Source organism: Elgaria multicarinata, chromosome 3 (genome assembly GCF_023053635.1).
Source record: "Elgaria multicarinata webbii isolate HBS135686 ecotype San Diego chromosome 3, rElgMul1.1.pri, whole genome shotgun sequence".
In the NCBI taxonomy this organism is placed as follows: domain Eukaryota; kingdom Metazoa; phylum Chordata; class Lepidosauria; order Squamata; family Anguidae; genus Elgaria; species Elgaria multicarinata.
Genome location: NC_086173.1, coordinates 20694400 through 20766113, shown reverse-complemented (window position 1 = coordinate 20766113; position 71714 = coordinate 20694400). Strand labels below are relative to the sequence as shown.

The 71714-nt window shown below is 44.7% G+C and overlaps 3 protein-coding genes and 1 pseudogene across 3 annotated transcripts; 3 read left to right on the top strand and 1 right to left on the bottom strand.

The window, feature by feature from the left end:
• The first annotated feature begins 6374 nt into the window (after positions 1-6374).
• Positions 6375-7651, top strand: LOC134393949 (olfactory receptor 13H1-like). Its single transcript, XM_063118976.1, has 2 exons — positions 6375-6412; positions 6889-7651. Exons 1-2 carry the CDS (start codon positions 6375-6377, stop codon positions 7649-7651), a joined length of 801 nt encoding a protein of 266 aa, XP_062975046.1.
• A 3941-nt stretch (positions 7652-11592) lies between these two features.
• On the top strand, positions 11593-19479 carry LOC134396579 (lysozyme C, milk isozyme-like). Its single transcript, XM_063123098.1, is given in 4 exon segments — positions 11593-11729; positions 13940-14101; positions 15886-15964; positions 19413-19479. Coding segments are annotated over 4 exon segments (444 nt in total). The 5' UTR covers position 11593.
• Positions 19480-40100: 20621 nt separating this feature from the next.
• On the top strand, positions 40101-45939 carry LOC134396577 (lysozyme C, milk isozyme-like). Its single transcript, XM_063123097.1, has 4 exons — positions 40101-40307; positions 41259-41420; positions 43290-43368; positions 45708-45939. Exons 1-4 carry the CDS (start codon positions 40172-40174, stop codon positions 45772-45774), a joined length of 444 nt encoding a protein of 147 aa, XP_062979167.1. The 5' UTR covers positions 40101-40171; the 3' UTR covers positions 45775-45939.
• Positions 45940-48537: 2598 nt separating this feature from the next.
• LOC134396576 (lysozyme C, milk isozyme-like) lies at positions 48538-55614 on the bottom strand (annotated as a pseudogene).
• Between the last annotated feature and the right edge of the window lie 16100 nt (positions 55615-71714).

Here is a 71714-nt window from a genome sequence, read left to right as displayed (position 1 = left end):
CAGGCAAGAAGATAATTTTTCTGAAAGCCCCATTTGTCCCTGCTTTGCAGAGCTTCTGCAGCCCTGGACCATTTTCTGGAGAGGGAAAAGTCACATGGTCTCCTGGGAGTTCAGAAAGTGCTCCCAGGCTAGAGAAAAATAAATAGAAAAAAATACATAGAAAGACGTCCCCTCAGCCACCATCTACATTTAAAAAGGTAAGTGTAAAACCTATCCTCCTCCCCAAGGAGAGTGTTATTTGAAATTCTTAGATCTCCTAGCCTCTTTCACTAGGGTTTTCATTTCACCCCCACCTCACAAAATGCCAAAAATGGGAATTTTGGCATAGTGCTGGTTTAAAATAGAAGTAAAGTATATATTTTTCTAAAGTATAGTATATTTTAAAGTTGCATAAAACTAGACATGATTCATACCAAACATTTTGGACCGGAGCTATAAGCCTCCTGGTTCAAAACAGTATTACTGTGTTTTGGGACTCACTTCTTATCTCTGTCTTGAATTCAGTTCCTTGCGCAAGTAATTTTACTTCAACTTTCACCAGTTTGCCTTGAGGGAGTTGAATGTTTCAGGACTGACTTTGCCCACTTTGCAGCCATTTTAAGAATGGCCAGCCACCCCCTGGCAGCCATTTATAAAATGTCACTCTCTCCAAATTCCAAATATGCCCACCAACAAAAACAGTTGGGAGATCTCTGATTTGGAGAAACAAAAGTTGAGGTAGGTACTATTTCACAACATCATCTCTCCTCGTATTACTCTGTGGCTTTCTCAAAACTTTGGTCAAATCACTGTGTCTTCCCGAGTCTGTAAAGAAACCTCTGGCTTTGACACATTTCTAAGCACGTCATTATTTCTTTCTTGCAGGAGAGTTGAAACAGAGAATGTTATGGAAAGTATAAATGAGACGATGGTGATGGAGTTCATCTTGATTGGATTTTCTGAATACCCCAGAACTCAGGTTGTGTTGTTTTGGTTCTTCTTGGTGGTGTACCTCATTAGCTTCCTTGGGAATGGCCTCATCATCATACTGTGTATTGCAGATGCTCAGCTTCATACTCCCATGTATTTCTTTATTTGTGTCCTCTCCTTGATAGACCTTGTAAGGAAGGGGTTAAGTGTACAAAGAATTGCTGTTTTTAAGAATTTTACTCATTATCTATTGTCTGTTATAGAATTGCAGAAGTACCGCTTATCTCTCCACCTGGCCGTGGGCGTGAGGCCATCTCCTGGCTCCGTCAAGGCGAGAGAAGTGGCCTTGGGGCAATTTGCATCTGTGAAGGGAAAAAATGGCCCATCCGGAGGGAGGGGGGAGTAGAATAGCTGAGTGGCCATAAAAGTCTACCAAACGTGGGGCCTGGGCCTGAGCTGAAGGACACCTGGCTGGGGAAGTATATTCTGTAACAATGTATTAGTTTTGCTGGTATTGGGGTTCAGGGTGTTATTTCTGTATCAATTTTAGTAGCTAATCTGATGTGTTGCTTGCCTCTTACCCTTCCAATTTTCAATAAAGGATTGGGCCTAACCCTTTCAATTTGAGAGCTGTGTGCTTTATTCCAAGATCTGTGCAAAATCCAGTGGACAGCCGGTTTGGCTGAGAGTGGTTTCCTTTACATGGTGGGCAGCGCTGGGATTCGACACAGATCTGGAGGAATAAATATTGGCAAGAGAAGGGGAGCAGGAGATGGAACTGAACCCTAAACCAGCAAAAGGTAGTCCAGCCAGGATGTTGCAGGGGATGCCCCTGGGAGAAGAAGAATTAGCTCAGATTCAGGGAGCGGAAGCTCCAGGAGTAGAGGATGGAGAAAACCCTCGGGAAGAAGCCAGGGGGGAGTCCAGTGCAGCCACCTTAGGGTGGGGATTACAGGAGACACCCGGCTTCGAGGGGACAGTTCGGAGACATTCAGCAGCGCGGTAGTGGATGCCACAGGCAGCGGACAAGGCGTGGTACGAATGCGAGCTGGGAACGTCCATGCCAGCAGAGTTGTTGGCCGAGGAAGTCAAGGAAGGACCCAGTTCGCGGCGGGCCACGGTGTTGTGGGAGCCTGAAGGACCGGAGGAGAATGGTCAGAAAATGTGGGTCCCGCAGCGGCAGGAGAACCGGCCACCTCTGCTCCCTCGCTCTCCAGGAAGGATGAATGGGAACGGCGGGGAAACCGAGGAGCAGAGGATGCAGAGAATGTATGCAGACTGCATGGAAATGATGGCTCGGCAACTGCAGCTGATGGAGAGGGGAGGAAACCCCGGCCCACGGATCGATAGAAGGGCATTTCCCGTGTTCCAGGAGGGGGGCGATGTGGGAGCGTTTCTGGCCCTGTTCGAGGATACATGTGATGAGATGGGGGTGCCAGTAGCCCAGAGAATGAGCTTGCTGAGGCCGCAGATTACAGGAACTTTGCGAGAAATGGTGGCTACCATCCCGCGGGAGCTGCGTAATAGCTATCCATACTTCAAAAGCTTGGCCAAAGAACAGTTCGCTTTAACAGCAGAGCATTGCCGGCAAAAGTTTCGCCGGCTGACCAAGAGTCCGAAAGAAACTTTTTCTGCCTTTGCCACCAGGATGGTGACAGCCATGGATGCCTGGATGGAAGCGGAAGGGGTGCGAGACTTGAGAGGGGCAAAAAATTTGGTGGCTAGAGAACAACTGTATCGGCAGTTCCCGGAGAAGTTTGATGCATGGGTCGGAGAGAAGAATCCGAGAACCGTGATGGAGGCGGCCAAGATGGCGGACCGGCTGCAGGCGTTTGAGCAGAAGGGAGCTGGCGGGGCGCCGAGGCTGCCGGAGGGGCGGGCTGGAGCGGGCCCTGCAGAGAAGAAGCCTGTGTGGCCAGCCAAGGAGCAGCGAGAGAAGTGCGGAGCAGCAGCGGCCGGAGGAAACCCCAGTGGCGGGTGTTTCTACTGCAAGGAGCCGGGGCATATGAAGAGGGAATGCCCCAAGCTAGCCGCTAAGTCACCAGCCGTAGGGGCAAAACCATCACCCGGGGTGCGAGCGGCGGTGGCACCGACGGCGCCGCCCTCACCTGGGTCCAACTGGAGCGACGATAGTGGTGGCGAGGCGACCGACTTGGAGTGGGAACATATGCGAGCAGAGTCAGCAGGAGTGGCCCAGGCCGCCGCGGCATCTGGGAGTTCCGAGCCAGCAAATGCGATTTCCATGAGGCTGGTGACTCCGGCGCAGCTCCGGTGGAGTCGTCGCAAATTCTGTGAGTGTGTGGTGGTCAATGGGAACACAATTCGGGCTCAGAGGGATACCGGTGCGGATTTAAGTTTGGCCCATGTAGGACTGTTGAAACCTGGACAAAGTTTGGTGGGCCGAACCATAAAAGTGACCCCGTATGGAGCACCTCCCTTTGAGGCGCTGCTGGCCCGAGTGAAATTGGAGTATCAGGGATGGAAGGGGGAGCTAATTATCTTTACGCACCGGGAAGGGCCAGCTTTCCTTTTGGGCAACGACTTGTGTTTTAAAGTAACCCAGCTAGCGGTCACGACCCGGGGAAAAGCAGCCTGGGAGCGGAAGGATTCCCCGGGAAAGGAGGGAGTCCCTGCTACCCAGGGAGAACCGGCGCAGGAAGGCGGGGGGAAGGGGAGGAGGTAACCCCAGAGTTCCTCAAAGAAGTGCGACAGGATCCCTCTCTGCAAGAGTGTCGGGATGCCGCAGAAGGTCCCGGGGGAGAGAGAGGAAAACTGGGAAAAGCCACATTTGTGTGGGAGTGGGGCAGGTTATACCGCCAGTTTTCGCCAAAAGGAGGAGGGGGAGCGGAATGAAAACAGCTGGTGGTGCCCAAGTCAGAGCAGGGGAAGGTGCTGGAAATGGCCCATGAGCGGTTGGGGGGGGGCATTTGGGAATCCGCCGCACACTGGAGCGGGTGAGTCGGGACTTTTACTGGCCAGGGGTGGCTCAGGAGGTAAAAGATTTCTGTAACTCCTGTGAAGTTTGCCAACGGGTGGGCTTTCCTCGGGATCACCCAAAAGCCCCACTACACCCGTCCTTGATTATGGAAGTACCCTTCGAAAAGGTGGGGGTGGATATTTTAGGCCCCTTTAATCCAGCCACCCGAGGGGGAAAGAAATATATTTTAACCATGGTGGATTACGCCACGCGGTATGCGGAGGCAGTGCCGCTCGCAGTTATTTCAGCCCCCCAGGTGGCCAAAGCCCTGATGTCTATATTTACCAGGGTGGGGGTCCTGAAAACATTGGTGCATGACCAGGGAGGAAATTTTATGTCAGCCCTGCTAAAAGACCTGTGGCGGTTGGTGGGGGTGCAACAATGTGTGGCGGCGGCGTATCATCATGAAGGGAATGGGTTGGTGGAATGGTTTAATCAGACCCTGGGGAAAATGTTAAAGGCCTACGCGGTGAAGCACGCAGCCGACTGGGATCAGGCACTGCCCTACCTTCTCTTTGCCGCTCGGGACTCGAAGAGCGATAGCCTAGGGTTCTCGGCGAATGAATTGGTGTTTGGGAGGGAGTTGCGAGGACCTTTGAAGCTGTTGCAGGAGAAGTGGGAGGACGGTGCCTCCCCGGCCCCGGTGTCGGTAGTGGAGTATATGCAAAAGCTGCAGAATTTATTGAAGGAGGTAGGGGAAGCCGCACAGGAGAATTTGGAGCAGGCCCAGCAGACTCAGAAACGGTGGTATGATCGGCAGGCCAGGCGGCGAGTGTTCCAAGTGGGAGAAAAGGTGTTGGTATTGAAACCTGTAAAACCTGGGAAATTGGCGGTGCGTTGGGAGGGGCCCTTAGTTGTGGAGAAGAAGTTGAACGAAGTGAACTATTTGTTGCGGGACGTAGATAAACAACGGCGGGCGAAAGTCTTTCATGTAAACATGATGAAGCCGTTTCGGGAGCGCGGGGTGCACATTGGTCAGGTGGGCAGTGAGGAAGAAGGGGGAGATGGAGCCGGGCTGGACGTATTGGCCCATTGGCGGCGAATGGAGGGGGTAGAAGAAATTCAAGTTCCCGGGGAACTGAGTGCCCTGCAAGGGAAGCAGTTGTGGCAGCGGCTTGGAGAGTTTAGGGAGTGGTTCTCGGGATTGCCCGGGTGCACATCATTGACTAGACACTCCATTAATACTGGGAAACACCCCCCGATCCACACGCCACCTCACCGGTTAAACGGGAGACAGTTGGAGGTGGTGAATAAGGAAGTGGAAGAAATGTTAGCTATGGGGGTGATTGAGAAGAGTCAGAGCCCTTGGTCCTCCCCCCTCGTGCTCGTGGCAAAAAAGGACGGATCTGTCCGTTTTTGTGTGGATTTTAGAAAATTAAACAGCGTGACGACCGTGGAGGCTTATCCTATGCCCCGTACGGATGATTTGATTGAAACTTTGGGGAAAGCGAAGTTTATCTCGACGTTAGACTTAACTAAGGGATATTGGCAAGTGCCGCTGGATGAGGATGCGGCAGCCAAGTCCGCCTTCTCTACTCCACGGGGTCATTTCCAATTTAAGGTTCTCCCTTTCGGGCTCTCATCTGCACCGGCTTGCTTTCAAAGGTTAATGGATCGGGTCCTAGATGGCTTGGGAGCGTTTGCGTGTGTTTATCTGGATGATGTGGCTGTATTTAGCGACACGTGGGAACAACATCTAGAACATCTAAGGCAGGTGCTGGGATGGTTGCGAGAGGCGGGGTTGACTGTGAAGGCTTCCAAATGCCAATTTGGGCAAGGAGAGGTGACCTACCTAGGGCATAAGGTGGGGCGGGGGGCGCTGAAACCGATGGCGGCCAAAGTGGAGGCCCCAGACTAAGAGGCAGGTACAGTCTTTCCTTGGGCTAGCCAGGTACTACCGGAGGTTTGTGCCGAATTTTAGCCAGCTGGCCACCCCTTTGACGGAGCTGTGCCAAAAGAGGCAGCCGCTGCAAGTCCGCTGGACAGAGGCTTGCCAAAGGGCGTTTGAGAAGTTGAAGGATCAGTTGCAACGTGCCCCGGTTTTGAAAGCCCCCGATTTTGACCAGCCGTTTGTGGTTCAGACGGACACCTCAGAAGCGGGCCTGGGGGCGGTGTTGCTGCAGAAAGGAGATGGAGGGCTGCAGCAGCCGGTGGCGTTTGTCAGTAAAAAGCTGTTGCTGAGAGAAAGGGCTTTGGCGACCATTGAAAAGGAATGTTTGGCCATCGTTTGGGCGTTAGGCAAGCTGAGGCTGTATTTGTGGGGAAGACCGTTCACGATCCAAACCGATCATTCCCCCTTGTGCTGGTTAACCAGGGTGAAGAATACCAATCAAAAACTGTTACGATGGAGCCTGGCCTTACAGGACTTTGAATTTACAATCTCCCACATCAAAGGCAGAGAGAATGTGGTGGCTGATGGGCTGTCCCGGAGCTTCAACCGAGGGGAGGGGGAGGGAGTGAAGAAAAATTAAAGATTTTTACTGAGAAGATGGCTTTTTCTAGAAAAGCCATCTTGAGGGGGAAGGTGTAAGGAAGGGGTTAAGTGTACAAAGAATTGCTGTTTTTAAGAATTTTACTCATTGTCTATTGTCTGTTATAGAATTGCAGAAGTACCGCTTATCTCTCCACCTGGCTGTGGGTGTGAGGCCATCTCCTGGCTCCGTCAAGGTGAGAGAAGTGGCCTTGGGGCAATTTGCATCTGTGAAGGGAAAAAATGGCCCATCCGGAGGGAGGGGGGAGTAGAATAGCTGAGTGGCCATAAAAGTCTACCAAACGTGGGGCCTGGGCCTGAGCTGAAGGACACCTGGCTGGGGAATTATATTCTGTAACAATGTATTAGTTTTGCTGGTATTGGGGTTCAGGGTGTTATTTCTGTATCAATTTTAGTAGCTAATCTGATGTGTTGCTTGCCTCTTACCCTTCCAATTTTCAATAAAGGATTGGGCCTAACCCTTTCAATTTGAGAGCTGTGTGCTTTATTCCAAGATCTGTGCAAAATCCAGTGGACAGCCGGTTTGGCTGAGAGTGGTTTCCTTTACAGACCTCATAATTGCTAACAATATACTTCCTGAGGTCTTATTCAACTGCTTCATTTACAGGCCCACCATTTCCTTCTCTAGATGCTTGTCCCAGATGTATCTTGGTGTGTTACTTGTCTCAACAGAGTGCACCATCCTTGCTGTCATGGCATATGATCGCTTTGCAGCTGTATGCCAGCCACTACGCTACCTGCAGATCATGAGCTGGAGATTTTGCATTGGTCTGGTGGCTGCATCTGTGTCCCTTTCTTTCCTGATGACTCTAATCGCAGGGCTCTTGCGGCCTACTGACTTCTGTGGGCGACACACCATTAACCATTTTGCATGTGAGCTGCAGTCATTCCTCAAATTGGCTTGCTCTGACACACACATTAGTGAGCTCTTCATGCACAATTCCAGCCTCTTTCTCTTAATACCACCCTTTGGCTTCATAGTTGTGACATATGGGCGCATAGGCCTGGCTGTAGTGCGCATCCGCTCGACACAGGGCTGCAGCAAAGCCTTCTCCACATGCAGCTCTCACCTTGCTGTGGTCACTGTCTTTTATGGGACAATCATGATGATGTACTTGAGCCCACAAGGGAAATCTGTTTCTGAAAAGGACAAGGTCATATCTTTAATGTATGGGACTCTAACTCCCACCCTAAATCTTCTGATTTACAGCCTGAGAAATAAGGATGCGAAGGGAGCATTCTGGAAACTGGTTGGAAGGAAAATATCAATGTGAAGAACATACATGCACTTTTTGTCCCATGCACAATCATTTATCTGAGAGCCAGTGTGGTGTAGTGGCTAAGGTGTTGGACAGGGAGTCGGGAGATCTGGGTTCTAGTCCCCACTCAGCCGTTGAAACCCACTGGGTGACTTTGGGCCAGTCACATACTCTGAGCCCAACCTACATCACAGGGTTGTTGTTGTGAGGATAAAATGGAGAGGAGGAGGATTATGTATGCCGCCTTGAGTTCCCTGGAGGAAAAAAGGCGGGATATAAAGGTAATAAATAAATAAATAAATAAATAAATAAATATTGTGGACAAATACTTAAATTGGTCTTCTGCCAAACATAGTGGTGAAGATTATTGCTTCTATGATCTTGGCTTAATTCCTACAGAGACATTTTTCCATGCTGAAGGTCTCATACATTTTGGTCTATAAGGCTGCAGTTCCTTAGCTGTGGTCTTGATGCACATTTACTTTGGAACTGAACATGGGAGTGTGTTTAACCCAGGGTGTTGTAAAGGATTTCAGGTTACAACATGCCCCGTTTCACACCTTCCAACAACCCATGGTTTGTTAAAACATGGGTTGTTGTGAATAAAGTGAGAGGATGGGACCATGCTAGCTTTCACCACCCAATACTTCTAGCTGCAGCTGGAGAGAGCAAACTGTGGGTCCTAAGAATAAACCATGTATTCTAAATTCTAAACATGTTCTTTATTTTAGTGTTTATAACATTAACATATTATGTAGAACAGGTTTGTCTTAATTGTGAGGTGTAGAATTAGACATGTGACTAAGGCCACGCTCACCTTGGGGGCTGGTCAAGTCAAGATGGGTCCGCCTTGGGGCTGGGCATGTTGGGGTGGGAACACTTCCTTGAGGGTGGTCATATCGTCCTCCTTTTTGGTTTCCAAAATATAGTCAGCCTAGATTACGTTAGGCTGCTGACAGTTCCTCATTCCTTCCGTGCGGGACCCCAGTTCTAGTAAACCCCTCACCTCCCAAAATGGATGACACTGTGCCAATGCAGAGGAGTAGGATTTCTTTGCCCACAGTCACTGCCACAAAGTAAGCCCTCTTGTGGACCCAAGCCTGTTTTTGATCAGATTTATCATAAGTCTTCCTCCACCCCTGCTCAAGAAGACTTTTCTTTCTCTCTCTCTCTCTCTCTCTCTCTCTCTTTCTTTCTTTCTTTCTTTTTTTCTTTCTTTTTTATTTTATTTTAAATCTGCCCAATCACAAGACGTTATAATGCAGATTATGAACATTTATGTAAAAGATGCTGCTAAGGGATTCAGCTCCCTTGCTTTCTTGTACAGTTCCCAGTTGGTAGGCTTTGCACCTGGCACATGACACAACCTACCACCATCCAGCCCACTATTGTCTCTGCCACCCATGGGTGTCTAGTCATCCACGTACCTGCTTTTGGAAGCAGCTGTCCAATTTTTTTAAAAAAAATATTTCCTCTTTCCCTCTCCACTGTGGGCTGCTTCCCAGGGAATCACAGTATGAGCTTGACAGCAAACTGGGACCATCACATTCAAAGATGGTCTCTCTCTCTCTCTCTCTCTCTCTCTCTCTCTCTCTCTCTCTCTCTCTCTCTCCCACCAATGACATTAAACAGAATCAAAACATTTGCAATGTGCATGCCTGTGACTTTGTGTACGTGCCTGTGGCTGCTGCTCCTTCTTTCACCCATTATTTTTTTTACTTCTGAATTATCCATTGAACCGGTTTAGACCAGTTTTTTCTTAGTCCAGTCCAAGGTGAGAGAGGACAGAGTCACCTAGGAATCTGGAAAAAAGAAGAGAAACAGAATTTCTCAAGACCCACTGAGAATGTGAAAGCCCCCCCCCCCCCACATATGCATACACACACATTTGCAACTTAAGAATGTGGTTGAGAAAGTGAGGAGGCATTTTTTGATCAGCCTGATCTGCAGGTTAGATAATTCTGATTGACATATTTTTTTGCAGTAGGGGCTGGTGACTCCACTGTCAGTGGCATGATGAATCCACTCCAAGTTTCAGTCAGAACCAGTCAGAATTCTAAAGGAGCTGTCCAAGATGCTTTGCAACTCCTTTAGGGTTCTGACTGGTTCTGACTGACACCTGCAGCGGATTTGCCACCTCATTGACATCACTCTACACTCCACACAAGTATTGTCTTTTCTAATCCACCTAGAGAATGTTTACTGTTGGGCAGGTTAAAAAAAAAGACCATAAAGAAAAAAAGAAAGCCCATAAAGTGCAAATTTAGTCAGTTCGCCTTAAAAGGTGGACTAAAAGAAAATTCTCCTTTATCCCTACTAGTTGTTGTAGAAGACCAGCTGGTTGGACTCAATGGAGGTTTGGCTTGATCCATAGGCTCTTCTTATGATCTTTCTTAACAACATTTGGCTGGTTTTCAGTGTTCTGTTTCTGGGCAAGCTGCTTGACCATGTAGTGGTGTTCCAACCTTCCTTGGATGATGCTGATGATCAAAATCCTTATCACTTATCACTTTGGTGTTGTTGTTTTTACCAAGACTGATTTAGTGTGGAGTCACAGTGCATCAGGGTTGTTTATCACACATGACTCTGTCACCAATCTGCAGCAATCCTGCAGCTTTCCTATGGAAAAGGCACATTTTCAGAAAGTCCTTTTAGTGTGTCTTTTCCCCATAAATGCAACTCCTGAGTGATCTGTTGCAGTTTGCAGCCGTTTCTCCTGATTCCCTCTTTTTTCCATTCACAGTAGGGCACATTTTTTGTCACAGGCTTCTCCCCACTTAGTACTACTTCCCATTCACAAGCATTCACAGTAGCACAGTTACTGCTTTCTCCATGTACACTCTTTTTCCCATTCAGAAAAATCTCAGTAGCATTGTTTTAACCATTCACAGTACTCCAGGCTCTAAAGAGCTCCATTTTTGGGTCAACATCACTGGTATTCCGGTCCCAATTTGAAGTGGGGGCTTTGACCGTTAAAGCCCTAAATTGGGGGAGGGCAACTTGTGGTTTCCAGATGTTGTTGGATGAACTCCCATCATCCTTCAACATTGCTGTGTCGGCTAGGGCTGATGAAAGTGGTTAATCCAGCAACATCTGGCAGGCTGCAAGTTGCTCATCTCTGCCCTAAATGGTCTGGCAACACTTAACTGCCTGCTCACTACAATAATCCAAGGCTCTGCTCTATATCCACTGATCCATTGTATGAAGTATAGGGGGTAGCTGTAAGTGGCATGACCCACTCAGTGGTGGCACCTAGACTGTGGAATTCCCTCCTAAAGCGAGGCTTGCTGTAAAGTTAAGATCCTGTTGTTTCAGAAGGCCTTTGAGACAGTGACTAGTTAGTTGTTTTATGGCCTACTCATCTCCAGTGTTACGTGTATCCGTGTTACTGTGATTGTACCATTGCTTTACTACTGTTTTGTATGGTTTGGTATTACATTGTTTTTAAGGCACATTGCTAATCCTTATGCATTGAAACTTCTTGGGAAGGGGTGGCACGAATGGAAATAAATAAATAAATAAATAAATAAATAACTTTCTTTCTGTTTTGTTGTTGTTGCTGCTGGTGGTGGTGGTTTGCTTTCCCCAGGATTTCTTGACTTCTCTTTTTCTAGGCAACAATTTATTATTATATTTTAAACTGGTATTTCTACAGGTATACATATTTTGTTTCGCCTTTTTATCCAACTGAAAATAATTAAAAGCTGAGGGTTTTCCCTGGTGTTGTTTTTGTGGTTTTTCTTCTTCCTTTTTAACTTACAACATATACTTGTCATCTGATCGGTCCATCCAGAATCGTGGCATTTCTCACTTTTTTCCCCAGGCCATTACAACATATTTCATTTGACAATGAAGGCTCACTTTGCCATCTGGACAGAGGGTAGTAGTCAGGAAGTGCCTATAAAAGCCACTGGGGCCTCGGGGAAACCATGCACCATCCTCCTGGGACCTGCAGCGATGAAGGTTCTGGCCCTCATCCTCCTCTGCGTGCTCATTGCAGAGAATGAAGCCAAAAGATTTGGGAAATGTGAACTCGCCAAGTTACTAAAACAGTATGGGATGGATGGACATTATGGCTACAGCCTGGGCAACTGTGAGTTTGCTCTTCCTATTTCTCCATCTTTGCACTTTCATGTTTTATGGCTGAGCTGAACTGTGGGGGTGGGAGGGTGGGGTGGGTCCTTTTCAACAATCTCTCTCTCTCTTTGTCTCTTTCTCTCTCTCTCTCTCTCTCTCTCTCTCTCTCTCTCACACACACACACACACACACACACACACCAATCAGGGGTGAAAACATTCATCTCACTGCAATTCTGTGCAGCGGGGGATCCATGTAAGTTGGCTGGGAGAATTGGGCACCACATTTCCCACTTAGGGGTGCATTGTTGGTCCCCTGTTAAGAGACGTTATCAGCCCCACAACACCACCAGCCCCTCTTTTTTGGGTAAGACACAAGTTGAATTGTACTTTACATATTATTCAGGATTGCCTCTCTTACAGCTGGTGGCTTTTCAACTACTTTTTCTTTTTCTTTCTTTCTTTTCCCAGTTCTGCCTTTTTATTTTGTTTTGTTCTCCAACTCCCTTGCTTTTATTGGTGTTTTTTTAACCAATAAAAACATCTATAAACAATCAAACAATTTGGGAATATGTTGACTATAGTCTCTGTCTAGATCTACGCTACTGCTTTATAGCAGTGTTGAAGTGCACTGATAACTGTTGGGGCACAACCCACATCCCATATACCTCTTTCATAGTGTTATATCCTTTTGTAATGATTTGACATAAGGGGTAGTTCTGACCTTTGTTATCCATATCTTGTATTATATTGCAGAGATTGCCTCAATTATAATCTATTCATTTATCCTACTCCCTTCATATTATATTTTCCTAACGAATATTTACACAATTGACCATGAGTTTTAATGTTTCCTTGTGCCTAACCACATTAGTTATAAATGGATGCCTTGTTGCATAGAAGTCTTACTTACATTTTGTTCCTTACAGTGGAGGCTGGTGGCTCTGATTTCAGTGGGGCTGTGAATCTATTTTAGGTCTCAGTTAGAACTAGCCAGAACTCTAAATGAGCGCTCCAAGGTTCTGAACCTATTTTGGATGAAATTCAGAATAGAGGAGGGCAATGAGGATGATCAGGGGTCTGGAAATAAAGCCCTATGAGGATAGACTGAAAGAACTGGGCATGTTTAGCCTGGAGAAGGGAGAGGAAACATGATAGCACTCTTCAAATACTTGAAAGGTTGTCACACAGAAGAGGGCCAGGATGTCTTTATGATCATTCCAGAATGTAGGACATGGAATAAGGAGCTCAAGTTACAGGAAGCCAGATTCTGGCTGGACATCAGGAAAGACTTCTGGACAACAATGAAACCAATTACCTAGGGAAGTTGTGGGCTCTCCCACACTAGAGGCATTCAAGAGGCACCTGGACAGCCATCTGGCAGGGATGCTTTGAGGTGGATTCCTGCATTGAGAAGGTGGTCTGACTAAATGGCCTTATAGGACCCTTTCAACTCCACTGTTCTATGATTCACAGCCACCAGCCTCCACTGGTTCCTCATTGTCTTTTTTGATTTGGGACAGCTTTTCCCCAAGAGTGATTTAGGGTGTGTGTTTTTAAAAGAAGAAGAAGAAGAAGAAGAAGAAGAAGAAGAAGAAGAAGAAGAAGAAGAGAGAAAGCTCCTTACTGCCATGGCAAGAGTGCCCCCAAAGGTTCCAGCCCTTAAGCCCCCTCCCATTTCAGGATGGCATCCAAAACCTTCCCCAAATCAGATGAATCAGATATTTCTGGAGGGCTACAAGAGAGACGACCTTCCCAGTCATGGCATCCCATTTATGGAATGCCCACAAGAAAGAGGCCTTCTTTGGCACAATCTTTTCAGTGCCGGGCAGATATTTTTCTTTATCCTCACGCATTTTAGAGTTTTTGACTTTATTTTTCAGTGGGTTTTTTTGGGGGTGGGGAGGGCACTTAAATTATTTTATATTGTTGTAAAGTCTGATGATTTGTAACATGCTTCTTTTAATAGCTTTTCTCATCTGCCAAGGGAATGTTTATTATTGGGTAACTTAAAAATAAAATTGAAAAAACCCAACAAATTGAAACTTCTGGTACGCTGAGTGTTTAAATCACAGGCTTATGTACAGGGAACATTTAAAGATGTTTTTAACTTCTTTCCACACACACCCCATCAAAATGTTACAATACAAAGAAATCAAATCACACCATTCTTAAACCACATCCCCACTGAACCACAGTTCCTTTTTCCTGTTCATTTTCTTTTAGGGGTATGCTTGGCTTATTATGAAAGTGGGTACAACAGCAGAGCTGTGGGGTGACCAAATTCGGATGGCAGCCGTGACTATGGGATTTTTCAAATAAACAGCCGCTGGTGGTGCTCCAACGGAAAGGGCAAAACATCTAATGCCTGCAGAACCTCTTGCAGTGGTAAGCAACTTGCTGTCATTATTGATTGATTGATTGATTGGTTGATTACATTTCTATACCACCCAATATCTGGAGCTCTCTGGGCGGTTCACAAAAATGTGAAAGGGCTGTGAAATCCCCTCCTCCAAATGGTGGTTACCATTGACTAGCCTCAATCCAGTCTCCCACTCAGCACCCTAAGTTTCCAATGTAACACTACATCACAACACCCAGATACATCCTATGTTGTGCCTACATGCCATGAACCATAGTAGCATCTTCATTCCCGGGAGCAAAGGGCAAGGCTGGAGAAGCCCCTGGCTCTGCCACACCCAGCCTTCTTTCTCTCTTCCTTTCCTGATACACCATCTATCAGAGAGGCACTTGCTGCTGGTGATGCAAGGCGAAGGCCAGCCAGCCTGCTTGGTAGACTTGACATCTCTCAATGACTGTGGCCTTAGCTAGAACTACCTTTTATCCTGTGATGGAGGAGGGAAGATCTCACGTTGTGTTTAACGTGAGATCCCTCCTCCATTTACACATGATGACCTCAGAAGAAGATGCGTTGCATCAACCATTTTTTTATTTTTTAAAGGAGCAGTAGTGCACGAACAGTCGTGTGCAAAAGCTAAGCATTTTTTTTTAAATAATTTAATTTCCCCGCTCCCCCCATCCTACCCCTGATGGGCACAGTTCCCAGCTCCGCATGAGGAATTGCGTGGAGCTGGGTCAATCCGTGGCAATGGGCCACACGTTCCGTGGTCTCGGGCTCAGCCCGGGACCATGGAAAAACCAGGGCCAAAGTGGAAGGCAAGATCCCAGGGCAAGGGAGGGATCCCCCCTCCCTGATCCCAGGATCCCCTGTGCATCATGTGGACGCACAGGAACAATCCTGGGGTTCACCCCAGGATAAAGCCCTGTCTAGCTATGGCCTGTGTTTGGATAATCAGCAGGGGACGCAATGCAGTGTGGGTTGTTTCTCCCACTCCCATCTTGCTGGTCATGTTCTACAACCCATGGCTTGTAATATGGGCTATGGGGTGGGTGAGAAGCCAGCCACCTCTGCTATACTGGACGTGGAGTTTAGATGACACAGCAACCTCCAATACAGCATGGGTAATTTAGGAAATGCCAGTTGCACTTGTTCTCCCCACTGATCCTCTGAGCATGGCCAGTGTCACTGAAGATACATTGATCTGTATCTTTCTGGAGAGGCAAGGATGAAATGTTATACCTCTCCTTTAGCTAAGGAGCTGTAGTCAATGGCTTTCTATTCTATAGCCCGATAACAACATGAGAAAGGGCATTTGGGGGTGCTTTTTTCTTTACCCATACGAGAGACAGAATGCATTGGATGGTATGTGCAATGTCAATGCATTCCGTGAATAACCTGTGCTAATATTGTTAATGCAATTGTCATCAAAGAGCTAATAGAGAAGACTATACATTTGAGTGGCAATCCATTTAACAAAATTATGTCTTCGAAATCTGGGGGAACATTTCTTTGATGTCTGAAAAATCTATAATTTTCTCCTGCATTTATATCCATAAATCCCTTCAAACACTTAAAATCCCCTTTAATGCAAAGAGGAAAGCCTTGAAGTTTTCCCAAACAGTATTTGGGTGTGGAGGTTGATGGATCTTCGGGAGCCTACAGTTCTGAGGCAGTGATGCAAATGCTCTTTTTATGTGTTCCTACTGATTGTGACATTTATGAAATAGGGATGTTTGCGTTATGGGGTTTGAAATAAACCTTTTAGCAATGCCTGATAATTTCCTTTGTTTTCTGGCAAATCTTTTGGCAGCTTTCACAAATGATGACATCAGAGATGATATTAGGTGTGCGAAAAGAATAGTCCGTGACCCCAACAGGATGGGTGCCTGGTGAGTCAACCTCTCCCTCCCTCTTCGATTACAAATTATTTTTATTTATTTACAATATTTATATACTGCTTCCCATCCAAAGATGTCAGAGTGGTGAACAACAAATAGAATAAAAGCATAAAATCACACTATTAAAAATTGCATTTTTAAAAGAATGACGTTCTGATCAAACCACCACCAGTCATTCAGGGAAAGCTTCCTGAAACAACATTTTCAGGAGATGCCAGAAGCAATACAATGTCAGTGTCTGCCTGACCTCCAGAGGCAGGGAATTCCATAGGAAGGGGGACACTATTTATTTATTTTATTTATTTATTACATTTTTATACCGCCCAATAGCCGAAGCTCTCTGGGCGGTTCACAAAAATTAAAACCATCATAAAACAACCAACAAGTTAAAAATACAAATACAAAATACAATATAAAAAGCACAACCAGGATAAAACCACGCAGCAAAATTGATATAAGGTTAAAATACAGAGTTAAAACAGTATAATTTAAATTTAAGTTAAAATTAAGTGTTAAAATACTGAGTGAATAAAAAGGTCTTCAGCTGGCGACGAAAGGAGTACAGTGTAGGCGCCAGGCGGACCTCTCTGGGGAGCTCATTCCACAACCGGGGTGCCACAGCGGAGAAAGCCCTCCTCCTAGTAGCTTTCACTACACTGAAAGCTGTTCTCCTGGTGGACTCCAATCAGACCATCGGTCCATCTGGAACCACTAGGAACATTCCCTCACATAACCTCAGAAGGTTGATAAGGGAGAAGGTGCTTTTTCAGGTATGCTGGTCCCAAGTTGTTTAGTACTTTGTACACTGATGCTAGAACCTTAAACCTGGCCTGATAGCTGGTACAGTTCCCTCAGCAAAGGAGTTGCATGCTGAAAAGGGGCAGCTCCCGACAACAGGCAAGCTGCTGCATTCTGCACTAGCTCCAGCTTCTGGGAGAACTTTAAGGGCAGCCCCACATGGAGTACATTGCAGTAATCCAGCTTTGAGGTTACTAATGCCTGTACCACCATGGCCAAGCTATCCCTGTCCAGGAGAGGCCGTAGCTGGCAAACCAGGTGAAGCTGGTAAAAGGCACTCTGAGCTGCTGTGGCCGCTTGGGCCTCGAGCGACAGTGATGGATCTAGGAGTACCCCCAAACTATGAACCTGATTTTTCAGAGGGAGTGCAACCCTATCCAGAACAGGCAATGAGCCTATTTCCCAGACTTAGGAACCACTCACCCACAGGGATTTTGTCTGAACATGCATAGGAGTGCACCCTAAACCAATTTTTAACTGGTGTTTTAAATTTGTAATTTTATTTATTTATTTTATTTTATTTATTACATTTTGCATTGCTGCTGTTTTTATCTGGTTGAGCTTTTATATTGTATTTTATATTATGGTTTTATACTGTTGTTTTATACTTTGAATGTTTTTAATTTTTGTGAACTGCCCAGAGAGCTCTGGCTATTTGGCGGTATAGAAATGTAATAAATAAATAAATAAATAAATACACCTTTTCCGCTGCACAAGGAACAGTATATACGTTGTTTGCTAAGATTTTACTAAGAGGATCTATGGAGAGTCAACCTCTTGTTAACTTGTAAGGTTCAATAACAGCTGAACTTTTTAATATTGCAATTGTGCAGGATAAGGAGATGAATATTCTTCAGGCTTTTGCGTAGCTGATAGCTGAAGCTACTTCCTCACTGATGATGCTTTCTTCTTGACTGTGGAGTGATGCTTTTGATGGCTGGCATCTGCTAAGAGCTAGTAGTATCTGTCTTGGTGTGGGTTTAAGGCCCAGTGTTGGGCAAAAGGCAGGATAATAATAATAATAATAATAATAATAATAATAATAATAATAATAATAATAATAATAATTTTAAGGAAACAGGTGGGCAATTGGAATGTCAGGAATAAAGAACTAGAAATCTGAGTTTTTCAGCTGACTGGGAACCGGCCCTGAGTTGGATGACTTAGTTCCTTGGGAAAGTTACACTACTTATAACACTGCTTGATAAATGTCTGCACCTTGTGCCAATAAGTTAATTTGTAAATAAGCAGATATTATAAAAGATGCTGTATAGCTCAATCTAGTGCATGTTTGGTCAGAAATAATTCCCATCCAGTTTAATGGAGCTTACTCCCAGGTAAGTGCATATCTACACCCATAGTCTTCGCCACTTTGATTAGCAGAAAAAGGGGAAAGGTTTAAGCAGCCCCCACCTTTTGGTGATCTTCAGCTTTAGATTTCTCTAGCTGCATTTTCAGTAGGTGGAGAAAAGTTGGAGTGAGCTGATATATGACCACATCCATCACATGTCATGCGGGCCAAAATTCAGCAGCAGACTGCTATGCTCATGATGGACCATTGGGTGGTGCAGTTCAGAGAATCTCGGCACTAGTTCATGTACATTGCACCAATGTGCATGCCTCTGTACATTTCTCAGTGCATTTTAAGGGTTTGTATATGGGTTAGAGTCTTTCTGACCTCTTACATAGCAAGGACCTGGCTGAAGCTTGGCAACCAGGATGCTGCCTATACCCTGTATACCCTGTATACCCCCTGGTGGATGAGAGGTAGAGGTGCATCGCTTATACAAAACTTCGCGCCATCTATTGGTGGTGATCTCGTTGCACGTCAAAGCTGGAGGCGTTCCAGGGGTGGATCGAGCCTCACAGTAGGTCAAGGAGACACACTGGAGGACCAGGCAGGGGGCAGACTGCCAGAGCTCAATGGTCACCGGCACTGCCTGGAAAGCCAGCCCTCCCCTTTGCTGGGGGGATTTCCTACCTCCACCTGGCAACAGTGAAGCTGCATGGTTTTCACCATGAAGGCAGCCTCCAGTTTCGGAACTGGTTCTAGCTGTAGAGGGCAGTACATAGCGCACCAGGAGGAGATTTGGTGGGCATTGCTGGTGCAGGGCAGGGTGGGTCATCGATTGGTGTGATAGACCTGAGGTTAACCTTTGAGAACCACAATGCTGGGAGAGGCCCCAGCCACCACTGTCCACTCATAGAACAGTTCCCAGTTTCACTTGGAATAGGATGTCATGACTTTTGAAGCAGATACTGTAGCTTTTCCATTGATTAGTCCCTGGGAGTGGGGAATGTTTATGTGAAAACTGAGGAAAGGGATGGAAAAACCAGGGTCCTTGGAGGATAGAAATCTTCCAAACGGTCTAAAAACCAATGAAAAAAGTTTTTTTCTCAGCTTAATTGCCATATTTGGGGGGGGGGCTGTTGTTATTAACCCTTCCCTACCCATTGTTATTCCCCTTGAAAATTGCCCCCTGCATGGCAATTAAGTTGAGGAAAAAATAAACCTTTCATGGGCACCAATGGACATTCAGGGCTTTGCAGAATACCAATGGCCCTGCCTGCAGTTATCAAAGAAACACTGATGTGTCTCATACAGGGTTTTTTTTTTAATTGCTCTCATTCTGTTTTTTAGGGTTGCTTGGAGGGTCCATTGCAAAGGAAAAAATCTCTCAAGATGGAATAGTGGTTGCAAACTCTGAATTCCATGATCCTGAACAAAATGTACATCCCTTCGCTTGAATCCACTGTGATGAAGGTGATACATCTCCCTGTACAATCAGCATTCAGCTAGTTCTTTCTGTGCAAGTATTTGCACTTTGCATCCCTTGTGGTGGGGAAAATGGCCGTCTTTGCATACAAGTGAGATGGAAGTATTGGAAATGTCTCTGGGTGGGAAAGAGGGTGGTGATTGTGAGCCTTTGTGCTTGAACATCTTCAATAAATTTAGCATCATCAAATCTCAGTTTCTGTTAAGGGTGTGCACAGACCCCCCGCTCCACTTCACTTCCAGATCTGCGATTTTCGGATCGGGCCACTTCGCCCCGCCCCCGCTCCGCCCATGTCCGCTCCACTCCGCTCGGAGCTCCGGATCCGCATCGGAGCTCCGTTTCCCCCCCCATAGGGTTGCATTAAAAGCTAAAAAGTAAACAACTTTTTTTTGGTTCAAGTTAGAAACCTCATGTTTGGCACCATGACACCTCATGGGGGTATACACATGCACGCCAAGTTTCAAGGCAATCCCATCATCCCCTGATTTTTGGGGAATTTTTGAAAATCGGGCACCCCATTCAGACCCCTTGGGATAGCTCCGTCAATTTGCACGCTAAAAATCTCAAACTCGCCACCATGAGAGCTTATCCAGGGACACACACGCATGCCCAGACTCAAGGCAGTCCCATCATCCCCTGATTTTTGGCGCGACTCTAACCTCTAACGCACCACCCATAACCCTAATTCACACCCCTTTCGATAGCTCCGTCAATTTGCACGTTAGAAACCTCAAACTCAGCACCATGATAGCTTATCCACGTGTCCACATGGATGCCAAGTTTCAAGGCAATCCCATTATCCCCTGATTTTTTGGGAATTTTTGAAAATTGGGCACCCCATTCAGACCCCTTGGGATAGCTCCGTCAATTTGCATGTTAGAAACCTCAAACTCGGCACCATGATAGCTTATCCATGTTTCCACATGGACGCCCAGACTCAAGGCAATCCCATCATCCCCTGATTTTTGGCACGGCTTAACTCACCCCAAATTGTCCCATTCTACAACTATGTCAATTTGCACGTTAGAAACATCAAACTTGGCCCCATGATAGCTTATCCACGTGTCCACATGGATGCCAAGTTTCAAGGCAATCCCATCATCCCCTGATTTTTGGGGAATTTATGAAAATCGGGCACCCCATTCAGACCCCTTGGGATAGCTCTGTCAATTTGCATGTTAGAAACCTCAAACTTGGCACCATGATAGCTTATCCATGTGTCCACATGGACGCCCAGACTCAAGGCAATCCCATCATCCCCTGATTTTTGGCGTGGCTTAAACTTTTTAACTCATCCCAAATCAAGTCCCATTCTACAACTACGTCAATTTGCACATTAGAAACCTATCCTTTGGTCTCATGACAGCTTACCCATGTGTCCACATGGACGCCAAGTTTCAAGCCAATCCCATCATCCCCTGATGTTAGGGGAAGTTTTGAAAATCGGGCACTCCAGTATGTCAGGGATTTAAAGTTGCAATGCAGACAGCTCAATGGGGCCAGTTCCAAGGAAATCCCAACATGCCACGAGATAACCCTAAATCTTCTTGCACATTTGAAAAATGGATTATTGAACTTGATAAAGTCTAAGTGAGCGCAGGAAGGACTTCTCCCCTGAGTCAAAGCAAGACACATACACCATCCCTGCGATGGTGAGGGAGAAGGGAGGGAAGACGAGAAGGGAGGGAAGGCAGGCAGGCAGGCAGGCAGGCAGGCAGGCAGCACTAACACATAGCAAACCAACCCGTAAGCGGGCGCAAGGAGCAAGTGAGGCAAAGATGGCTGGTTGTTTCTTTCTAAGCCAGCAGTTACGCATTGAGGGGCACAGAGGAGGATGACTGGGAGCAAGCGTGCCGGAGGGTGCTGGGCACGAACCACAAAGCCCATCTCCCAGGCACCAGGTGGGCAGAGAGTCAGGCAGAGCAGGCAAGGAGTCAGTCCTGGCAGATGCCCCACCACAGCAGCACCCTGGGGGAGGCGGGCAGACAGGCAGGCAGGCAGGCAGGCAGGCTGCGGGCATTTCTGGGGGCACAAGGAAGTGAGGCAAGGATGGCTGGTTTCTAAGACAGCTCTGCAGTTAGTCACGCATTGCAAACGCAAACCATCCCAGCGAGTCGGTCACTGAGGAGGACAGGCTAGCAGAGGGGCAGGCAGAGTGACATGTCATCGATCTAGTATTGGGGAGGAGTCAGCTCAATGGGGAGCTGACTCCTCCCCAATACTTGGGGAGGAGTCAGTCCCGGCAGATGCCCCACCACAGTCGCACCCTGGGTTGGCGTTGGAAAACGCCATCTTGTGGGTCCATACTTCCCTCACCCCATTTCCGGCAGGGTTGCCTGCCTAACCCTTGTGGGGATGGGAGATGGAGAGCTTAGAGTGGCAGTGCCAGCAGCAGCCTTCGGCTTTCCCCTGGAACCAGTCGCTTTGCCCGCCTCTTTCCCCAGCAAGACCGACTGGTGCTTCCTCTGAAGATGCATCTTCATGCTGCTGGTTCCATAATGCCCTGTAGATGAACCCCTGCTTAGGCTGAGTTTGCAGTGGCGACAGACAGCAAAGCGGGGATCCGCTCCCACCTCAAAGTGGTCCCACACTATGCTTGTCTTTCGCTTCCATGGTGACACCACCAATTGCCCGCCTGAGCTCTCTGGTGTTGCCACAGAAACAGGGGTGGCAGCGGAAGAGGTGTGGGATGAGACTGGGGAGAGAGCCTCGGCCTGCTGCTGCTCCTCCTCATCCCCCACATCCTGGAGGACCACCGCCTCCTCCTCCTCCCCCTCCACTGTGCTGAGGACCTCGTCTAGGTCCATCAGCGGGCTCGTGGGCTCAAAGGATAATGAAGAGTTGGGGATACTCCTCCTCCTCCTCCTCTAATGGCACTGCTGCCACGTGCCTCTTGCAAAGGGGCACTTTTCCCATTCCCACCCTCAAAAAGAGAACGCCGGGCACAAGTTGCAGAAGAGAGTGGCTCTGCCTGCTGCTTGTCCTGCTTCTGTTGCGGAGCAGCCAGCCAAGGAGTTGCCCGTTTGATTTTCACAGCAGGAGAGGCAGCCTGCTTACTGGTGCCAGCCTGAGCCTTGCTGCTTTCAGCACACCTGCTCCCTCTTCTCATGATGACTAATAAAATATTAATACTACTACTAATATGTATAAGAAGAATAAAATATTAATACTACTAATAATATGTATAAGAATATACTATATACTACTAAGAATATGTATAAGAATATAATAATATGTTTAAATGTAGGGAAATGGGACAAGAAGTGTATGTATGCTTTCCCCAAAATGCTCAATCTGTGGCTGTTGCACTTCACAAAAGCAGTGCACACACAGCACACTCACAGTCCAAGTTACACAGAGAAGAAAAAGAGAATATTTTTTTTTTGGTATTTTTTTGTATATAGATAGAAGGAAACACAATCAGGACTTAAGAGAGGGGAGGGGGGGAAAGAACCAACCAAACACTACTACTAATATGAATAAGAAGAATAAAATATTAATACTACTAATAATATGTATGAGAATATACTAATATATATACTACTAAGAATATGTAAAAGAATATGTTTAAGAATATTACTAATAAATGTAGGGAAATGGGACAAGAAGTGTGTGTATGCTTTCAAAAGAAAGCTTTCACAAAAGCAGAAGGAAGATGAAACACAGTCAGGCTTTAAGGGGGGGACAACCAACCAAACAAACAAACACACACTCCAAAATTAAAAAATAAAGTTTATATTAAATCAAAGTAAGGGAAAAACACAGGGCAAACTAAGCTAAAAGTCAGAAAGAAGCAAACAAACACACACGCCAAGCTAAAATCCTAATCTATCTCCAAAGTACACAGCAGCAGCTCACTAAGTAGACCCTCTCCCAACGAACGCTAAACCCACAAGAGGCTGAGAGCTCTCTGACTGTGAGGGTGACTCTGGCTTAGTCCCCGCCTCAAACGCTGGGATTGGAGAATGATGCTTCATGAGGTGATCAATTCTCATCAGGATTGGGAGTTGAATGTGCCTGTCATCGCTTCAATAAAACCCGCCGCGCCGCAGCCGGTTTACCCTATCGTTTGTATGTAAATGTACCCGATTTTTTTAAAAAATATTGCACGTGAACCACAGGACGCAGAAAGTTGAAAGTAGTCTCAAAATGACCCCCATCCACGACTCTCTGAGCACAAGAATTTTCAGAATGATAGCTTAAAAAATTCTTTTCCTCAATGCAATCCTATGGGCGAAAACCGCCGTTTGACCCTCGCTGTCCGTTTGTTTACCCGATTTTTAAAAAATTCTAGCACGCGACCCGCATGACACAGAGAGCTGAGAGTAGTCTCAAAATGACCCCCATCCACGACTCTCTGAGCACAAGAATTTTCAGAACAATAGCTTCAAAAACAACCCAGTTATCCGCGATTATTTCCCGCAATGCAATCCTATGGGCGAAATGTTTTCAAGATGGCGATTGGAGAGCTCCGCCTGAAATAGGAGCTCCAAAAAATGGCCGCTTCTCTTCGCCTTGCTTCTAGGGGTCCGCGGTCCGCTTCTACTCCGCCTCTGGGTAAGGCGGAGCAGGCCAATTCACTACTGCTTCTCCGCTCCTAATCGGAGCGGAGCACATGCCTAGTTTCTGTGTTGATGGGTGAATGGGAGTGGTAAGAAGCAAGAAGAAGAGGAGTATATTGCAATCACACTTGGCTCCCTTGTCTAGCTCCTCTGAGTCTTTAAAGAGGGTTGTGCCACACCACCATCCCTGTACAGTGGCCTCCAGGAACCAATGTGAACAGCCTGATGATGGTCTCCTGTGGGGTCACATTACATAAGCAGTAGTTTTCCCCTCCAACACAAACCCTTTGCAATCTCACTGAGAAGATGAAATTCATCATCAACTTTATTATGGTCACTGACCAGACTTTACACATGCACGAGAGTAGGGCAAAATTACATACAGATTTGAAAAAGTATGCAGCAGAATCAGTTCTTGAGAGACCTTATTCTCATAGCATTCAAAAAGAATTTTGCAAATGCCTCAATTGTGTCTCTGTCCTCTGTGGCCCTGAAGCAATGAAGAAGTGCATTAATTTCTAAACTGGTGTCAAATAATAATTTCTCTCTAATCTTTGTATAACAACAACAACAGAGTAAAACGTGGACAACCGATTCAATTTCATTGCTTCCACATGGTCACAAGCGATCATGAAAAGTAATTTTCTGAAACCTCCCCTGCAACAGAGTAGATGGCAGGACATTAAATCTTGCCAGAGTTAGTGTGCGCCAATATTTGGGTATATTAAGCATTGAAAAATATTTTGCTTCTGCCATTCCGAATCTTGGGTTACTACCTAAGAACAGAGGGGAGCAGTTTCTTTCTGCTGAAGATCTTAGAACTTGTGTATCACAGTCTCTTACCCTTTGAGACAAAAGGGCCTTGGCCTGTTTTGCTTCCATCATTAATAGAGACTCAGGGCAGAAGCCCAGAGAGTTGATCTTATTCCAGAGTAGTTTCATTCACTCAGTGACAAATGGGTCATTTTGTATCTTGTAGAAAAACCAGGGCCATACAAACGAATCCAAAATTTTAGTGCACTCAATCAAGCTCTCGAGGAGATAGACTGTAAACCAGTCTCCAGCAGGAGAGCTGGAGGGAATCTAGAGGGGATCTACACTATTCATTACACCATTGTTTAAGTGCATTGTTGAGTCCTTCCTTGCTACGTTACAAAATGCAACTTGAGCCCAGTCAACCGAAATACCTTTTCTTCTATCGTTTTACCCCGGCACACTCTTCTTTAGAACGTTCTTCTTTATGCTCATACCGTCTCTGAAGTAAACCTCCTTCTTCCTGTGACTCTGAACTTTGCTAGACCTGCCGGGATAAGCCGGCAGGGAGGCGGGGCGACGCGTAGGGACGAGGGAAGCCCTGCAGCGTTTTAAAGGGGCCACGTGCGCCCCAAAAGATAAGCGGTTTTTTTAAAAAAATTAAGCCTCTGTCCCCACTTGTAGTCTAGATGAAACGTAACAAGTTGGCAGAGATGACGTCAGCAGTCACGTGATGCTGTTTTTGTTACGTTTCTTCTGACTTTTAAAACCGTTCCACTTTCCATTAAAATCGTTTTAATACTAACAATGTGCCCCAACCTTTCGTTGTTTTCAACGCCGTGTTTCAAAGTCATGTCTCGTGATCATGGTCTTTGCTTCCTGATTAGGACGACTTCCGGTAGGCGCCAAAAGCAGCCGTTTTCTCCTCAGCTTGAGTCGGCCATTAGTGCTAATCCGCAACTGAATGAAGTTCTACTGGGTAAGTGCTTTGTCTTTTGTTTCTAATTTATCAGCTTAGTCTTCTGAATGTGGTGGCTCATTAATTTACAAACTGTTTCCTTTATTTTTGTGCTCCTCTGACCATTCGTGCTTGAATTGATGTCGTTAAGAGCTCTCTTTTCATTAACGTAAGTTGAATAAGGGTTTGTTTGTTTTCTGAACGTCTTCTAACATTTAGTTTCTAATCTGAGTAGTGAATTTTCTGCTTTTTCTCTTTAACTAGGGTGACCATATGAAAAGGAGGACAGGGCTCCTGTATCTTTAATAGTTGTATTGAAAAGGGAATTTCAGCAGGTGTTATTCGTACATAAGAAGAACCTGGTGAAATTCCCTCTTCATCACAACAGTTACAGCTGCAGGTGCCCTGCCCTCTTTTAAATCTGGTCACTCTAGTATAGCTCCTGCAGCTTTAACTGTTGTGATGAAGAGGAAATTTCACCAGGTTTTCCATATATACAAATGACGCCTGCTGAAATTCCCTTTTCTATGCAACTGTTAAAGATACAGGAGCCCTGTCCTCCTTTTCATATGGTCACCCTACTTTAACCCCCCCTTTTTAAAAAAACAACACTCTATCGATATGCTGATTACTCATGTTTCATTACAAGTGGGTGATTAGGAGCGGTTTGTTTTCTGACGTCCGTGCTTTTATTATAAACGGATTTCCTTTGCTAAGTGTAATTACTGTTTTTTTCTAACCCTCCTTTTTTAAATTAAAGCGTTAATGCTCCCTTGATTAACCCCAGTTCAATTTTACTCGTACAGCAGGAGCAGTTTAATATAAGAGGGTATTTGCATTTCTTTGTTATACATTCTTAAAACAAAACCGGTTCCCAATCTTGTAAATGTTTTTTTTTGTTTTGAGTTCATTTACATCCCTTGTGTTTTGCATTACAAAACAGGGGTATTGCTTCTCTGAGCAGTCCTGCTGCAATTTTTCTACTTGGGAAAGATGACTAATTTCTTCAACCTCAACTTTATTACTGTCTTTAAAGTTATTATGTGCTAATTCTTAATTCATAAGCTTGTTGCTATTTAGGATGAGATGCCAATTTCCCCAATTGTTCTTTATTAAAAATTTCTTTATGCTTCTTTAATTACATTCCTGCTGCAATTCAAGTCATTGATGACGCCCATATATTTTTTCAAATAAATTAATATTTTAGAAAGGTTCTATTCCTTTATTGCATTTATTACGCTGCGAAGTGAAGTCACTCCTGTAGTTCTAACACCCCCCTCTTTATTTCTTCAGTCCCTTAGTGCACCGTTGAGCATTCTTCTATTAGTAGAACTTATTTAGAAAAAAGTTTATTTCCTGCAACGTAAGTATGATATTTCTTTTAATTTAAATATTTTAAAAAATGTTTTCAACAGCACAGTGTAGCTAAGACTGTGATTCTAAATCCCCTAAATTTATTTTTCTAATCCTTCAGTGGTATGCTGAGCGTGGTTGCAGCAATGCTTATACTTTACAACAAGATGGATTGAATGTCATGTATTATTCATTTCTGGTATTTTTTCTTAAAAGATAAGCATCTGCTAAGTGTATCAATGTCTGTGATGAAACAACCCCCCAAACACCTTTTTTCTCTAAATTTCTATAGTACTTCGCTATGCATTCCAGCTGCAATAAAAATGCTGGAGAATAAGGTGATCTTTCTGGAAGGTAAGTATTACACTGGTCTGTATGTGTTTTGCTGTAACTATGTTTTTTCATATTTAAAGTGCTGTCAATGCTTTGATTCTAACCCCCCCTTTGATGCAAAACCCCCTATTTTATGTTTTCACAGTTATTGATACGCAGTTCATTACTGCAGGATTACTGCTCCTTGGCATAATTTTCTTCTTTCTCCCACGTACGTATTTCATCAGTCGTAACACCCAAAAAGGTTCAGTATGAACATCGGCGACCAGCACGTAATATTAAAAGGTCTCTTGTGTTTTCTTTTTAAAAATTACAATTTCTCTTTGCTTTATTACTACCTGCACATATATGCAGCACGGCAAGAGCTTCACTATCACCTTTAACTGTGGGTATAAGGAAAAAAACCTAACAGTAAGCAAGTTAATTCTCTGATGTGAACAACATAAATTCTTTAAAAAAAACTTGAATCTGTAACCGTATTATGTCTTATAGAAAGCTACCATGACCTTTTTTAAAAAATTGTTAATGCAAAGCTGTTAAATGATTGCATTGAGAAACATAGCTTACTAGTAAAGTTAAAATTGTTACAAATGTTGGGTTATGCTTATTGTTGATGTAATGATACCCTTGGAAACCATATATAATTACTGCTGTTATGTTTTCAAAGTATTTCTTAAAAAACAGCAATAGTTGATTATGTGTGTATATGAGAGTAAAGGACCAAACATTGTAAAAATTACAACATTATTGTTTATTATAATAAACATTTGAACCACTCCCTTCTTCTGTGGTATATATTGAGAATGTCTTAAGTTTAAACAAAGTCAGTTTTTGCATAAAAGAATTACACATGTACAAAACAATTACTACAACTCACATGACCTACACATGATTGCTTTTAAATAATGGATTTTTCAACAAATAGGTAATTGGACATTTTTTATTTTGAATTGTGTCACCCAATTTTTTTTCATCATTACATATAAGTACCAAAACTTTCAACATTACATATAGAAATGTCTTGAAGAGAATTAGACTTTAAAGTTCTCTGATTCACGTTCCTTTCTGGCAATTCTACATAACTCTTTCTCCACCTTGATGATGACAGAGAAAATAAGCATTTTATATTACTTAACATGAATATCCTAAATTAACAATTACAGCATTGCCATACTGTGTTTTTCAACTGTATAATTTTTCAAGTGTGGCACATATTTGTGTGTGTGTGTGTATGAGAGAGAGAGAGAGAGAGAGAGAGAGAGAGAGAGAGAGAGAGAGAGAGAGAACCTTTTTTCCCTTTTGCAAGCAACCCAGGGTGGCTTACGTAGTTCTCCTCTTGTCCATTTAATACCCACAACAACCCTGTGAGGTAGGTGAGGCTGAGAGTCAGTGATTGGCCCAAAGTTAGCCAGTGAGCTTCATGATCAAGTGGGGACTAGAACCTGCCTGACACGCTAACCATCACACTACACTGGCACATATTTGGGTGTGTGTGTGTGTGTGTGTGTGAGAGAGAGAGAGAGAGAGAGACCTTTTTTCCCTCTTGCAAGCAACCCAGGGTGGCTTACATAGTTCTCCTCTTGTCCTATGCGGCAGGGTCTTGCTATGTACTGTTTTTCTCTGTACATTGATGGTGCTATATAAATAAATAAATAAATAATAATAATAATAATAATAACTACACTGGCACATATTTGGGTGAGTGTGTGTGTGTGTGTGTGTGTGTGTGTGTGTGAGAGAGAGAGAGAGAGAGAGAGAGAACATAAACTACCCCAATCATAGAATCATAGAACAGCAGAGTTGAGATTCCGTTCTCCAGCCATTACATCTATCAGTGCAACCACCAAAGCAAGAAGTCCTCCAAAAATCCCGCCTGAAATCATTTCAAATGGGGAGCATGTGAATTGCAAATGGCCAAAGGCAGAGGCGCACGAGTGAGGGCTTTGCTAGACGAGGGGAGGGAGAGCTGGCACAACGCGACGAAGGGGAGGGGGAGGGGGAGGGGGAGGGAGGGTGGTGAAAGAGGGGACAGAGGCTTAATTTTTTTAAAAAATGCTTATCTTTCGGGGCACACGTGGCCCCTTTAAAATGCTGCAGGGCTTCCCTCGTCCCTACACGTCGCCCTGCCTCCCTGCCGGCTTATCCCGGCAGGTCTAGCAAAGTTCAGAGTCACAGGAAGAAGGAGGTTTACTTCAGAGACGGTATGAGCATAAAGAAGAACGTTCTAAAGAAGAGTGTGCCGGGGTAAAACGATAGAAGAAAAGGTATTTCGGTTGACTGGGCTCAAGTTGTATTTGGTAACGTAGCAAGGAAGGACTCAACAATGCACTTAAACAACGGTGTAATGAATAGTGTAGATCCCCTCTTGGTGTTGCTACACACTTTGGGAGACCAAGGATAGAATGTACAAAAACAGCTTGTACAGATTCAGTTGAAGGGCTAACCGCTTTGATCCAGATTAAAATTCCATAAGTCAATTGCATAAGGGGTTTGGCCTTGAAAACTTTAAGTGCAGCTGGTACAAATTGACCCCCACAGGTGTGATAGAACCTTGTAATTGCAGCAGCCGTATTGTTGGCTGTTGCTTTAGCCCTATTTCTCTGCAAGGACCAACTAAGTGATTTGTGAAAGTATCTTTGTAGCCAGAGACTTGGGCCGTTGCTAGATGAGGAGTTAGCGTGGTGTGAGGCCCAGTCTCCCTGCTGTGCATCCAGATGACGCACAGGGGATCCCGGGGTCAGGCCGGGCTAAGTTATTATTATTATTATTATTATTATTATTATTATTTATTTATTTATTTATTTATATAGCACCATCAGTGTACATGGTGTTGTACAGAGTAAAACAGTAAATAGCAAGACCCTGCCGCATAGGCTTACAATCTAATAAAATCATAGTAAAACAATAAGGAGGGGAAGAGAATGCAAACAGGTACAGGGTAGGGTAAAACTAACAGTAGAAAGTAACAGTAGAAGTCTGCACAACATCAAGTTTTAAAAGCTTTAGGAAAAAGAAAAGTTTTTAGTTGAGCTTTAAAAGCTGCGGTTGAACTTGTAGTTCTCAAATGTTCTGGAAGAGCGTTCCAGGCGTAAGGGGCAGCAGAAGAGAATGGACGAAGCCGAGCAAGGGAAGTAGAGGCCCTTGGGCAGACGAGAAACATGACATCAGAGGAGCGAAGAGCACGAGCGGGGCAATAGTGTGAGATGAGAGAGGAGAGATAGGAAGGAGCTAGACCGTGAAAAGCTTTGAAGGTCAACAGGAGAAGTTTATATTGGATTCTGAAGTGAATTGGAAGCCAATGAAGAGATTTCAGAAGCGGAGTAACATGGTCGGAGCGGCGAGCCAAGAAGATGATCTTTGCGGCAGAGTGGTGAACAGAAACCAACGGACTGATGTGAGAAGAAGGAAGGCCAGAGAGAAGAAGGTTGCAGTAGTCCAACCGTGAAATAACCAGTGCATGAACAAGCATTTTGGCAGAAGAGACAGACAAAAATGATCGAATCCTGGCAATATTATACAGGAAAAATCGACAAGATTTAGCTACTGCCTCAATGTGAGGAATAAAGGAGAGCGAGGAGTCGAATATAAAGCCAAGGCTACGAGCTTCCTTGACCGGAGTAAGCGTAACATCATTGACAGTAAGAGAGAATGAGAGATGAGGAGAAGGTTTAGGAGGAAAAACAAGCAATTCAGTCTTTGCCATGTTAAGTTTCAAGCGACGATGAAGCAGCCAAGCTGAGATATCTGAAAGACATGCCGAGATACGATCGTGAACATCAGGAGAAAGTTCCGGAGATGACAGATATAGTTGTGTATCATCGGCGTACAGATGATATTGGAGGCCATGAGATTGAATAAGCTTGCCCAAGGGCAACATGTATAAGGAAAACAACAAGGGGCCAAGCACCGAGCCTTGCGGAACCCCTACTGAAAGGGGAAAGGAGGAAGACGAGCTGCCATTAGTCAACACGCTGAAAGAGCGACCCGCTAGATAGGAGGCAAACCAGTTATAGACAGAGCCACAAAATCCAAGGTCATGAAGGGAATCTAAGAGAAGATCATGATCAACCGTGTCAAAGGCTGCAGTTAGATCAAGGAGAATAAGAACGGAATAATGGCCTTTAGACTTGGCAGTAAGGAGATCATTGGTGATCTTAGTAAGGGCTGTTTCGGTGGAATGCAGAGGACGGAATCCAGATTGAAATGGATCCAAAGCAGAGTTACTAGAAAGAAAGTCAAGACAGCGAGAGTAGACCGCACGCTCCAGGATCTTTGAAACAAACGGCAACAAAGAGACAGGTCGGTAGTTAGACAGAGATAGCCTATCAAGAGTAGGTTTCTTGAGAATGGGAGAGACTGTAGCATGTTTAAAAGCAGAAGGAAATGAACCAGAGGACAGAGAAAGATTAATAATATGTAGCAAGGAAGGGAGGATAGCAGGAATAAGATTAATAAAGATGCGAGAAGGAATCGGATCACGAGAACAAGTGGAAGGCTTCGAAGAGCGCAGCATTGTAGACAGTTCATCCGCAGAGACCGAAGGGAACGCAGAGAAATTTGCAGGAGGAGCTGACAGATGAGGAACAGGAACTGGAAGAGGAGCAGAGCTGGCCAGATCAGAGCGGATAGTTTGGATTTTAGCATTGAAAAAAGAGGCAAAGTTATTAGCAGACAGAGAGGCGGGGAGAGATGGCGGATTAGGCTTCAGAAGAGAATTGAAGGACGCAAAGAGCCGCTGAGGATGCCTAGCATTTGACTGGATCAGCGTTGAGTAGTACTGCTGTTTGGCCAGTGAGATGGCAGAAGAGAAAGAGGAGAGTACAAATTTGTAATGGACAAAGTCTGCCCGGTCCCTGGTCTTACGTCAAAGGCGTTCAGCTGCCCGGGAACAAGAGCGAAGGTAGCGAAGGGAAGAGGTGAGCCACGGTTGGGGTTGAGAAGGGTGAACTATCCGAGTTGTAGATGGAGCAAGATTATCAAGAGTTGAAGATAAGGAGGAATTAAAGAAGGAGACAGCTGAGTCCAAGGAGACAGCCGAACAGACAGAAGGAAGGGAGGAGGCTAGAGACTGGGAAAAAGCCTCATAATTGATAGATTGCAAGTCACGACAAGAGCGAGAAGCGGGACGTGAAGGAGGAGGATTATGAGTAATATTGAAAGAAACTAGGTGATGATCTGACAGCGGAAAGTGAGCAGTAGAAAAGTCCAACACAGAGCAATTCCGAGTGAGAACAAGATCCAGACAGTGTCCAAGGGAATGTGTGGGTGCATCAGACCAAAGCTTAAGATCATAAGAGGAAGATAATGAGCGAAATCGTAGAGCTGCAGCGTCTTGAGGGTCATCCACATGAATATTGAAATCACCCAAGATAAGAATAGGACAGTTGTCAGAGAGGAAAAAGGACAGCCACGAATCAAAATCAGAGATAAATTTTGAGGACGAGCCTGGGGGGCGGTACAGAACTGCAATCCGCAGTAGCAGTGGAGTGAAGAGCCTCACCACATGTACCTCAAAGAGGAGAAGCAATGTGAAGGTGGAATGGAAAGAGGCTGGAACTGGCACAAACTCGATAATAAAAGACCCACACCACCACCCCGACCCTCTGGGCGACTAGTGTGAGAGAAAGAGAGTCCTCCAAGAGAGAGGGCAGCAGAGATGGCAGTATCATGGGCAGGAAGCCAGGTCTCAGTAAGAGCAAGGAGGTGGAGAGACCTAGAGATAAACAAGTCCTGGATGACAGGGGCCTTAGAAGCAACAGAGCGACAGTTCCATAAGGAACACGAAAAAGGCAGCTGAGAAGAGGGGAGACACCGAATAGGAACTAAGTTGGGAGAGACGAGATTGGAACGAGCCATAAGGAACAGATATGAGGAGAAAAGAACTGAGAGGAGACAATGAGAAGATCGTGACCTGAATCAGAAAGTGGCAGCGGCTGGACCGTGGCTGGGGTTCCCCTCCGGAGCAGAAGATCCGCCTGACCGGCTTCGCACCCACGGCTGAGAGCCACAGGCCGAGGCTTGAGTACCTGAAAAGGGGAGGAACAGAAGCTGCAATTCAAACAGACCAATCGCAGTTAGTCAATGTTGCTCAATGGCTTCTCAGAGAGCTAAGTTGCTTCTCCTCTTCAAGCTGCAAACTGCAGCAGGCTGGAGGCTTGAAGTACCTGAAAAGGGGAGGAACAGAAGCTGCAATTCAAACAGACCTCCCTTGAACTGGGATAAGTGGATCCACTTATGGCCTGGCTTTTCTGCAGGCCGGGGCTGTGGAAGATCTAGCAGGGTCCGCGGCTTTTCCCAGCTGCTCGCTCACAAGTAGCCGGGAGAAGCCACGGACTGGGCACAGCATTCCATAGGAGCGCTGTGCCCATCAGGCCGGGGGGGATCATGGGGGGGAGATGGGGGCTGGGGGAAAGAGTGGACCCGGCAGGAGAGATGAGGGGGGAAGAAGAACGGGGACAGGCATGGCGGACGGGGACAGGGGAAGAAGAATGGGGATGGGGGACAGGCATGGCAGACGGGGGGAAGAAGAACAGGGACGGGGACAGGCATGGCGGACGGGGACAGGGGAAGAAGAAAGGGGATGGGGGACAGGCATGGTGGACGGGGGAGGACGGGCGAGCGGGGACAGGGCATGGCGGACGGGGATGGGCATGGCGGATGGGGGGAGGATGGGTGAGCGAGCGGGCAGGGGGGGCATCAGACATTGTGGGGTGGGAAATCAGGGGGAGTGGGGAACCCTTTATTTTTTTGAAAAACACTTACCTTTTTTGTAGGTGCGCTCCTGCGCACATGGCCCTTTAAGAGAAAAAAAACTGGAGCACTTGACGGGGCTTTCCCTTGCCCCGTCACGTGTTTACGTCTAGCTGGGGCGACGGCGCACACTAGCTGCAGCGTGGCCTCGCCCCGACTCCCGACTGGATTATCTGGTAGGTCTAGCAAGGCCCTTGTTCTATATGATTACCATTCATGGACCACCTATAGGTCCGCTTGCGTCTTGAGAAAATCAGCACTTTAGATTTGTCAAAATTAATTGTTAATTGGTTGGTATAACAGTAGGTGAACGCTGCTAATAGACACAAGAGGCCAACCCTGGTTTGTGAAAGTAGTGCAGCAGCGTCTACATATAGTAAAATGGGAATCTTTGAGTTAGCCAATTTTGGAAAGTGAGAGTCAATAACGTTCAAACCAGATGGTAAATCACAACTACCAAGCCAAACAGTTGCTGAAATCTTTCCCCTCGACCAACGTGCCAGGCCAAATTTAATCCATAGTTCAAAGGTGGGTTTGTAGTTTGGTGTGTGTGAGAGAGCTTTTGTTCAGGACAGAGATTGTTTATGCAATCTTATGGGTATTCCACTTTCAATTGCCCAGAAACTTATTGAATGTTGTCAACATTGTATACAAACATTGCCCTCTTAGGCCTCTTCTCTTTTCACTGCTTGCTTAAGATCCTTTTTCCTGGTAAATGCCATTGATGGCTGCAAAGTTTTGATGACATGAGCACCTCACTGAGGATGGATCTGTCAATCTCCATCTCACAGAGATCATTGGGTTTTTTTAGGCCAAGCTAGTTCCATTCCGTATAGAAATTGCTACACAGAAATCATTATACAGGTTTTTTTTTGTAATGTATCTCAGGTATGCATTTGTGCACATTTTTAAATGTACTCTTTTATAGTCTAAAGCATGTCTGTTTGCCTTTTGGAAATGTATACATTTATCCTGCTTGGTGTAGATCTGGCCCCAAACACAATTTGCATTTGGAAGACCATACATTATCAAATAAAAAGTATGTGCCAACATTAAAAAAAATGCAAAGAAAAATGTATACATTTCCAAATGGCACAGAGACCCTTAGTATACAATAACTGGTCAGTTAGAAAGAATTGGAAAGACTTTCTATGTTCACACATGGTAGGAATGTCCTGTAGCACAAAAGTTTACAGACTTGGGGGTCATCTACACCAAGCAGAATATTGCACTATGAAAGTGGTATATAAAAGGCAGGAGCCACACTACTGCTTTATAGAGGTATTGAAGTGCACTGACAACTGTTGGGGCCCATTGACACATACTGTATACCGCTTTTATACCACTATATCCCACTTGGTGTGGTTCCTGCCTTTTATATACCGCTTTCATAGTGGAATATCCTGCTTGGTGTAGATCTGGCCTTGGTAATATTTCCCCAAGTTTTTTTTTAAACCCTTAGAAGGGGCTTGCATGGGATGGAGCAAATGGAGCCCCACAGAATCAGCAGGTAAAATTACTGCTAGTGCAGATGCCTCATTTGCTCTGTCCCATTCAGCCACCTCTAATGTTTTTTTTAAAAAAACTGGTGTGAACATCTGGGCTACTTTAAAGGCTGGGCAGTAAATGGAGGGTAGATTTACACAAATTTAAAGGCTGGGCAGTGAACAGAGTGGAAATTTGCAAAATAAAGTAACTGCTTCAAAAACAAGCCATGAAAAGTGGTGGAGGGAACTACAACTCCCATTTGTGGACTTCATTGGGACTTGGGGAAGTGTTGAAAGGAGGAAGTCATTGACAAGTGTCAGTTTGAGGCTGAATAGTAAGAGGTTGACATGAGCAAGTAGCAGTTATTTTCTCCTCATCCACCCCCACACATTTCTTCTTTTTAGAGCATGTACTTTGCATTTATTTATTTTTGGGTGCTTCTGAATTGCGCAAAAGGAGACTGTACTTGTTCTTAGTATTATTTTTCTCCTGGTACTTTACAAGTGAGCCTCTGATGAGTCTCTCCTTGTCAATTTCCTGGTATGTTACTTACTCCACTTTTGCATTTCCTCTTCTAGGCACTATTTTCCAGCTTGGTAAAATGTGTTAGGATAGGGAAAATGTGGGAAATGTAAGCTTGTGCAAACTAAGGTTTCTTGAGATAGAGGATGTAGAAAAAAAAGTGAAAGATCCTTAAATCCTTGCCCAATTGATCCTATCATTTAGTGTGAAAGGGCTTTTCCAAGGCCGTTTCTGCACCTGCCTTTTTTTCTGGGACTGTCCCAGGATCATCCCTGTGCATCCAAATGACACACAGGGGATCCTGAGAGCAGGCAGGGATGATCCCTCCATTTTCCTGGGATAATCCTTAGGTGTAGAAAGGGTCAAAGAAGTCCCTTGCCCAATATTTTTCTAACCAATTTGAAAGGTAGCCTAAATACCCTTGCCCAAATATAATACTAGTGAACAGTTGGAAAATTATTCTGAATACCCTGTTGAAAAGTATTCCTGCAATTCAGGCATTTGCTTCACCTTGCTTGGTATGACTAGATAATGCTTTTTCAAGAGGTTTCTCTTCAGTGACAAAAGGCACTGAACATCAATTTAACAACAAAATAGTCAAAATATAGTAAAAATCGCATCATAGACACACAAGGGGAAGTATCAGCAAACATGGGTGAAGCCCCAATGTTGACAAAAGTACAAACAATATTTGTGGCAGGGGATAGAAGAAAGTGCAAAAGCCGGATTGCAGTTAAACCTCAAAAAACCCAAGATTATGGCAACTAGTTTGATTGATAACTGGCAAATAGAGGGAGAAAACGTGGAGGCAGTGACAGACTTTGTATTTCTGGGCGCAAAGATTACTGCAGACGCTGACTGCAGCCAGGAAATCAGAAGAGGTTTACTTCTTGGGAGGAGAGCAATGACAAATCTTGATAAAATAGTTAAGAGCAGAGACACCACACTGACAACAAAGGTCCGCATAGTTAAAGCAATGGTATTCCCCGTAGTAACCTATGGCTGCGAGAGCTGGACCATAAGGAAGGCTGAGCGAAGGAAGATAGATGCTTTTGAACTGTGGTGTTGGAGGAAAATTCTGAGAGTGCCTTGGACTGCAAGAAGATCAAACCAGTCCATACTCCAGGAAATAAAGCCAGACTGCTCACTTGAGGGAATGGTATTAAAGGCAAAACTGAAGTACTTTGGCCACATAATGAGAAGACAGGATACCCTGGAGAAGAGGCTGATGCTAGGGAAAGTGGAAGGCAAAAGGAAGAGGGGCCGACCAAGGGCAAGATGGATGGATGATATTCTGGAGGTGACAGACTTGACCTTGGGGGAGCTAGGGGTGGCGACAGCCGACAGAAAGCTCTGGCGTGGGCTGGTCCATGAAGTCACGAAGAGTCGGAAACGACTGAATGAATAAACAACAAATAGAAGGGCAGGAGGGGGGGGGGAGAAACCAAAACAGTCCAATGAAGATTGCTGGAGAAAACTAGGGGCGGATGGAATGGAATATCCTGGAAGAGCACATAGCTGGTTGGATGGGACCTTGAATGCTGTAACGCAGTGGTTCTCAACCTTTTTTTGCTCCATTCTCCCCTTTCACCATTGTTCAGAAAAGAATTTCCCCCTTTCCAAGATAGAAAGGTGCATTCCAAATAATATGCATATAATATTGAAAATCTTTTATTTATTTTATATATTAATCCATTTAAAAGGGCAATGCAAAGCATGGCTCATTTTACATTCTGAGCTCCCATGCTTTGCGTTGCCCCTTTAAATGGGAAGCTTGAAACTTCTAGGATTGCGAGGGAGGAAGGGAAAAGAGAGCAAAGGCTTGGCTTTTGCAGACTACATGACACTTTTCTGGGTCGTTTTTAATAACATGTGTAGGAAGACATAATCTACAGGACATCATACTTTGCTGAATAGTGGTCCCAATTCCCCCCCCCCCCGGAACCCTAACCCCCCCGGGGGGGAATTCCCCCCTTGTTGAGAACCCATGCTGTAATGTTTTGTTGCAATTCTCTTTTGTACAGTTATAAATAGCAATGTCAGATGTACTTTACACCAACTTACTATCTTCCTGTTTGGGAACCCCACCCATGGCTTCTTAAAGCAGAAGCACCTGACATAAGGTCCTCTTTTGCTGATCACTATCAACTGATTAGTTGCTCATCCCTTTTGCATAGCATTGTTGTCACCTTACAGGCAAACTCTTCCAATGAATCAATCATTCTTGCTAGGGATGTGAACAAACAGCAACCAAGCTCTTTGTAAACCGCCCAGAGAGCTTCGGCTATGGGGCAGTATAAAAATGTAATAAATCAATCAAATCAAACAAAAGAAATTGTAATGCTTACTTTTATTAAGGTATAGAAAGTATGCAAACACACACAGACACAATATACTCTCTTAACTAAAGATACACAAAAGTTATGCAAAAGAAGTTTTCATACTTACACATGTATTACACATGCCAAAGGAAGTGAGGCAGGTGGCTACTAGAAGGAGGGCTTTCTCCGCTGTGGCCGGTTGTTGAATGAGCTTCCCAGAGAGGTCCGCCTGGCGCCTACACTGTACTGCTTTCGTCGCCAGCTGAAGACCTTTTTCTTCTCTCAGTATTTTAACACTTAATTTTAACTTAAATTTAAATTTTACTGTTTTAACTCTATATTTTAATCTTATATCAATTTTGCTGCATGGTTTTATCCTGGTTGTGCTTTTTATATTGTATTTTGTAATTGTGCTTTTAACCTGTTGGTTGTTTTATTGTGGTTTTAATTTTTGTGAACCGCCCAGAGAGCTTCGGCTATTGGGCGGTATAAAAATGTAATAAATAAATAAATAAATAAATAAATGTATTTTGCAAGCAAAAGGGCTACTTCCCCTGAGAATCTGAATTCTCAACTGAATTCTGGAAGAAGTAGACCTGGAAGATAAAGTGAGTCTGACTTCGTGCCCTTTTTCCTTTGCCCATTATCCTATAATCCACACCTATTACTATATATGAAAACTTTAATCTTTCAAGCTAGCCGTATGGTCACTTATAGGATGTCTAGCCATCTTAAAAGACCCTTCCTCTATTCTTAGTCCTTCCTCTTGTGAGTAAATGTGTATGTAATGTGACATGATGTTCTAATAAAATAACTGACATTTCTTAAGAAGTTATCTGAGGTTTCTACTGTTAGCCTCTTTCTTCATGGGCCAAAATCCTCAGCCACTTTTCATTAAGTTCCTTCTAACGTGAACTTGTAGCTCGTTCTAAACAGTTTCTAAAACTTATATACCCCCCTGGAGATTTTGGTTCAGCAATTCGGTGCTTACAAGCATCTACTTAGCATAGCCACTGGTCCCGTTCAGAAGACACCTTAAACTACGGCTTTAACCATGGTGAATAAAGCATAAAGACTTATTCACTGAAATAAAAGCCATGGTTTAAGGGGTCTTCTAAATGGGCTCACTATGGCTATGCACAGCTGCTATAACCTTGGCCTTTATGAACAGTTACATATCTTTAGCTTCAATTTGACAGCTGTAACATCCACCCCCTTTTTGCTTCTAACTGCAATAACTGCTTCTAGCTTGACAACTGTCCCCTCCCACCCCCATGTCCACTCATAGACCTTTTGGTTTTGCCTTTTAAATCATCTCAAACTAATTAAAAGTTGATGTTTCCCCAAAAGTTACGTAGGTGGCTTCTTTGTTCACTTTTTTAAAGTTACTGCAATTGTCTCATCTGATCAGTTAATCCAGAATTGCAACATTTCTCATTTTAGGGGCTATTGCTACAGATTCTCTTTCACAATGAATCCACCCATTTGCCACCTAGACAGAGGACAGTTGGCAGAACTGTGGGTATAAAAGCAACTGGGGACCCTGGGGAAGGCCACACACCATCCTCCTGGGAGTTGCAGCAATGAAGGTTCTAGTCCTCACCCTTCTCTGTGTTCTCATGACAGTGAATGAAGCCAAAGTGCTTAAGAGATGTGAACTGGCTAGAGATTTGAAACAGCATGGGCTGGAGGGATTCCGTAGATACAGCCTGGACAACTGTGAGTTTCCTTATTCTCTGTCTCCCCCTTTGCAATTTCATGTTTTTAAGGCTGAGCTGAAATGGAAGGGGGTAATGTTCAAGAAACAGTGCACTCCCCCAAAACACACACACACACACACACCTCTTTCACTTTCTTTCTTTGGTGGGGTAGAGTGAGGGCCATTTAGGGATGTAGATATCCACACCCTCTTATAAGAGGGTCAGAAAAACTGGGGGTCATGCACCACACTGTGGGGTGCTTCGCCAGTCCTGCCATGAAGAAAGGTGGTGAGCACCATGGCAACACCCCTCCACTCCCACCAGCCCACTTTTTGGCAGTTTTACTTACCAAAAGTAAGTAGAGGAGTTAGAGGCAGAGGAGTTAGATGGTGATTTATTTATCTCTCTGGATTGCCTCTTTTACAAACAGAGGGGTTTCAACTGTTTTTGTGATTTTTTTAATAAAGGAAAAGATGATGATGCTTCCACGATAAGCAAATGTTTCAGCCCCCAAGTCCCTGAAATCCCCACCCCCCAGCCCACTAAAAAAACCAACCCTCACCTAGATGATACTGCACTTGGCAATATGGGATTTTGATCAATGCATGTTGAATGTCAGGATTAGTAGTTGTGGAATGAGGAGGGAAGTCCTCTAGATGCTTTGAACTAGAAGTCCCATTATCCCCAATGACTTATTCAGATTGCCCTGAAGAAAGAAATCGTACTTCCAAACTGCATTGGGCTTTGATAAATTCAGGCATTTTTCAGAATCCTTTCCTCTTTCAATTCTCTGGAAAAGTAAGTACACATTTCCATGTACTGCTGAGTTTTTAAAATTAAACACTTTTGCTTGAGCAAAACATTAAGGTATATTTTAAAATCTTTTGTTTAAATTTGATGGGATTTTAAAAACAACAACAATGAAATTTCACACTGCAGCATACCCCTTTACTTGCCCACTCTATTCCAGGGGTCTGTATGGCTTATTATGTAAGCAAGTTCAACACCAAGGCTGTGGGACCACCTAACCCGGATGGCAGTCGTGACTATGGGATTTTTCAAATAAGCAGCCGCTGGTGGTGCTCCGATGGACAGGGCATAACTACTAATGGCTGCAAAATGAACTGCAAGGGTAAGTAAATTGCTATTAAGGGGCTAAGTAGCAAAAGTCCTGTGAAATTCTCTCCAAAAGGGTGGCTGATGTGTTTGAAGGCTCCGGCCTTAGCTAGACCTAAGGTTTATCCCGGCATTGTCCCGGGGTCGTCCCTGCCTGCTCCCGGGATCCCCTGTGTATCATTTACATGAACAGGGATGACCCTGGGACGATCCTGGGATAAACCTTAGTTCTAGCTAAGGCCTCTATCTCTTTTCCCTCCAGCTACCATTCTAGTGCCTCAATTCGGTTTCCAATTCAGCACCTCCACTTTCCAATGTATCATTACATCGCAACTTCCCTCACCCCAATGCATCCCTCATTGCGCCCACGAACCACATAGCACAGTAGCTTCTCCGATCTTGGGACCATAGGGCCAGGCCAAGTTTGGAGGAGCCCTTGGCTCTACCCACATAAACAGCAGCCTCGACCTTCTTTCTGCCTGACTTTCCTGATGCACCAGCTATCATGGAAGCCCTTGCTGATAGCAGTGGAAAAGGGAACTTAGAACTAACTTCTCTCAAGGTCACTGAAGCCATATCTTCAGCTTGCTGGAGAGGCAAACACAGATCTTCACATCTCACTTTTAGCTAAGCAGTTATGGTCCATAACTTCCTACTCTGTCTACAAACTCAGTTTTAGGACTGAGGTGGGAGAGCATTGTTTATGCATGGCTTCTTCTTCTCCCCTCTAAGACTGGGGTGAGAGATTGAGAGGTAGGGGACAATGCATCTTCAATATCCTATCCCCATGGAAACCTACTTCTCAGTGTGCTACATTTTTGACACACTCTCTAGTCCAGCCTTCCTCAACCTGGGGCGCTCCAGATGTGTTGGACTACAACTCCCAGAATGCCCCAGCAGGCATTCTGGGAGATGCAGTCCAACACATCTGGAGCGCCCCAGGTTGAGGAAGGCTGCTCTAGTCGTCCAGCCCTCCATGTGCTTGTAGTGTCATGGCCCCAGGTCTTTTTGATTGCTGATGACATCATCTGCCATCACCATTCAAGCTTCTCTGTTTCCTCTGAGTATATCACACAGTAACTGGCAGGAGCAGGGAGGATGGATTTTCTCAGCCATGAAATATATTTGTGGGCTCTTTCTGTAGTCATGCAAATAATTTCTGCTTGAATGAGCAGTTGAAACCCATTTCCTTTACAAAATACCTTCTTCTGGTTATTTATTTATTTATTTATTACATTTCTTTACCACCCAATAGCCAGAGCTCTCTGAGCGGTTCACAAAAATTAAAAACATTCAAAGTATAAAACAACAGTATAAAACCATGATATAAAATACAATATAAAAGCTCAACCAGATAAAAACAGCAGCAATGCAAAATTACGAATTTAAAACACCAAGTTAAAAATTATTTATAGACTGTTAAAATGCTGGGAGAATAAAAAGGTCTTCACCTGGCGTCTAAAAGTATATAATGTAGGTGCCAAGCGAACCTCCTTAGGGAGCTCATTCCACAGCCGGGGTGCCACAGCAGAGAAGGCCCTCCTCCTGTTAGCCACCTGCCTCACTTCCTTTGGCAGGGGCTCATGGAGAAGGACCCCTGAGGATGACCTTAGGGTCCAGGCAGGTACATGCGGGAGGAGGCGTTCCTTCAGGTAGCCTAGCCCCAAGCCATTTAGGGCTTTGAATGTTAATACCAGCACTCTGATGGAGATGACAAATCATTTGTTGGTATGGATCAACACAGCTTTCTGTCCCATTAGACTCTCCTTAAGGCTCTGAGGATTGTCAGGAGGAACACCTACACTTCAACATTTACCACTATCCCAGTGGCTGGAAATAACCATTCAAGCAATCCCTGATTGTTTTCTGACGTATCTTTGGGCAGCTTTTCTAAATGACAACATCAACGATGCTATTGAGTGCGCTAAGAGAGTGGTCGGTGCTGCCATTGGAATGAATAACTGGTGAGTCCATCTTTTGTTAACATCTCTGCACTTGTATGACTCAAGAGCAGTTGAACTTTTCATGGTTGTGGCCAATAAGGACAAGGAGATGAATGTCCTCTGGGCTGTTGTATAGCTGGTAGCTACTTTAAAGATTAGCCTTGTTTGATGTTTGGCTGCTTTCCCATGCCTAATAAGTGCACTTGTAAATATGCAATATTAGAGAAGATGCTTCACAACACAAGCCTATGCATGTTTACTCAGAAATAATTTCCACTGCATTCAATTGAGCCTACTCCCAGGTAAGTGCATATTTGGTTGCAGCCCTTGGCTTCAGAACTTATTTATTTCCTGTATCTTTTCCCCTTTAGAGGATTAGCAAGAATGCTTTTCCAATGGGGAATGTTTTAAGATATTATTATTATTATTATTATTATTATTATTATTATTATTATTATTATTATTATTTGCATTTCTATACCACCCAACAGTCAAAGCTCCCTGGGCTGCTCTTCAGCTTGAAATTCCAGCTTCTTTGACTGCATTTGGGGTGGGTGGACAGAGCTGGAGTTTGAGATGGACAGATCTGTCAATCTCAGTCTTACTGAAATGATCAATTCTTGAGGTCAAGCTCATTCTCTCCCACTTCCTCATCAGTGTGTATTTTTTTAAAAAAAATACAAAAATTGACATGGATATTTCATAATATGCACATTTTTAAATGTACATATTTTTGGGTGAGTGCATCTATTGACAAAAGCGTGTTTGTACGCATTTGGGCATTTTTCTTTGCACATTTTTCCAATGTGTGAATGTCATTTAAGATGTGTTGATGTTGTTGTTGTGCAGAATGCATTGCAAGCTCAGACATGCATGGATTTCCAAACACAAATTGTCTTTGATTTCACATTGAATTTGGGAGATGAAAACTGGGTAAATCATTCTTTAAAAAATACACCCTGTAACATTGCAATGTTCTCACACATCCCTTCTTGGAGTAAATGTGGCATGGCATCCATCACTTGACACTTGTGTCTAAATCCAGCAGCAGACCTGACTGTAACTGATCAAATAATTGGGAACTGGTTCTTATTTTGTAGATCATTACACAGTATGGCACTGTCTAGGACAGTTGGAGGTCTGGTGGGCAGAGCTGGTGTAAACTGGGTGGGAGGGCTGTGGGTGTGGATAATGAAACTATGGCCTCAGCTAGATGAGGGGACAGTAGGGCGACAATCTCGCCCTGGTCTACATGCAGTGCACGACATTGTGGATGCCATTTTTTAAAAAGGGAAATGAGCGCAGGTCCTGGCTTTTCACGGTTACTCGCAAGGAGCCAGGACAACCCGCGACGCACGCCCACACATTCTGTGGTCACAGGATCACCCCAAGACAGTGGAAAAAGTGGGGGGAAAGGGCCCGCCAAAATCCTGAGGCAAGGGAGGGATCATCCCTCCCTGCACCTGGGATCCGCTGTGCATCATGTGGATGCACAGGGATGATCCTGGGGCGATCCCCAACATATTGGGTGGTCTAGTTATGCCCTGAGGCCATTACCACACCCGCCTTTTTTCCAGGGATCATCCTGGGATTATCCCTGTGCATGCAAATGACACACGGGGATTCTGGGAGCAGGCAGGGATGATCTCTCCATTTTCCTGGGATAATCCTTAGGTGTAGAAAGGGGCTGCGACTAATCTTGAAGAACCTCTACTCTGGGAGAAGTCCCAGCTATTCCCCCTCTCTACTCAAAGGTCCACGTTTACTTGGAAAATCATGACTCTTGAAGCATGCAGTGCAGACTTTTTCCTTTGTTTTGGATCCAGGATATGGTGAAGGTTTATGAGAAAACTGAGGGAGGAAATTGAAAAACAAAGGCTCTAAATTATGCTTGAAATTCCAGAAGGGTGGAAAGATATTGTAGGGTGTGGATGAGTTGGCTCAATACAGACCACCAACACTAATCAGCAGTAGAGATGGATGGATCTGTCCATCTCAGTCTCACTGTGACCCCATTCAGACAACACGCTAAACCATGCTGCTTAACCACAAAATGGTTAATGGAATGCATTCCGTTAACCATTTTGTGGTTAAGCAGCATGGTTTAGCGTGTTGTCTGAATGGGGTCTGTGATTATGAGTGTTTTGAGGTTAAGCTCATGCTGTCCCACTTCCACGTCAGTGTGATTTAAAAAAAATATACAAAAGTTCACATGGATATTTCATAAGGTACTTTTTTAATGTATTCATGTTTGAGTGTATTCAATTTACAGGTCACCCTATAGCTGAAGTTCTCGTGGCAATATACAAAGGAACAGACAGACCTTTTTTCTTTTTAATTGCTCTCATTCTGACTTTTAGGGAACTTTGGAGGAAGCACTGCAAAGGAAGAAATCTCTCAAGCTGGACTCGTGGCTGCAATCTCTGAACTCCATGATCCAAAATATAACTCAAGATTTCTCTTTTGCTTCACTCTGATGCCTTTCCCTGTACAACCAGCATTCAGCTATTTGTTTCTGTTCAGCTGTTTGCATTTTGTGGTCCAATGTGGTTGACAGAGTGGACTTCTTTGTATATAAATGGAAGTGGGAGGATTGGAACTGTGTTTTGGAGAAGAGTGGGCTTGAACATGCTTGAGACTGAGTCTCTCTGCTTGAAAATCTTCAATAAACTGAGCATCATCAAATCTCTTTTTCTGTGCTGATGAGTGAATGGGAAGGGAAAGAAACAAGGGGAGGGGAGTATATTGCATTCAAGCCCAACTCCTCTGTGTCTTTCAAGGGGGTTACACCACACTACCATGCCTGTACAGTGGCCTTCGGTAATCAATATTGATGTTCATGCTGGACTCTGATGTACCAGTCCATGTAGGTGCTTGATCCTCCCCTTAGGCACCAGAAGACTGAGCCCACAGCTGGGCATTGCTTCTTCAGTGGCCTCCAGCAACCGGCATTATGCATGAATTGATGACATTATAGGCCATCCTGGTTACTGAAGGCCACTGTGCATGCACAGCATGAGTCTTCCCTGAGGACAAGATAAACCGATTATAAGGAATACTAGACTAATGCTGAAAATAAGAGCTCCATTTCAGGTTCACTCACTGTAACATACCTCCTCCCCTGAATTCATTATCCTGCACATTTCCTATCCCCACATTTGGAAGTGAATGTTGAGGAAAACACACAGTGCTGCTGACATCAAAAGACAAGGCAATTTGTACCAGAAATTACTGACTGGGAGCTCTGCCATCTCCACCCACAATGGGGGTCTGCATCAGCTCCTAATGTAAGTCATCTTCCAAGCAACCAAAGGTGTTTCCACCTTCAAACCAGGCCAGAATCCAGATTGAAATTGACCTCAATGATCAGTATCCTCCAAAACCACTTGGAGTGGAGGGGTCACCACCTTCTTGGACAGCTTGCTCAAAAAAGGCAGGTTGGAATGTCTGTTCCTCCATTTCTTGGGTGTCTATGTAAGGCTTTGAAAAATCCATTCTGTATCATTATTATTATTATTATTATTATTATTATTATTATTATTATTGACAAATGTGCTTACAATTTCCTGCCGGGAACTCAATAAAATCAATATGGAGGACAGGTCGGAAAGTGTATGGTAGTTGACAAAGATTTTTGCTTCTGACAAAGTTAAACTCTAGTAATTAAGCCATTCCTTGCCCTTTGCACCTCCGCCTTTAAGGAGAAAGCAGTATGGCCTTGGCTAAAAAAATCAAGCATGATCTTTGCCAACTACCATCCACTTTCCAACCTGTCCCCCCACACCTTCATTTTTTAATAAATTGACTTTACTGAGTTCCTGGCAGGACATTACAAACACAATTATTTATAATAATAAAAAAAAACAGAATGGATTTTTCAGAGCCTTATATAGGGCTAATTTACACCTGTAGGCATTTCTGCATGGAAGAGGGATGTTTCCGAATTTTCCCACTTCCACAATCAGCACTCATGGGGCACACAGCGTTGATGTGTTCTGCAATTTCAGGAGTGCTGTTGTGGGAGCATGTGTGCCCTGTTATGGTGCTTCTTGATGTGGATCAACAGAACTGAGTGGTGCTGGTCAAATGACCTAGCTTCAGAGCAGAGTTGGGGTTTTTTAATGACTCATGAGACATGCACACGAGTGCAGACATGCAGGAACATGTGGGTGGGGTACAAACTCCTTTGAATATGTCTTTCCTGTGGAGAGATACATTTGTATTTTAAAAAAAAAAACACTCAGCGGTAAAACACGCCGATACCCATCAAAAACATGTGGCAGAAATGGCGGACAGGTATGCTCTCATACACTGATACCCATGCACATGCCCTTCACAGTTGATTGGCTGTTCACTGAGTCCGGAACTCATGGTGAACAACAACGACCTCACAGAGGGGGAGGCACCGCAAACATTCTTCAGAATGGAAGCGAGAGAACCCGAAAAACTGCGACAAAAGCAGCCGGTGATATTCCGGTAAAACTGAGAGATGGAGCTGAGATCATAGCATGACAGGTGAACATCATGTGCCCCACTAGTGATGACTGTGATACAATCCTGCAATAAATGGCTGGTGTAGACTCCCCCATAGACACCCAAGAAAAGGCGGGACAGACATTCCAACCTGCCATTTTTGAGCAAGCTGTTAGAGAAGTTGATGACACCTCCACTCCAAGAGGTTTTGGAGGATACTAGTTCTTGAGGTCAATGTCAACCTGGATTCTGGACTGGTTTGGAGGTGAAAACACCTTTGATTGATTGACTTACATTGGGAGCAGATGCAGACCCTCATTGGGGGTGTAGAGGGTAAAGCTTCCTCTCAGTGATGTCTGGTACAAATCGCCTTGTGTTTTGATGTCAGCAGCCCTGTGTGTTTTCCTCATGTTGCTACACAACATTCACTCCCAAATGAGGGGATGGAGTCACAGAGAAGTTCAGCTTGTGTGTAATATTCTCCTCCCCCCCTTGCTTCTTTCCCTTCCCATTCACCCATCAACACGGAAACAGAGATTTGCTAATGCTCAGTTTATTGAAGATTTTCAAGCAGAGAGACACTAGTCTCAAGAATGTTCAAGCCCACTCTCCCCCAAGACACATTTCCAATCCCCCCCACTTCATTTATATGCAAAGAAGGCCATTTTGCCAACCATATTGGGCCACAAAATGCAAATAGCTGAATGCTGAAGGTATCAGAGTGAAGCAAAAGAGAAACCCTGAGATATATATTTTGGATCATGGAATTCAGAGCCTGCAGCCACGAGTCCAGCTTGAGAGATCCCTTCCCTTGCAGTGGTTCTTCCAAGCTACCCTAAAAGTCAGAACGAGAGCAATTAAAACAAAAGAAAAAAGGTCACACTGTCCCTTTGCATTATTATTGACATGAGAACTTCAGTTATAGGGTGACTCATAATTTGAATACACCCAAACATTTATTTATTTATTTATTTATTACATTTTTATACCGCCCAATAGCCGAAGCTCTCTGGGCGGTTCACAAACATTAAAACCACAATAAAACAACCAACAGGTTAAAAGCACAATTACAAAATACAGTATAAAAAGCACAACCAGGATAAAACCACACAGCAAAATTGATATAAGATTAAAATACAGAGTTAAAACAGTAAGATTTAAATTTAGGTTAAAATTAAGTGTTAAAATATTGAGAGAATAAAAAGGTCTTCAGCTGTTAACGAAAGCAGTACAGTGTAGGCGCCAGGCGGACCTCTCTGGGGAGCTCATTCCACAACCGGGGTGCCACATGAATACATTAAAAAAAAAGTACCTTATGAAATATCCATGTGAACTTTTGTATATATATTTTAAATCACACTGATGTGGAAGTGGGAGAGCATGAGCTTGACCTCAAAACACTCATAATCACAGGCCCCATTCAGACAACACGCTAAACCATGCTGATTAACCACAAGATGGTTAACGGAATGCATTCCATTAACCATTTTGTGGTTAGCAGCAGGGTTTAGCGTGTTGTCTGAACGGGGTCACAGTGAGACCAAGATGGACAGATCCATCCAACTCAAACTCCACTTCCCCTACCCCCTCCAAATGCAGACACAGAAGCTGCAATCTGAAGCTGAAAAGTAATCTGGGTGAGCATTATAACTTCTTAAAACATTACCCAGTGGAAATCCCCTAAAAGGGAAAAGATACAGGAGAGAAAGGAGTTCTGAAGCTGAGGGCTGCAATCATGTATACATTTACATGGGAATAGGCTCAACTGAACACAGTGGGAATTATTTCTGAGTAAACATGCACAGGATTCTGTGCTGAAGCATCTTTTCTACTATCTGCTTATTTACAAGTACACTTATTGGGCATGGGGGAATAGGCAAGCATCAAACAAGGTTATTGCAGGTGAAAGGGGGGTGTAATAATGATCAGCAAAGCCCACACTGCATGCAGTCATCATCAGAAGAGGCTGAAGGGTGGGGCCCCAGTGGCTAATGTTGCCTCGTGAGCCCCATTCACAGCCTGTGGCATCACCTTATCACCACCAATGCAATAAGATGCATTTTTCCTTTCCTGCACGACGCCTGCCTCCCCATGGCCAGGTGACTCAGATGTGGGGCAAGGCATATCTTCAAAACAGTGTAGGTTTTCCAAAACAGTTATTCATCCCTGGGTTTCCTTCCAGTGAGCTGCTAGATTCAGGGCTCCATCACACCTACATGTTTGCCCTCAAATTATTGACCTTTGTTTCTATAGCATGTGAAAGCCTGATCACTTACACCTTTGCGCTTTTATGTTTCATTAATCTTTACACCTCTCCCCTCCTGTGCATGAGCGTATCACAGTTGTTCCATTGAGATGCACTCTCAGATCTCCTTTGTACCTCCCCCTACAGTTCATTGGTTGGTGGTAGTTGGACACCTTATCCTGGAGAGGATTGCAGGGTAGTGTAAATCCCATTGTTTTCAACTGCATTTACATCCTATTCATACTAAAATCCCATGCATGCTTCCCTTTGAGTAAACCCCATTGAACAGAGACAGACTTACTAAAATGTAGTTTACTCAAAGGTAAGCATGCATGGGATTTTAGTATGAATTGGATGTAAATCCAGTTGAAATCAGTGGTATTTACTCTTGAGTAAGGGCACCAGCAGTTCTGTAGTTTATGAACCTGAAGATGCACAGCTTCAAAGGAATGGAAGATCTATCCTTCGCACTTGAGAACTACCAAGAAAATGGGTTTAAGGGGGGAATTAATTTTTTTATAAAAAATCAAGAGATGAACCAATATGACTCAAACGTGGCATGCTGAAAAAGCTATCACTGTGCCAATTTTTATCTGTTTATCTTTAAAACTTACACAGATGTAAAAAAATTTTAAATTTCCATTTAAAAACTTCCTTAAAATCAAGGAATGACCCAATCTGATTCACACTTGGGGTGGCTAAAGCCCTCCTTAAGCACTATCACTGTGCCAATTTTGATCTCTTTATCTTTAAAAATGAGGGAGCTGCAGGCAAGGAGGGGGCATCTACATTTCTTTTAAGGCAGCGGTTCTCAACTTGTGGGTCGGGACCCCTTTGGGGGTCGAATGACCCTTTCACAGGGGTCGCCTAAGACCATCGGAAAACACATATTTCCGATGGTTTAGGAAACTGTATTGACTGAACTATGTCATGTATCATCTTTTGTATTATTAAAGCTATTGTTATGTATTATTTTCATTAGCAAACCATCCCATGACAATGGATCACGTAGAGAAGAACGAAAATAATTTTATGGTTGGGGGTCACCACAACATGAGGAACTGTATTAAAGGGTTGCGGCATTAGGAAGGTTGAGAACCACTGTTTTAAGGTGAAAATGTACCCCTGGTCATACCTACTCAAGAGAATGGGACATAGAGTTAAATGGGACCTCTCTCCCTCCCCCTTCATAGTTGAGTGGAGAAGCACACCATCCTCCTCTTTTGTTAGCTAGATCACTCTTAGACACACACACACACACAACAAAGAATGGGACGGTCGATAGAATGCAACCACAAATATACACAGGAGGGAAGAGACCATTTATTTCACAGGAAGGGAATATAATCCAGACTTTCTGTGATCCAAAAAGAAATGAAACATGGAAGATAATAGCTGAAATGAGTGCAGAACGTGGACAAAATCATGTGGCTGCAAAACTGCATACCAGGTAGAGGGAGAGTGCGATAAATCACTGGTGTGATGGAGCCCTCAGACTCTTCTTTCTTTCCTACGTTCCAACTACCCAGATGTATCCTTAACTTCCCAGTTAGACAGATACTACCAGCTCTCTTGAGCTATGTCTACACCATGCCTTATCCCAGGGATCGCCCCGGCATCATCCCTGTGTGTCCACATGATGCACAGGGGATCCCAGGGGGAGGGAGAGAAGATCCCTCCATTTCCTCGGGATAACCAGGACGGCTTTTAGCCTGATTTTCGCCTCTGTCTCAGGATCTTCCCGAGACTGTGGGAGGTGTGGGCAGCTGTCCTGGTTTTGTCCTGTCCCCTCACGAGTAAACATGAGGAGCCAGGAACCGGGCTCTTCAGATGCTCTGTGCCTATTGGGGGTGGGATGGGGTGAGTGGGAGCATTTTAAAAAAATTACTGACCTTTTTGTTTGAGCACACGTGCACTCATCTTCAGTAAAAAGAAAAGAAAGAAAGAACATGGCGGGCGCGACATCCTCCTTCCTCCCTGGATGTTGCGCACCATGTGCTGACAAAGGGGAGGATCTCGCAATCAGCATATTGCAAGATCCTCCCACTTTCCCTCCCCTGGTGTAGACATGCCCTTGGTAGCCACCAGCAATCGAAGACTATCTTTGCACGTTCAAGAAAACATCTGTTAGTCATTGGTACTCATTGGGGAAGCATCTTCAGCTACCACCTATACAACAGCCTTGAGGATGTTCATCTCCTTATCCTTGTTGGCTGCAACCTTGAACAGTTCAGCTGCTCTGGAGACATATAAGTGCACAGATGTTAACAAGAGATGGACTCACCAGGCATTCATCTCTTGGGGTTCACGGACCACTCTCTTAACACACTCAATATCATCTGTGATGTCGTCATTTGTGAAAGCTGCCCAAAGATTTACAAGGAAAGAAAGGAAGTTATCAGGGATTTCTTGAATGGTTATTTCCAGCCACTGGTAAATGTGGAAGTGCAAATCCTCAACATGACAGACCCCAAAGTCACACCCTTAAGGAAAGTCCAACAAGGCAGGCAGCAGTGTTGATCCAACAAATGAGAAGGTCTTTTGTAAAGGAAAAGTGTCTCAACTGCCTATTCAGGGTCAAAACATCACACTGGGGAGAAGGTTTCCTGGGGGGTGGGGTCGTATTGAAGATGCATTGCCTCCCCCACACCTCCCTCAATTTTTGAGAGGGGAGAGGAGGAAGGCCATGCATAAGCAGTGCACTCCCACCTCGCTCCAAAAACTGGATTTGTAGACAGAGAGTAGGAAACAATGGACCAGAGCAGCTCACCTAAAGATGAGGTATGAAGACCTGAAGATATGGCTTCAGTGACTTTGGGAGAAGTTGGGTGAACCTTCCTGCATGCACTGCCAGCAGCAAGGGCCTCCATGATAGCTGGTGCTTCGGGGAATTCAGGCAGAAAGAAGGCTGAGGCTGCTGATGTGGGTAGAGCCAAGGGCTCCTCCAATCTTGGCCTGGCTCCCAAGATCGGAGAACCTACTGTGCTGTGTGTGCTTTGGATGCAACATGTGATGCATCTAGGTGATGAAAGTCTGAATGGAAACTTTCAGATTTTCCCCAGATTTGTCAGGTTATTTGTTCTAATCCTGGGCGACAGGGGGGATTCGCTGTAATTTTCTATAATTCTCTATAACGTCCAGGAATGACACGTTTTCTCCTTTAAGGCTGCTATTAGCCTGGCATGGTCAGGGGAATGATGCAATTTCTGGAGGGGCATTATCCGCCCTCGCCACTGCTCCAATTGGGGAAAGCATGTCATTCACTGACATTATAGAAAAGTCCCTGATTGGAGTGAGGGGGGGGGGAGGAATGACAAGCTTTCCCCTTGTCTGCTCCAATCGGGGCCACCATTAGCATGGCAGGGGAATGACATGCTTTCCTGAAGTCCTGGAAAGTGCAGTTCCCCACCCCCACCCCCACCCCCAGTCATCCTATGCAATGATACCTTGGAAAGTGGAGGCGCTTAGTTGGAAACCGAATTGAGGCACTAGAATGGTAACTGGAAGGAAAAGAAATGGAGCCTTCAAACATATCACCCACCCTTTTGGGGGAATTTTGCAGGACTTTTGTTACTTAGCCCCTTAATAGCAATTTACTTACCACTACAGGGCTTTCTGCAGCCATTAGCAGTTCGGCCCTGTCCATTGGAGCACCAATAGCGGCTGTTTATTTGAAAAATCCCATAGTCACGACTGCTGTCTGAGTTAGGTGGCCCCACGGCCGCAGTGTTATACCTGCTTTCATAAAATGCCGTACAGATCCCTGGAACAGAGTGGGCAGGAAAAAGCTATAACAGCGTGTGCAGTAGAGTGAAAGTTCATATGAAAGAAAAGATTTTAAAACGTACGCTCAGACAAAAGTGTTTAATTCAAGAATTCAGCAGAACATAGAAATGTGTGCTTACTTTCCCAGAGAATTGAAAGAGAAAAGGATTCTGAAAAATGCTGGAGTTTATCAAAGCCCAATGCAGTTTGGAGGCATGATTTCTTTCCTCAGAGCAATCAGAATAAGTGGTATTTTAGGGCATGGCTAGATGAGGGGTGGTGGAGGGGGATGATCTCGCAAAGGACAGGGCCTTTTCGGTGGTGGCCCCCAGACTATGGAACGATCTCCCTGACGAGGCCCGCCTGGCACCAACGCTGCTATCTTTCCGGTGCCAGGTTAAGACTTTCGTCTTTGCCCAGGCATATGGCGGCATATCTTAATTACCCACATGTTTAGTTTTTTAACGGTTTTTAATGCTTTGTGTGTATGTTCTGTGTTTTTTAAATTTTAAATGTTGTATACTTGTTTTTATCTCAATTTTAGAATTTCTGTAAACTGCCCAGAGAGCTCTGGCTATGGGGGCAGTATATAAGTGTAATAAATAAATAAAAGTAATAAATAAATAAATGATGACCGCGAGATCCTCCCCCTCAGTCTACACATGGCGCGCAACATCCCAGAAGGACGGAGGACGTTGCGCCAGCCGTTTTGGTGGTGTTGTTTTTAAGATGAGCTCATGAGTGCATGAGCACGAAGGTAAGTTGTTTTTTTTTTAAAAAATAATTACTCCCACTCTCCCCACCCCACCCCTGATGGTCATGGAGCTCTTGAGGAGCTCCACGCCCTGTTCCTGGGTCCTCGCAGTTACTCGTGAGGAGCCCAGATAAAAACAGGACACCCGGCCACAAATCCCGTGGTCTTGGGATCATCCTGAGATGGTGGGAAAAGTCAGGATTAAAGGGTAGGGCGATATCCCAGGGCAAGGGAGGGATCATCCCTCCCTGCTCCTGGGATCCCCTGTGTGTTATGTGGACGCACAGGGACGATCCCAGGGCGATCCCCGGGATATCGTCCCATCTAGACATGCCCTCTATAATATCCTGAAATGGGGTGGGGATGGGGATTTCAAGGATTTGGGTGCTGAAAGTTTTGGCGGTCTGCTTATCTCAGAAGCAGCAGCAGCATCTCCTTTTAAAAGAAGCCCACAAGTATGTGAAACCCCTGTGGCTGTAAAGGAGGTAATCCTGAGAAATCAATCACCATCTAACACCTCTCTTGCCAGAAAGTGGAGAGGTGGTGCCATGATGCTCACCATCTCTCTTCATGTCAGGACTGGTAAAGCACCCCACAGTGTGGCGTGCGTGACCCCAAGTTCTTCTAGCCCTCTTGTAAGAGGGTGTGGATATCTGCATCCCTAAATGGCCCTCACTCTCTTTCTCCAAAGAAAGAGAGTGGGAGCCTTTTGTGTGTGTGTTTTGGGGAAGGCATTGTTTCTGGAAAAAAAGCCCCACCCACACATTTCAGCTCTGACCTAAAACATGAAATTGCAATGGTGGAGAGAAAGGAGAAGGGAACTTACAATTTCCCAGGCTGTAGCCATGCTGTCCAGCCCATGCTGTTTCAAATCTCTAGCCAGTTCACATCTCTGAAACACTTTGGCTTCATTCGCTGCCATGAGACCACAGAGAAAGGTGAGGATTAGAACCTTCATCGCTGCAACTCCCAGGAGGATGGTGTGTGGCCTTCCCCAGGGTCCCCAGTTGCTTTTATACCCACAGTTCTGCCAACTGTCCTCTGTCTAGGTGGCAAACGGGGCATTCATTGCGAAAGAGACTCTGTAGCAATAGCCCCTAAAAATGAGAAATGTTGCAATTCTGGATTAACTGATCAGATGAGACAATTGCAGTACCATTAAAAAAAAGTGAAGAAAGGAACTGCCTAAGCTGCTTTTGGGGAAACATCAACTTTTTATTATTTTCTTGGCATGTTTTTGGCAGCTGAGCCCCCCACCCCCACCAGATTCTAGCTTCATTGCCCATAAGCTGGCCCGACTCAAAACAAGGTGAGCTGAATGAGTTCACAGACTTATGGCATTGCTATGCACAGGTGACTCCTTCTCCCTCCCCAGGGTTCTGTCACCAAGTATCCTGCTATGCTGTGTAGAACTGGATGGAGGACTGATGGAGAAGGAGGGGAGAAAATACCCCAATCATCTGTTGGGTGCACAAACCATAGCTTGTAATCCACTGTGGGTTGGCATGTCGTCCGAACACGTCCAATGGGCGACCTCGTATGTCATGCTAAATCACCCTGGAGGCAACTCATGTTACTCCTGACAAACAATCATGGCATGGCTACTTTCCTCCCTCAGTAGCCCACTCGCTACACGTATCCCAATGTCTTTTGCATGGCAACCCATCTTGTCTCCTCGACCCTATGGCAGAAAACTTTCCTAGCCCCCTCTCTGCCCCAATTGCTATCCCTTTTCTGAGCACCTTTTCTGTTCGCCACCATTTTTTATCAGTGCCTCGAAGTGTGCAAATAGGGTCATATTTTATTTTGTATTTTTCCTGGCCTGCAAGCCAGGAGAATGCTTGTATTTTTCAAGCATGCAGGAGTGCTGATCTGGCTGTTGGTTATGTATAGTTTCACCTTGTCAATTGCCTAAGATGTCACAGCTTTCAAATTCAAGCTAAAGATATGTAACTATTCATAAAGGCCAAGGTTATAAAGACTCACAATAGTAGCTATTCAAAGAGGGATGATTGTAAACACTGAAAGTTTCATCCTATGAGCGTCAAGTTTCATCCTATGAGCGTTTCATCCTATGAGCGTCTGTCGCTGCTGCAACATCGCTTCCTGAAAACAGGAAGTAATTAGCACCATAGAGTCAGGAAGGAGAGAGCTCCAACCAGACTTTTACTGGTGCTTTTTGCTGCACGTCCTCACCAGAAGGGGCACAAGACATGTGAGAGGCGGACGATGTCATGTAAGTATTTCGTGAGTGCCCAATAACGAGCGTGCATTAAAACGCTTGTCGGATGAAGCTATGAATTGCTGGACCAAAGTCTCCAGAGGGGGTATATAAGTTTTAGAGACCATTTGAAGGTTATCTGCAATTTAGAAACAGGTATAAGTTCAAGGTAGGAGTAACTTGATGAGAACCGGCTGAGGGGTTTTGGCCCATGAAGAAAGAGGCTAACAATAGAAAACTCAGAGAACTTCTTAAGAAATTTCAGTTATTTTATTAGAACATCATGCCACATCACATACTGCCACATCACATACACATCTACTCACAAGAGGAGGGACTTTAAGAATAGAGGAAGTGTCTTCTAGAAGGGCTAGACATCTTATAAGGGACCAATCAGCTGGCTTAAAGCATTAAAGCTCCATATATGGTAAGTGGTATGAATTTTAGGGTAATGAGCAAAGGAAAGGAGCATGAAGTCAGGCTTTACCTTCCAGGTCTACTTCTTCCAAAATTGAGGTGAGAGGGGATTCTGAGGGGAAGTAGCCCTTTTGCTGGCAAAATATATGTGCAAGTGTGAAATTGTAGAAATACTTCTCAATTCAGAATAATTTTCCAATTGTTCACTTGTATTATATTTGGGTAAGGGTATCTAGGATACCTTTTCATATTGGTTAGAAACATATTGAACAAGGGACTTCTTAGAAAAGCCCTTTCAAACTGAATGATAGGATCAATTGGGCAAGGATTTAAGGAACCTACACATTTTTTCTATATCTTTTCTTAAAAGTATTTGTGCTTTTAACCTGTTGGTTGTTTTAGTATGGTTTTAATTTTTGTGAACCGCCCAGAGAGCTTCGGCTATTGGGCGGTATAAAAATGTAATAAATAAATAAATAAATAAATAAATAAATAAATATCCCCTATCTCAAGAAACCTCAGGACATAGCTAGACCAGTCAATATCCCGGGGATTGCCCCGGGATCACTCCTGTGTCCACATGACACACAGGGCAGCCCAGGAGCAGGAAGGGATTATCTCTCCCTTTCCCCAGGATATCGGCAGGCCCGTTCCCCGCAATTTTTCGACAGTCTCAGGATGATCCCAAGACAGCAGAAAGTGGGGCTGGGTGTCATGGGTTGTCCCGGCTCCTCATGAGTAAACCTGGGGGTGGGGTGGGGGGGGAGGGGGAGTTTTTTTAAAAATAACCTCACAGTTTTCGCATGAGCACTCATGTACTCCTTCTTATTTAAAAAACAAAATTGTAGACATGATGTCATGCGCCGCATGTAGACAAGGGCGACAATCTTGCGATTATAAAATTGTGAGATCATCGCCCTCTGACCTCCTCGTCTAGCCATGGCCTTAGTTTGCACAAGCTCACATTTCCCACATTTTCCCTGTCCTAACACATTTTCCCAGAGTAGAAAGTAGTGCCTAGAAAAGGAAATGCCAAAGTGGAGTAAGTAACATCCCAGGAAAATAACAAGGGCTAATGGCTACTGTGTCCATATTCAGCATTGTTTAACCTGCTGTACCTGTGGTGCTTTTTATTTGATTAGTTTGACATTTTGCACATTTGTAGACCTCATCAAGTAGATCATGAATGGTTCCTAGTTGTTAACTCAGCACTGAGGTGTTCATTTTAAAAGTAATATAATTTTTATGCTTCTAATAGTTGAACCTTTTTTTTTATGACTCACCTTAACTAAAGAAAAATCTTTGCCCTGCACTGAAAAGGTAACTATATAGACATCTAGCCAGCTTCATTGATTTGTGTGTGTGTGTGTGTATGGGGGGGGGGATTCCATAAGCAGAGTGCCACCACTGAAAAGCCCCCCCCCTCCGGTTGTAGCCACGTGCCTAAACCCCTTTGGTGGGGATGCCCAGAAAAGGGCTTTGGTAGATGACCCAACGGTCCAAGCAGGTATACACCGGAGGAGATGATCCTTTAGATGCTCTGTTCCAAAGCTGTTTAGAGCATTGAAGTTAATCACCAGCACTTTCAATAGGGCTCAGAAACAGACTGGAAGCCAGTGCAGCTAAGGAAACTCTGGCATCACATGATTGTATAGGCCCACCTCAGTCAGAAGCCCAGCAGTTCTATTTTGAAAGAACAGAAATTCCAGAATTGTTTCCAAAAGGAGCACTACATACAATGCACTGCAGTAATCCAACTGGGGGATTACTAGGGCCTGGATACCTGATTCTAGGCTGTAGGGTCACAGCTGGGATATAAGCCTAATCTGATAAAAGGCTTGCCTAGGCAATGATAGATCCAGGAACATGTCCAAGCTGCGCAGCTGTTCTTTCAGGGGAAGTGCAACTCCCTCCAGGACAAGTTGAGCACCACTCAGCTGGGCTACCTACCTATTTCATCACCTTCAGTGCTTCAGAAAACCAAGGTGCACCTGCCTTAGGGCAAGGGTAGGCAAGGGTGGGCACATTTGTCGATTTCAGAAACCGTTCTGGGCACCACCACAATTAAAGCATTGGCTTGGCGCCTCCTGCCCATGTGTGGCCCAGAGAATTCCTGGGAAAAGGAAATAGGAGCAGCTAGAGCCCTTCATGTTGCTTTGAAATGATCCCAGATGCCAATCAGAAATGTTGTTATTTTTAAAAAAATAAAGATAAAAAGTAGGAGGACTAGGGCACCTTGGTGGGTGTCAAGAAAGGTGCATCAGGGTGCCTTGGTGCCCATGGGCCTCATGTTGGTAACACTTTCTCTAGAGCTGCAAAACAGTGACAAAAGATCCATGGTCCACAGAGCATAGACAAATGGGGTCCTGCAGGTACCCCCTAGGGCACCATTGGATAGAACGCACTCCAGTGTGAAAGCTCCAGTAACCATTAGCAAGGTGAATGCAGAACACAAGCAAAGCCAAGGTAGGAAAGTGCTAGCCAGGATGGAACAGGACCGTAGATCACTCTGCAATGCTCATCAGTGACATTTGCCTTCTATCCCCTTCCCAGCCTTGGTGCTTGTGGAGTTTATCTCTGACTATCCCAAAACAAGGATTGGTTCCAGAGCAGCCCCAAACAAAAGTGCCTCAGAAGACCCTCATTAGCTGAGATCTTCCCTGCCTCTTTAGATCTACAGATTGCTGGCTGTGTATCCATGTGTGTGGATCTGAAAGCCTCTCCTATCCCCTAGCAATCATCACTGAGGTGGTTGTTGTAAAGGAAGAGCGCCCAGCACCCAGCTGGCTTCTTGACTGGATTTAGCATGGATCCCCAGGCACAGACACTCACAGCTCACAACGTGAGGTTTAAGACCTTTTATTTAGGAAAAGGGTAGGAATACATGGGATTGGCAGAATAAAAAGACATTAAAAGCATGCATATATATAAGAACCCAGTGCAAGCAAGCTAAAAACTAATGCTACAATTTCTTACGTCACCCCAGACCAATCTCAGCCGACAACCCCCTGTTCCCTTCACAGGAGATATCTTTATACCATTCTTTTCACTCCTTCCCCCCTCCCTTCAGCTTTGATGCGTGGAGTGTCTTCACACCTCTCACTCGGGCTGCTTAATCACTCAAGGACAGACCTGGCTCCATTCTTCTCCCCCATGCAGCTGCCTGGCATCCTTATCTCTCTTCCTATGGAACCATAAAATATAATTAAAAAACATTCCAATCCCAAGATCCAGTTAACCCTCGCCTTACCCTTACACCTCCCCCCTTAAGATGGAATTTCTAGAAAATTCCATCCTATCGTCCCCCCTGTAATTCAAGATTTACACATTGACCCCTTTTTCTTTTATTCTCTTTTTTGCGCCCACGCAGGGGCAGGGGTTTCTCACACCACCCCTCGACTTCCCCTTCTTGCCCAAAGCTCCGGGACAGCCCATCGGCTACTACGTTATCCTTGCCCTTAATATGGGAAATGGTGAACTCGTAATCCTGTAGCGCCAAGCTCCATCTTAACAACTTCTGGTTGGTATTTTTCACCCGGGATAGCCAGCACAGCGGGGAATGGTCTGTTTGTATTTGGAAGGGTCGTCCCCAGAGGTATGGGCATAATTTCCCCACTGCCCTCACGATGGCCAAATACTCTTTCTCAATAGTAGCCAGCACCCTCTCTCGCGGCAGCAGCTTTTTGCTGATGAACGCGATGGGCTGAAGTTGCCCCTCCTCTCTCTCCTGAAGCAACACTGCCCCCAACCTAGCTTCGGAAGCATCGGTTTGCCCCACGAACGGCCGGTCAAAGTCAGGGGCCCGAAGGATGGGAGCACGTTTTAACTTCTCTTTTAGCCCCCTAAATGCTCGCTGGCAAGCTTCCGTCCACTGCACCCTCACCAGCTGTCTCTTCCTACACAAGTCAGTCAAGGGGGCAACTAGCTGGCTAAAGTTGGGAACGAATCTACGATAGTAGCCCGCCAGCCCCAAAAAGGACTGGACCTGCTTTTTAGTTTGGGAATAGGCCACTGTTGGATTGCTTCCACTTTTGCCTCCATGGGCTTTAACGCTTCCTGCCCTTCCCGATGTCCTAGGTACGTCACTTCCCCCCTCCCGAATTGGCACTTGGAGGCCTTCACGGTTAACCCGGCCTCCCGCAGCCACACTAACACTTGAGCCAAATGTTCCAAGTGCTGCTCCCAGGTCTCACTAAACACCGCCACGTCATCCAGGTAAACACAGGAAAAAGCCCCTAGCCCCTCTAAAACTCGGTTCATAAGTTTTTGGAAGCCTCCCCATGCATTCGAGAGCCCGAACTGCAACACCGTGAACTGGTAGTGCCCCCTAGGGGTGGAAAAGGTGGACTTCAAGGCAGCGTCCTCATCTAGCGGTACCTGCCAATATCCAAGGTTAAGTCCAAGGTAGAGATATATTTCGCTCTCCCTAGTGTTTCGATTAGATCATTTGTACGGGGCATGGGGTAAGCCGCCACCGTGGAAATACTGTTTAATTTCCGGAAGTCCACGCAGAAACGGACCGTACCATCTTTCTTCGCCACGAGAATGAGGGGGGAGGACCATGGGCTTTGGCTTTTTTCTATCACCCCCATAGCCAGCATTTCCTCAATTTCCTTATTCACTATTTCTAACTGCCGGCCATTCAGCCGATGGGGGGGAGACTGGATTGGTGGGTGGTTCCCAGTGCAAATAGAGTGCTTCGTCAAAGATGCCTGGTAGCCCCGAAAACAAATTCTCAAACTCCCCCAGGCACCGCTTAAGCTGCTCTCGCTGCTTGGGGTCCAATTCCTCTGGCATGTAAATATCCGCCAGCCCTTCCCTTCCCCCGATAACTAGCCAACTCCCCATTCTCATCCATGGAAGTATTAGAAAGAAGGACTTCTTTTAAGAAAGTGTGAATCTAGAATGAAAGAGAAAACGGCCAGTATTTTGACAGCCTTTTGGTATATTCAGTATTGTAGCCCTCCTCAATTTGATTTACTGTAGGGCTGCTATGGGCATGTCTACATCTCCCAGCAAAGGGGGGGGGAAACTCACGATATGCTGATCACGAAATCCTCCCCCTCAGTCCACATGCAGCCCATGACCTCCCATGAGGAAGGAGGGCATTGTGCCCGCCATTTTTTTTGAAGGACGGGAGCTGGAGCACACCAGGTCTCCAGTGCAGAAGTAATTGGGGTGGGGAATAAGCCCCGACCCTGCTCCTCTCCCCACCCCTGATGGGCATGGAGCACTTCAAGAGCTCTGTGCTTGGTTCCCAGCTCCTCATGTTTACTCACGAGGAGCTGGGATGCAACTGGGATGGCTACCCACACCTCCCAGAGTCTCGGGACGATCCTGAGACTGTGGCCACAGCTAGAGCTAAGGTTTATCCTGGGATCATCCAGGGTTCGCCTCTGCCTGAGCACTGGATCCCTTGTGTGTCACCTAGATGAACAGGTTTGACCCCTGGACGATCCAGGGATAAACCTTAAGTTTAGCTATGGCCTGTGGGAAAAGTCATGCTAAAAGCTGTCCGGGGAAATGGAGGGACCATCCCTCCCTGCCCCAGGATCCCCTGTGCGTCATGTGGATGCACAGTGATGACCCTTACAGTTGTTTCTCCACTGCTATTAGCAGCAGGAAAACAGTGACCTCAACATTTCTTTATTTACTAATTTGATTTATACTCCACCTTTTTTACCCCCAAATGGCACTCATGGTGGGTCAGGAACAGGCCAGGGGACAGCAGTCCTCCTCACCAATGGGGTTCTGCATCTGCTCCCAATGTAAATCATCTACTGAACAACCAAGGGTGTTTCCATCCCCAAATCAGGCCAGTATCTAAATTCAAATTGAGAAGAATGCCCAAAATGGCTGTGGTCTTGTTCAGCTAGTTCTGCTCAGTTGGCTCAGGCCTCTGGGCCAAGAGGAGGGAGTTTCTGGGAACATTCCTCAAGGTCTATCTCATGGCTTGGGTAATAAGCTGTGCCAAGCACTCCTTATCTCCTGCAACAGCATCTGCTGAGTTATCAGCCTAGCTGAACAGCTCAAGGTCATGTTAATTGGGGTGTTGATCTGTTTCAGCTGTGGGAAGAAATGGCCTGGTGAAGGGAGGGAGCGCTGATGGCCTGAGTGGGGTGTAGGATTGGTTAAGGCAGGTCATGATACCTGCCGACCCCAAAAGAGATAAAGAAGTGGGTAGCCAGGGACCAGCCATCTTCCTGGAGGCTACACATGTATGGAGTGGAAGATCAGTGTCAAGCTGGGAGATGGCTGGGTTCTAGAAAGGTTATTTAAATGTTTAAGTGTCTGAATGCTCCAGGGGAGGCTAGTCACCATTGCAGCATGTTTGGAGGAGAGTGCCACGACACAGGCTCTGAACACTAGACCCGGCCGAGGCTACTCCCTGCTCAAGCTAAGCACCACCGCTTGATAAGCCTGAGGCAAGGGATAAAACCCACCTTCCTCCAAACTATGTGGAGAAAGGGGTTTAAAATGGAGAAGGATTTTAATATATATAATATAATGCGCTGTGAGTTATATCTGCTTAGGTGAATGATTGTCAGAGTGGGTGTTATATGTGTAAATTTAAGATGATAAATGCCAAACAGACACGTGGGACTTTTGTGGTAGTTTAAAAACAAAACAATCAAAATTTATTTTTAAAAGTTCATAAGCTTTGTTTCAAATAACAACATTTAAAAACCTTTTTGAAATCTTTCATACAATCCGGTCACTCATTCACATTCGCGCCTTCCTTTTTCTCACACAATCACTCTTGAACTTTCTTTATTAGCAGTATTGATTAATATACTTCCACTACGTGCACACCACACTCTAAAGACACCACTCACTACATTGACTCTCAAATTTCCCAGAACTTAAGTACCATAAACACAGAGAGCACTACAGACTCTAAGAGTACCTAACAAGTCTCCCTGAAAAGCTTTCCTGAAAAAGAACCTCCTGAAAAGAACCCTCAATCCCCTCAGTCATTCCCTTATATATCACTCCTCCCCCCTCCCAAGACATTCTAACTCCACCCACTCAGGCCAACATTCTACAAACCACAGACTTACAAACTGCAGACATACCTTTGGGAATTGACTTGTGGGGTGTAACGCCACAGAGAGCAATGGCAAACCTTGATAAAATAGTTAAGAGCAGAGACACCACACTGACAACAAAGGTCCGCATAGTTAAAGCAATGGTATTCCCCGTAGTAACCTATGGCTGCGAGAGCTGGACCATAAGGAAAGCTGAGCGAAGGAAGATAGATGCTTTTGAACTGTGGTGTTGGAGGAAAATTCTGAGAGTGCCTTGGACTGCAAGAAGATCAAACCAGTCCATACTCCAGGAAATAAAGCCAGACTGCTCACTTGAGGGAATAGTATTAAAGGCAAAACTGAAGTACTTTGGCCACATAATGAGAAGACAGGATACCCTGGAGAAGAGGCTGATGCTAGGGAAAGTGGAAGGCAAAAGGAAGAGGGGCCGACCAAGGCCAAGATGGATGGATGATATTCTGGAGGTGACAGACTTGACCTTGGGGGAGCTAGGGGTGGCGACGGCCTACAGAAAGCTCTGGCGTGGGCTGGTCCATGAAGTCACGAAGAGTCGGAAGCGACTGAATGAATAAACAACAACAACAAATAGTTTTGGGATGTAATCACTTGCTGCTAAACTTTCCTCAACATTCTACCTCATTCCCCACCCCTTCCTTCCCCTCCCCTTTGCTTTTACTGCTGGACTGGAGCCTCAGGAGTTAGATTTTAGTTTGTGTAAATAAACTGCTTCGGTCCTTAAAACTTGTGTGTGTGTGTGTGTGGTTATTCCCTGGAGGGCTGGCTAATTCTGTCTTGGCGTGGGGTTAAGGAGGTGGTGGTCTGGGAAATCGAATGATTGGTCCAGAGACTACCTTGCAGGAGAGTTGTGCAGACCCCAACTTTCCTTCACAGAAAAAGAGCTCAATAATCAGTGTCCTCCAAAAGCACTTGGAGGTTCATCAAATGAGCATTTTATCACAGGCTTGCTACTGCCCATTTATGGATATGTGCATGTCCTTTACATTCCATTTTAATCTTTTTATTATTTCCAAACACCAGTAAATAAAAAAACACTAACAAAACTAAATATACATATAAAGACATGCCCACAAAAATAAGACAAAACAAAATCAAACAAACAAATAAACAAACACCAAGTAAAATGTTCTTCCAATATTCTCCTCAGCAAAAATATATAACAATGTTGTTGTTATTATTATTGTTTTTCTTTATTACTGTCAAATCCAAATCTCTAATTTCTCTTTCCACATTTTCTACACTATTGGTTGAATCCACAGATATACAAGTCATTTTTTTCTCGTCCCTTCATAAAGTTTACAAAAGGTTCCCATTCAGTTATAAATCTTACAGTCTATTTTCCCCTCATTATTGCTGTGAGTTTCGCCATCTCTACTAGCTCAAACATCTTCAGTAGCCATTCCTCTGTTGTGGGCACTATTTTGCCCTTCCATCTTTGTGCATATATCAGTCTTGCAGCTGTCGTCATATGTGTATGTCCTTTACATGATGACATCCACCTCCTGCGCACCTCCTGCTCCTTCTGCTCATTTTTCCATCGCATAATAGACCCCTTTTAATCCGACTTTCTTTTTTTAAAAAACCAGAATGTGCTGCAATCTCGCACTGTGTGCAGGAAAAGTGGTGCGATACAAATGGCCCCTGTATGGGCCATGTGGTCTTTGTTTACTTCCTCTTTCACCTCTGAGCAGAATAAGGAAGTAATGAGGGGCAAAAGATGGGGCAGAGAAGCAACGACAAGGAAATGCAATTTTCCCCTGTGTGATGACACTCTTGGGCAGGATACAGGCCTTAGCTAGACCTAAGGTTTATCCTGGGGTCGTCCCTGCCTGCTCCCGGGATCCCCTGTGTGTCATTTACATAAACAAGGATGACCCTGGGACAATCCCGAGATAAACCTAAGGTCTAGCTAAGGCCCTGCACTACTGCTTCATAACGGTTTATAACAGTAGTGACAACTGTTGGGGCCCAGGACACATTCCAGATATTGTTTTCAAACCATTTTCAAAGTGTTATATCCTGTTTGGTGTAGATCTGGCCTTGGAGTTGAGGGGCCATCACTTCCTCTGACACTTTGCTCAACAAAGGCAGGTTGGAAACTGGATGATAATTGTCAAACATCATTGGGTCCATGCTTGATTTCTTTAGCCCAGGCCACACTACTTCGTCCTTAAAGGCTGTGGGGAACCAAACACTCCTTCAAGAAGCATTAAGTTCCAGATCTTCAACCCCATCCAAACTTTCCATTGAACTTGTCCACATCCTCAGGTGACACAAGCAGATACATATCTATAACTCCATGACAAGACAGTGTCCTGATTCAATACAAAGCATGGCATCCTTAATATAATGTGGCTTTGTATCTCTTCCCTCCCCCCATTGTGGTGGCCTTGAGTTAAGGATGAGATGGCTGAATTGTGTTGTGCCATTATAAGTAAAAATTAGAGATGCCTTAGGGTCTGTGCCTTTGGTTATACAGAGAAAACAGCACAACAGACTGATCTGAAACTTGGCAGTATAGGAGAGAAGGGTTTAATGATGTTCTGTAACAAATTGGAGGCAAAACTGGCAAGTAATGACTTATTTAGCAGAGTTTAAATGCGTGCCCACCAGCTACTTGACAGGTATTTTCCGTTTTGCTCCCATAGACTTACATGGGGTTCACTTTGTAGTAACATTTTGGACAAGTGTTGTAGGTGGCTCTCTGAAGTTCTGATCGTGTCCTCAAGCCGGGTGGGTGTTGCCATTTTGTCTCTCTGTGTGTGTACACACACAGGTGTACTACAGGTTGTTTGTAGCATGTAGTAATGGCTCAGCTTTTGCACACACAATGAGCAGTCTCAGCAGCATTTATATATAATGATTTAATAACTAAGCAATAAGCCATGAAATCTGAGTAGCAACAATGGTACTGGGAATCAGAATATCTGGTAGGCAGGAAGTTTGGTTCTTCCATTATTTAAAGTACTCTAAAACAAAAGCAAACATGACCAACAATATCGCAACGTGGCATGAACCTGGTGTTTTATTTGTGACTGAATCTGGTGTTTTATGCTAAAATGTTTTACATTTTAAAATCTGTTCATGGTCAGTTCTGGAAGCCTTATGGTTAGAACCTCTTCCCAAATGGACAGCACTAGGTTCTCATTATATCAGAATAAGTAACCCTCCTCCTACAATTTTGGCTGCTAGAGAGACATGGGGCTCATCTACACTAAGCAGGATATTCCATTATGAAAGTGTTATACAAAAGGCAGGAGCCACACTACTGATTTATAGTGGTATTGAAGTGCACTGACAACTGTTGCGGCCCATGACACATACCATATACCACATTCATACCACTTTCATAGTGCTATATCCTGCTTGGTGTAGAAGTGTCATGGGCCCCAACAGTTGTCAGTGCACTTCAGTACCACTATAAAGCAGTAGTGTGGCACCTGCCTTTTATATACTGCTTTCATAGTGGAATATCCTGCTTGGTGTAGTTGAGCCCATGGTGTATAATATCACGTCAATTACAGTTCGATCCATTCTCTCATACTAAATTGACTATATGGGGAAACCCAGATTTAAAAATTGGAAAGAAAACATTTCTGTGGAGGACATGGACAGATAAGATTATTTTTACTTTGGATCAATTAATAGACTCAGATGATGAGTTTTTGTCCTGTTCAGATTCATGTGAACAGGACAATACTACAGCTACGGCTCAATGGCAATACTTGCAATTGCTACACTTGCTGGAATCTAGGTTTGGCCCAGCTGCGTTTACAGCTTAAGAGCCTCCAGCATTGTTAGAAACACTTTCAACAGCTGAACTGACACGTAGTTCCACGACCCATATATATAACAGCAAGTAAATATCATACCAATCGTTTAAGACTAGATTGGACTAGAGAATTGGAATGTCCTATCTTGCCTAACCAATGGACAGTTGCTCTAGCATCTCTATCTGAAGCTTCTATGGATCTTAGGTTACATCTTATTCAGCAAAAAAATTGTTTCGTGTCTATTGGACTCCACAACGCCTTTTCAATAAGGGTTTGTCTAACTTGCGTAACTGTTGGAGATGTAATGCATCTAATGCTTCTTTAACTCATATGGTTTAGCAATGCCCAGTAGTTGCCCCCTTTTGAGAGGGGGTTATAATAAGGATGAACTTTGTACTGAAACAATCTAATATGGAATAATGTACGTCTCCTCCTAAATTACCTACTGGCTTCTTGGAAGTTAACACATGGTCAGCGCAGATGGATCTCCAGAGCCCTTATGACAGCCAAACGACATATTATCACATTGGAAGGACAAATCCACACCTCCCATAATGCAATGGATCAAGGACCTAATAACACAATCAACTTTTGAACGGGTGTTATATAGACGCAACTTGCAAGTGGATAAATATACGGATATTTGGTCTGCTTTTCTTGAAGCCTTTGCATAATTCCCTTTTTTTATGGTTCATACAATGGAAATGTTGATAATTCTATATACACAATGTCTGGTGTTTTCCCCCATTTTCACGATGTATTTTCTGTTTCGTTTGTTGATATTCAAAATAAAAAAAGTTTATTTTTTTTAAAAAATCGATTCATAACATTTTTTTAAAAAAAGTCTGTAAGTTTATGAAGTGGATATTATATTGTTGTTTGTTTGTTTGTTTTGGAGTGCTGTGTCATGTGCCTACATATAAGTTTATGTTTTAAAGATCAAGCACCCAGCCCTCATGGTGATGGAGAAAGACAGAGGGCCGCTTTCTGGATGCAGGCTTCAGAAAGGGAAAGGGGAGTTACTTCTAACTGAATGGAATCCTTTTCCCATCTCTTTCTGTCTACTTCCAAGGTGGTTCACTTTTTGAATCTCAGTCCCTGAACAAACAAACCTGTGTGCGTGTAGTTGTGGTTGTTGTTGCTAAGTAATGCCATAAAACCACTAGTCTAAAAAGGACAGAATATAATACATGTCATCTGTCTGAGCATGGCCCATTACTCTTAAAGGATCAGAATCAGCATCAGAATCTGAAAAAAAATTTTTTTTAGAGGGGTAGCAATGTTCATATATTGCAGAAAATCTGCCAAATTTATTATGACATGAGGTTTTGTGGACTGCAGTGCATCGAGAGAGCAATCCTTTGGCAGCTTAGGCAACATCTGAGTTGCCATATGATTTGCAGATCTCCTCTGGCTGGACATCAGAAAAAACTTCCCAACTGTTAGAGCAGTACGACAATGGAACCAGTTACCTAGGGAGGTTGTGGGCTCTCCCACACTAGAGGCATTCAAGAGGTAGCTGGACAACCATCTGTCAGGTATGCTTTAGGGTGGATTCCTGCATTGAGCAGGGGGTTGGACTTGATGGCCTTGTAGGCCCCTTCCAACTCTACTAGTCTATGACTCTATGTTTCCTCCTCCATGTCCTTAGAGAGAACTATGAGCCTGGAAGAGGAGATCCAATAGTGGATCTTCCCACCGATTTCTCCCCTCCCATTTGCTGTGGAAAGATTCTCTTGTGAAGTCTCGATCCCATAAGAGAAGTCAGAGAGGGAGGAAACAGTGTGGGCTGGTTGACAGGGAGGGAACAGGAGAAGAGAGGCCAGGTTGCACAATATATGAAGGCCTCCCCAGTTCCCTCCGAATGGAAAGTCAGTCCGATGGGCTCAGAGGCCCATGTAGTGTATTATGCAATTTCAAAGAAGGCATGGAAGTGAAATTCCCTCCACCCTCTTCCTGCCCCTCCAAGCTCTTGCATAAGATAGGCAGAGGGCTGCAAACTCTGAGCCTTCTGACTGTTGGCTGTGCAACCCATAACTTTGCACTCTTGATCAATCTATGAACATTGCTACCCCTCCGCTGCAGCTTCAGAGGTTGATTCATTGGAACTCCTCTGTTTCCTCTTGCATCTCCATTCTGCTGGGCTTGGCCCAAAGGCTCCTAGTTTGACAAGATCAAAGGTCCTACTTTGGGGTCTCCAGAACAGCAGCCCAGTCTCTGGGCCACAGAAGCCACAGAAGTCAAATAATTTCACAAAAGCTTTTCTTAACATTTATTTATGTATTTATTACATTTATATACCACCTCTTAGCTGAAGCTCTCTGGGTGGTTTACAAAGATTAAAAACAGTGAACATTAAAAACAAATATACAAGATTTACAACCATAAAAAGCATAAAAATAGATAATATCCATTTAAAAACAACTATTCTGGGGTTAGTTAAGAAAAAACTCAGCATATGCTGTTAAATGCCTGGGAGAAGAGAAAAGGCTTGACCTGGAGCCGAAGAGATAACAATGTTGGTGCCAGGCGAGCCTCGTTGGGGAGATCATTCCATAATTGGAGGGCCACCGCAAGCAGCATGGTATCAGGAATGGTATCTTTTTTTAACTGGGGGTGTTGTCAAGCCAATATATTTTTGGGGAGCTTCCTCTAGGGGGATGGGAGATTCAGCACCACTATTTCAAGCTCTGATGCTACAGGAGAGCTACTTTTAAAAAGATAAGCTCACATAAGTCAAAGGGCCTTGCTAGACCTACCTTTAAATCTGGGTGTGTGGAGGGGCCAGCCCATGCTAGAAGTAGCGCGGGCTTTCACTCCTGTCTACTTCTTTTGTTAATGATTTATTATTGTTAATTATTAATATTAATAATGATAATACATGTATATTTTGTTTCACCTTTTAATTCATTGGAAAATAATTAAGGGTTTCTCCCAGAGTTGCTTAGGTGGTTTTCTCCTTCCTTGTGTTTAATTTCAGTTCTCACCTGTCATCTGAGTGGTCAATCATAAATTGCGACATGGCTCATATTTTGTTTGACAATTAATGTTCTGTTTGCCATCTAAACAGAGGACCGTTGCCAGAACTGTGGCTATGAAGGCCACTGGAGACCTGGGGGAAGCCATGCCTCATCGTCTTGGGAGCCGCAGCAATGAAGGTTCTGGCCCTCACCCTCTTCTGCGTGCTCATTGCAGCAAATGAAGCCAAAACCTTTGAGAGACTCAAATTGCTTAGGCTTCTGAAAGAGCATGGGATGGATGGATACCATGGCTACAGCCTGGGCAACTGTGAGTTTCCTTATTCTTTCTCTCCACCTTTGCAATTTCATGATTTTTAGGGCTGAGCTGAAATGGGGGCAGGGTCTTTTTCCAGAAACAGTGCACACACACTGAAAAAAGCCAATAACTCCCCTTTCTTTCTTGGACGTGGTGGAGGGGGAGATTGAGCACCATTTAGGAATGCAGAGAGGGATTCCACACAGGCCATAGCTAGAACTATGGTTTATCCCTGGATCGTCCAGGGGTCAAACCTGTTCATCTAGGTGACATACAGGGGATCCAGTGCTCAGGCAGGGGCGAACCCTGGATGATCCCAGGATAAACCTTAGGTCTAGCTGTGGCCACAGTCTTAAAAAACGATGAGAAGAACTGG

Excerpts from the sequence above, each read along its gene's own strand:
- LOC134393949 (XM_063118976.1), top strand. The coding sequence starts at position 6,375 with ATGGCTTTTTCTAGAAAAGCCATCTTGAGGGGGAAGGT. Across the intron at positions 6,413-6,888 it reads GCCATCTTGAGGGGGAAGGT|TGGACAGCCGGTTTGGCTGA; the intron begins GTAAGGAAGGGG and ends TGCAAAATCCAG.
- LOC134396577 (XM_063123097.1), top strand. The coding sequence starts at position 40,172 with ATGAAGGTTCTAGTCCTCACCCTTCTCTGTGTTCTCATGACAGTGAAT. Across the intron at positions 40,308-41,258 it reads TAGATACAGCCTGGACAACT|GGGTCTGTATGGCTTATTAT; the intron begins GTGAGTTTCCTT and ends ACTCTATTCCAG. Across the intron at positions 43,369-45,707 it reads GCCATTGGAATGAATAACTG|GGAACTTTGGAGGAAGCACT; the intron begins GTGAGTCCATCT and ends TCTGACTTTTAG.